Source organism: Hordeum vulgare, chromosome 2H, assembly GCF_904849725.1.
Source record: "Hordeum vulgare subsp. vulgare chromosome 2H, MorexV3_pseudomolecules_assembly, whole genome shotgun sequence".
Lineage (NCBI taxonomy): Eukaryota > Viridiplantae > Streptophyta > Magnoliopsida > Poales > Poaceae > Hordeum > Hordeum vulgare.
In genome coordinates, this window is record NC_058519.1 from 65,202,342 (window position 1) to 65,274,430 (window position 72,089).

The 72,089-nt window shown below is 43.6% G+C and overlaps 1 protein-coding gene and 1 pseudogene across 1 annotated transcript; both read left to right on the plus strand.

The window, feature by feature from the left end:
• The first annotated feature begins 9,713 nt into the window (after positions 1-9,713).
• On the plus strand, positions 9,714-12,319 carry LOC123425022 (zinc transporter 5). Its single transcript, XM_045108695.1, has one exon. The coding sequence runs from the start codon at positions 9,782-9,784 to the stop codon at positions 12,173-12,175; it is 2,394 nt and encodes a 797-aa protein (XP_044964630.1). The 5' UTR covers positions 9,714-9,781; the 3' UTR covers positions 12,176-12,319.
• Positions 12,320-34,310: 21,991 nt separating this feature from the next.
• Positions 34,311-56,125, plus strand: LOC123425486 (annotated as a pseudogene).
• Positions 56,126-72,089: the final 15,964 nt, after the last annotated feature.

Sequence of the window (72,089 nt, forward strand, 5' to 3'; positions counted from 1 at the left end):
TACTATATTGCGCCACGGGCGCTGGATAGGGCGGCGGAGTGTTCGGCTCACCTAGGGCCTTGGCCTGGCTCGGATCTGAAGGGGAGGCGGAGCTGGGCCTCGGGGCGGCTCGCGACTGGGCCAGTTGTATCTTGCGCGGCCCACGTGCGGGCGACACGAGCTGGGCCGGCTCGGCTTGGGTGCTATTGGGCCTCAACCTGGGGCGTACCGAGCAGTGATGGAGGCCGAAGCCTGCTGCGTCGGCGTGGAGCTGGCGCACTAGGCCGAGGGAGGCGCTGGGCGAGGCGCGGCCCAGAGCGAGGCGAGCGGTCAACGGTGCCGGGATCGGGCAGATCGAGCCTCGTGCTTGATCTCCCGATGGGGCTGGCTGAACTCCGGTGACCGGCGAGGTGGGAGGTGTACGGGGGTGGCGGTGTCGGAGTCTGGGAGCACAGGCTGGCCGGCGGCGGGGCAACACGGCGGCGGGGCGAGGAGGAGGAGCTGGGCAGGCGATGACATGGGGCGGAGCTGGTCGGGCAGCTCGGGGCCGGCGGCTTAGCTGCTCGGGCCGGCGGCTGGCGGCGGCCAACGGCGGGCTGGCGCTGGCTCCGACACTGGCTCGAGCGGCGCGATGGAGATCCGGCGGCACGGGAGCTCGGAAGGCTCAGGAGGAGTGGGGCGAGCTGGGGCTCTGGCTGGCTTAGGAGGAGCTGGCCAGATGGGCTTCGTGGTCTGACCCGGGCTCGGGCGGGCCCGGCGGCTGGAGGTGGGAGGAGGAGCTGCAGCACAAATTTCGAGGCTGGGGGTTAGGGTTTTGTTTTTGGCAGGGGATGATGGCTTAAATAGGCAGGGATTGATTTAGGGGATAGGTTTAGGGTTTATTTGCCCGTTTTTAGAGCGTTCTATCTCGATCGGACGGCTCCGGTCATGGGTTGGCTAGGATGGATATGGTGGGTTGTGTAGAGGTGCTAGGCGGAGATGAGAGGGAAAACGGGCACCCAACGACAGAGTTTTAAAACACCGAAACGTCCGACGATAAAACCGGCTATAGTGCCTTTATAGGTTTAACGGTTCGGGTATCAAACGGACTCCATTGCAACAAAATTTGGCACGCGGCCTACCTACACTATATAAAGACCGCACTCCAAGTTTCAACCCAATCCGAGAATATTTTATATGCACTTTTAAAAACAATATTTTATCGATGTCGCCGGCGCGTGCGTGTGTGGTTGGTCTCGAAATGGTCAACGACAAAAAAATGAGAGGACCGGCAACTACTAACGGATGCAAGTTTTGAAAACTGGCGGCAACGGAGTACCGATGCAATGCAGATGATGTGAGTGATGCAATGATGAATGCGACAGACAATCGAATCGCATGACGGCAACGAAATAAAAAGGGGAATCTTCTGGAGCGCCGGTCTCGGGCTGTCACAACTCTCCTACACTAACAAGAGATCTCGCCCCGAGATCTAAGAATTAAAGAGGGAGAGTAAGAGAAAAAGCAAAAGGTAAAACTTAGTTGCTTGTGTAACAAACTAGTGAAACCAACGATCCTTGAAGGTGGCAAAGATATGAAGAATGATATAAGAAACAAGCAAGAATTCAATAGAAATTTTGGCAACACTTCGGTAGGAAATTGAGACAAAAATTTGATAAGATGGAAAGATCTTGACTAGATTCACAACAAACCAACTAATTTTAATAAGCAAGGAGAGAACATGATCTTGAGAGAACACGATGATAGATTGAAGAGAGCAACATCACCACAGCTCTAGAACAAGAGAATAGAGACTAGATCATTGGGAAGAAAAGAATGGAGAAGAAAATGACAACTAATATCACAATTGAATTTAAGAGCATCCTGACAAGATGAATAGAATGGGGTTGTTGGCAAACCCACAACGGAAAGAACAAGCTTGTAGTGGACTTATGAAACCCATCCCAAAATAATGAGGTGATAACCAGCCACTAACAGAAACAAGGATTGATTGAATGCAACAGAAAGGCAAAACTTCTTACCCCAAGAGAATACATTGAGAACTAGAATCAACGATAATCACCATAATAGCAACAATCCTTAGAAAAAGCTTTAGGTGAAATCCAATCCAAGACACCTCAATGAAGAAACCATGGGTTTGAAAATATCTCATGATCATAGAGTTGGTGGGTTTAAATATCTCATTCTTGAAACAAATTTTCTTCGAGACTCCTCCACTAACAATAATGCTATAACACCACCTCAAAGGATAAAGGAAAAGAAAAGATGGAGTAGTTGGGAAAAGAATTGATATCATGAGCCACTCCGGAAAAAGAATTGAAATCACTATGAAACAAGAATAAGAATTATGTTATGCTTATCCTTCATCAAGTTAAATTGACGACAAGCAACGGATTTAGCATACCACTTATTCTTCTTGGAAAGATTGAGGAGAGATATGAGCACAAACTTGAAGAAGTCTTGAAGGAGGCCCCGGTAAGAATTGGGGTGAATAGGGATAACAAGAACGAATGGAGATACATGAGAATGAAGAGATCATGAGCCACGTGAGGGAAAAACTTGAACAAGGCCTGCATAATTGAGAGACAAACGAAGAGACAACAATTGAGAAGAATTTGAGAATGAAAGCTGAAAGCTGAGAACGAAGAATCTTCTGAAATGATGGCCTTCAAAGGATCGAGAAATCAAAACAACTCTGAAATGCACCGGTTAGACATGGAGGGAATTACTCATGATTGGGAACAATTGCGAAGATAACAATAAGCTGAGATGAAAATCTTCAAAGAATGGAAAAAGACTTGAGAAAAACACCTCTTCGGTCTTCAATGCAGAGAATGACAAGAAGAAGCACCGCCCAAAATTAGTAAGACACTCTGGAATAATGAAGAATGAAAGGTTAAGCCAAAGATGAGACTAAATTCGAATGGATCTTGGAGAATGAAAATGACTAATGGAATCCATACTTATGTCACACTTGAAAAGATTTAGGTATCTTCGGGTAAGATTACGAAGTCAGATAAGATCCTGGGAAAGAACCTGTGGGTTATGTGCCCACTGAAAGAAAACACCGGATGAATGGATTGTTAAGAATATCGATTGCGCCAGTACAAATGAAAACTAGATGAGGTGGGAACCCCAAAATAATTGTAAGGATTGAACACAAGAAACTTTTGAGATATCTCCAGCACTCCGGATAGAACACAGATTGATGAATAATAAGAGAGGCTTGATAAGAATTTTCAACATGGGAAAGAATTTAAAGGATGAAAAAGATATGATGAACACGAGGAGCCTAAATTGGATCCATCGGAGAAGAAAACAAGAATGAAGTATGATGAACTAGCAACTCCTGAGAATCTTCACAAGAATCACTAGAAACAATATGGAAGAAAAGAGAGCGAAAGCATTGATGAATTGAAATGCACTTGGATGATAATTAAATCATTGGAGAAAAAGGGAGGGAGGGCGGGGAAAAACAAAGATAACTTGGGACAGATGAGATGAACTCCGGAAAGAAGTGAGAGATTGATCTTGCAAATCTTGAAAAGGATAGAATGAATTCGGTTGAAGAGAAGCATACCAATTGAAAAGAATTGATATGATGACTCCGGAAAGAAGTGAATTGATAAGACAACTTGATTGAGCAAAAGAATTGCATTCCCTTAGAAATATGAGAACACCTCTTGGAAAAGATATGAAATCACCATTTGACATCGAAGCAACTCAAATTACCATACTCCAACAAAACAAAGGACGAAGCTTACGAAACAAGCCAGAACAAATTCATGACAGAGATTTCGTCCGATATTTTCATGGATAGGATCGCACGGGCTCTATCCTATAGTAGCCATCATGTACAAGGCAGTGCACACGACATACGAAGCATTCCTGAGCCGTAGCAAGCTACGAGGACTCTTTAAGATACAACGAGAATCGCTGTAAGACGAACGTGAACAAATGAATCCACTAGATGTCGAACCCCAACCTCACATCATGCATCTGTTGGAAGATTGTCCTATAAGTAACTACTTGAATACCCACCTAAGAACTCCCAAAAATTTTGGTCGTGCAATCGGGTCCACAGATACAAGGAGTAAAATCCATCACCCAACTCCTAGCAATAACACTACCACGTCCAGTGTATCACATCCGTCAACACATAACAAATATCTCAGAAACTCATCTATCTCAGACCCTCGTAATCACAATGATACTAAGTATGGCAGTACCCCCGAACTCTCTGCACCAGTACTGAGGATGTCGGGGTTACCTCGCCACTACCAGTATTGAAGCAATTTCGAACATCCTCTGTCCTGAGATACTAAGAAATCTAAATGATAACGATGATCTCAAGAATCCCTTGGAGCTCAACTCCCCGGAATAAAATCAACACATCAGGAGGCATCTAGTCAGAACTCTGTCACATCGACATTATATAGATTCCAAAATATCCGCGTGATCCTAAAAAAAATTGAGTGAGAAGAGGAGTAGAATCAAAATTATTACGTCAAGATAACTCAGCAGAGCATAGAAGAGGAGAAAAAAGAATCCTACTCTCCGGTATATAACTAGACTCAAAGCAGTTCTTTTCACTAGACTCGACTCGGCCATGTTCGATCAATCAAGGGGGCTCCTAGGTCGGTATTGCTCTGATACCAACTTGTAACGCCCAAGATGCGGTCCTATCCTTATTTTTGGCGTGAGATCTCAACACGGATAGAAACGCATCTCGTCGTTTCGCAAGAATGGATATCGTTACAAGTACATGTACTGAAAAGATGAGTATAAGGAGTTGGCTACACTCGCCACAAGCTACATCAGAGTTAGAACAGTACAATACATACAATCATCATGAAGAAGAGCAGGGTTCGTCTACGAACGAAAGCAAACGATAAAAGAACGACGTCCATCCTTGCTATCCCAGGCTGCCGGCCTGGAACCCATCCTAGATCGATGAAGAAGAAGAAGAAGAATTTGATATGCAAGAGGAGGAGGACCTCGCAATATTCATAGCTACGCACGCGAATAAAAAACCGAGGCACGGTGATTCGGTTATGGGTCATCAGAAATTGTGGAGGGATAAGATTGATGCCCACATAGATTGATGATGGACTATTTTGCGGATGATTCCACATACCCCGAGTCCTACTTTCGACGCCGTTTCACGATGAGCATCGAGCTATTCAATTGCAGTGCATAAAAACTGGCGAGCCATGATCGCTTGTTTCGGCAAAGGAGGAATCCCACCGGAGAACTCGGGCATAGCACATTTGAAAAGGTGACTGCCGCTTTGCGTATGTTGGCATATGGTATTCCGACGGATCTCGTTGATGACCACTTGGCCATGGGTGAGAGTCAAGTCATCATGTGTGTCAAGTGCTTCATAGTCGGAATTGTGCAAGTGTTTGGTCCGGAATATTTGAGAGCTCTCAATGCTGAAGACACTGCAATGATTTTGGAGATGAACAAAGTTCGTGGGTTCCTAGGTATGCTTGCCTAAACAGATTGCATGCATTGGAGTTGGAAGAACTCTCATAAGGCATGACATGGTCAATTTCACGGCCAGAAAAAAAGTTCCACTATAATCCTTGAAGTAGTAGCCGATCACGAGACTTGGATTTGGCATTCCTTTTTCGGAATGTCTGGATCTTTGAATGACATCGACGTTGTTAATCGGTCACCACTCATGTATAAGATTGCAAATGGTGAAACTACACTGACGGAGCTTGTAGCAAATGGCCATACATACAACTATGGCTACTATCTTGCAGTTGACATCTACCCAAGGTGGCAAACATTTGTGAAGTCGTTGACGACACCGCAAGGTAAGAAAAATCTTGATTTCCATAATGCTCAATCGACGGCTAGGAAAGATATAGAGAGAGATTTCGGGATTTTGAAAGCCCAATTTGCTATTGTGATAGGACCGACTAGATTTTGGGATCGAAAGATCCTTTGGTACATCATGAATGCTTGCATGATCATGCATAACATGATCATCGAGAATGAGCGTGGACAAGATTTAGACTATTCTCAGTATGAGTTGTTGGGACATCCCGTGCGTGTGCAGAGGACGACTAGATGGGTAGCCCAATTTATTGCCTCCTATCATGCCATTCGACGTGCCGAAACACATAATGATCTTCACAGGGCCGGCCCTGGCGTATGGCCGGCGGGGCGACAGGAGGGGGGCCATAATATTATATGTATGTACATTGTAGTGTATTATAAAATATAAAAAAATACAAAAAAGGAAGAAATTAGATGGTTAGGCCCGGCTATGATCAATTACCCAGTTTATGCACATGTCGTAAAACCTGTTTGTGGCTTCGTCTTTCGGTCGCCTCGACGGCTCGATGCCTCATCTCGAGTGCCCTCGTCAAACGAATCGCCAGCTTCAGTACTGCGGCGTCTCGGCCTGCTTGTCGCCGCTGTACGCGCCCGCCAACCAGCAGACCGGCCATCCAACATGCGAAGAAACGCTGATCTTGAAAAGGATATCTTGGACAATATTGATCTTGATTGTGCCCTTAATGACTTTGCATCAAGAAACATCCGAAGAAACTTTTTCTGAAGAATTAAATTATTATTGTTGTCGATGAAGTCAGCCGAAACTTGGTTCTTATTTGAAGTAATAATGTCATTTTAGTTTCATTTCTCTATCTTTTTAGTATTATTATTGTCGATTTAGTAAGTTAAAATTTTGTTATTATTATTGTCGATGGAGTCAGTCAATTATTATAGTTAAATTTTAAACTAAAAATATATGGTCTTAGGACATAGGGGCCCATGTCATTGAGTTAGCCTAGGGCATCCCGAGACACATGGCCGGCCGTGGATCTTTAGAAGGATCTAATCAAGGAGTGACGGGCATGGCATGGCCGCCAAAATTAGTTTGATGTTGTATGTTTCATGTTGTATTGTTGAACTATTTGTTGTATTAAAAAATAAACAATTTGTTTGAGTTGTAATAATAATTAAACTATTTATTATTGTTTTTTTGTTTGATCTTCTTAATTTTATTGTGGTGAGAAATGTTGTTTGGGCGCTGCAAATATTATGGCGGGCGCTGTAAATATAATGCGCCTGCTGGAGCTGCGTCGCCGCATCCTATTTTCCAGTGCTTGCTGGAGCTGGCGCCATACCGCACGCTAAAAAGTCAATTTCGACGCCTAGGAAATCAGTCAGGTCCTGGACCATCAGATCCATCGATCGTTACCCGTTGGATTCAGTCAACGCCAACGGCTCCTTCATCCTCCTCTCATCACAACAAATCGCATCTTGGTGGGAGCAACGCCACCCGACTCGTAGTAGGAGACACACCTCGCCCGGTCCGCAATGATGTTCCACTCATCGAGGAAGCTTCACTACAGCGCCACGCCAGCGCGGTGAGCTCCAACACAGCACCTGACGTCGTCGGTGATCCTTCAGTGCAACGACATCGACGCTCCATCCCAGCACCCGTCGGCGTCTGACGATGTTTCACTGCAGCTCCACACCGGCGCGGCGAGCTCCATGGCAACACCTCGACGTGTGCCACCAGCGGAGCTTCACTGCGTCACGCCGACGCGGCGAGCTCCATGGCAGCACCTCGACGTGTCATCAGCGGAGCTTCATTACAGCGCCACACCGCCGTCGCGAGCTCCAACACAGCACCCGACGTTGTCGGTGATGCATCACTATAGCTACATCGACGCTCCATTAGTGCTCCACCCCAGCGCTCAACGGTGATGTTTCACTACAGCGCCACACCTGCACGATGAGCTCCATGGCAGCACCCCGGCGTGCCACCGGCGAAGCTTCAGTGCAGCACCACAAGCGCGTGTTGGTACTCCATGGCAGCACCAACAACCCCCATCGAAGCTCCATCGCAGCACTCGATGGCCTCCGATGAAGCTTCATTGCATCGCTACCAGCACGTGTTGGTACTCCATGGCTACACCAGCAGCCCCCGTCGAAGCACCATTGCAGCACCCGATGACCTCCGACGAAGCTTCACTTCAGTGATGCCATCACGCGCGGTGACGCACTATCGCAACGCGACGTCGACGGGGTTGCTGTGACGAAGCACATGATGGCGACGAGCGGATGCTGCGATGCAGCACGGGGCAGCGATGCGGGTGCTTCGTCGTCCGCAGCACCGACGAACACCATTGCAACCCCTGTCGAAGCTTCACCATGCAGCACGCGCGTGATGTCGGGAATGGGCAGGCGTCACCTCTTCCTTGCAGCATATGAGAGAACTCGTGGAGGGGAAAATGAAGGAAAAAGATGAAGATGGGGCGAGTGAGGAGAAACACATCGAAAATAGTAAGATGGAAGGGAATACTTCTTGATGAGGCTTAAACCGTGCTGTAATCAGCCGGTTGATTTTAATACATTAAAAAAACTTATAAGGCCCCTTTGGGCGAGGGTTCGAGTTGCTCTTAGAGCATCTCCAACAGCCGCGCAAAAAGGCGCGCGCGCGCGCTAAATATCAGTTTTACCGCGCGCGGTGCAGAAAGGCGCGCACCAGCGGCGGCGGGAAAACCGCGCACGCGGGAACCGCTTGCGCGCGCGCGCGAAATGGCGGCCTCTCGCGCGTCATTTTTGCGGCGCCGCCTCCCGCGCGCCTATAAAAGGCAGCGCGCGCGCTCCCTCGCGCCACCGCTCCACGCGCTCTCTCTCTCTCTCTCTGCCTCTCGCGCCGCCGCCGCCCCAGCGCTCCGCCGCCGCTCCAGCGCGCCGCCGCCCGACGCGCCACCATGCCGCCGCGCCGCCGTTCTGCGTCGGGCTACCGCGGCGTCCGCCAGCGCCCCCACGGCGGCTTCTACGCCGAGATACGCTCCGATGATCTATGGCTTAGCCTCGGAACGTACGACACGGCGCACGAGGCCGCTCGCGCGTTCGACGCGGCGGCGTGGCGCCTAGGTAGGCCGAGCCGCCAAATGAATTTCCAGGACGTCCAGACGCTCCAGCAGGCGTTAGACCTCGCCCCGCCGCCTCGTCTGAACTCCGCACAAGATCGTGCGGAGCACAATGCGCTGCAGCGCCGCCTCCTCGTCGCCCAGGAGGACGAGCGGGTCATGGCGGAGTGGCGCCGGCGCCACCCGGAGGAAGTCGCCTACGAGCAGCAATATTGGGCAAGTCGCCGCGAGGAGGACACGCGCCGGCGCCGCGAGGAGCGTTTGGATAGGCGTCGTCGGAAGGCATTGGCGTGTGCGCAGGCCGACCTCGTCAATGCAGGCGGGAGGTCCTTCTTCACTGAAGAAGATGAGCGTTGGTTGGACTGCTGGCTGTCGACCTCTGACGACACCAACGACGACGACGATGGTGCAGATGACTGGAGCGACTGGGATTAGTTTTTTTATATGTTTTCGAACTATATAGCGCCGAATATCTATCTATGTTTTCCAACTACCTATCTAGTTGCAATATAAACTTTGTATCCTTTTTATTTGAATGCAATCTATGTATTAAAAAAATATTGTGCGCGCTGCATTTTTGAGCACTGCTGGAGCGGCGCGCGCGCTGCATTATAGCGCGGCTGTTGGAGCCAGCGCCTGTCCCCGCGCTAAACCAGCCGAAGCGCGCGCGGCAAATGCATTTTTTGGGCGCGGCGCGTAGCGCGGCTGTTGGAGATGCTCTTAGGAGCGTTTTAATGCGTTGGCATTACAGATGCCCTAAATTAACAATTATTGTCTGTTTTTCTTGGTAGAGTTGCTGTGAGGCCATCTGAAAGGAGAGCAAGTCAAAAAAGAACGGAGACCGGGTAGTCCACCGCCGTCCCTGACCACACTCTCCCCGATCCGATCCGCCGCCGATGGCCGCCGCCCCTCACCGCGCTTTCCCCGATCCACCGCCGATGGCCGCCTCCCGCTCTAGCCGAAACGCGGCCCACCTCCGCCTGGCCGTACCTCCGCGACTCGCCGCCCACCCCTCCTTCCGCTTCCCCACCACGCCCCTCCCCACCCCATCCAAGACGCGCCTCCCCGCCGCCGGCGCCGCCTCTCCCTACGCTGCCGCGCTCCTGCGCGTCCTCGCGCTCCACTCCTTCTTCCTTCTCGCGCCCGCCGCCCGAGCGCTCCCCTCCCTGCCCCACCTCTTCCTGCTTCCGCCGCTCCTCGCCATCATCTCCGCCGTCGCCATCCTCCTCCTCCCCTCCAAGAGCCAGCCCCACCCCTTCCCGGCGCTCCGCCACCTCTTCCGTCCCGCCCTCCTCCTGACGGCGTCCCTTCTCCTCCGCCTCGCCTCCCTCCACCTCATCAGTGACCCCGGTCTCGTCGTCCTCGCAGATTCCGCCGGCGCGTTGCTCGCCCGCGCCCTCAACCGTCCCTCCCGCCGTCGCGTTATCTCCGTCGCCGCCGCCTCCGTTTCGCTCGCGGCCGCATCGCCTTCCCACTCCGTGCTTCTCCTCGCACTCCCCTTTGCTTCCGGCCTCCTCTCCTCGGTCGAGCACTCTGTATCTGCGCGACATGTCACCCGCAGCCGCCACGCCCGTGCGGCCGTTTTTGCCCTCGCCGCCACCTTCCTCTCTGTGCCGGCACTTGCGGGCCTCTTCTTTCTTGGTGGCACTGACACCAGCCATGGTGTCCCGATTGGCCAGCTCTGGTGGTTGCTCCTTAACGCCGCTGTCTTTGGCATGGCCTTGGGGCGACGGCAGGCCTACGACAGCAGTGGCAGTAGCAGCAGACCAAGCATGAATTTTGCAATGACTTTTGTCTGCACTATTGTTCTGGAGCTGGTGTACTACCCAAAGCTATCGTTGCCGGGCTTCTTAGTTTGTGGGTTCATCTTGTGGATCGCCAGCAGGGAGCTGACTCCTTCAGGATATGTTGAGCTTGGGAGCGCTGACGAGTCGGTGTATGAGGCAGTCATGGGGCCAGTCCGGCATATCCTTAGTGAACGCAAGTCCAGGAAGATTGCTGCTTTTCTGTTGATCAACACAGCTTACATGTTTGTTGAGTTTGCCAGCGGTTTCATGAGCGATAGCCTTGGGCTGCTCTCTGATGCTTGCCATATGCTGTTTGATTGTGCTGCTCTGGCAATTGGACTATATGCGTCGTACATTGCGAGGCTGCCTGCAAATGGATTGTATAACTATGGAAGGGGCAGGTTCGAGGTGCTATCTGGGTATGTTAATGCAGTTTTCCTAGTACTTGTTGGGGCCCTGATTGTGTTGGAGTCGTTTGAGAGGATACTCGAGCCTCGGGAGATATCAACAAGTAGCCTTTTGGCAGTTTCTGTTGGTGGACTTTTCGTAAATATCATTGGATTGGTTTTCTTTCATGAGGAGCACCATCATGCGCATGGCGGTAGCTGCTCTCACTCCCATTCACATTCTCATTCTCATTCACATGATCATGGTCATGAAGATCACCATCACCATCACCATCATGATCATGTTCATGAAGATCACCATCATGATCATGTTCATCAGAGTGCTGATCACAAGAAGACTTGTTCTGGTCATCATGGAGAAACAAATAAGATCCATCATCATAGTCACCAACATGATAGTAGCAATGCAGAGAATCATCATCAACATAACCATGGCTGTAGCCACAAGCATGGTCACAATGGCCATATGGAACATCACCACCAGGGTGTAGATCAGGCTCATCAAGATTGTAGCAGCTTCAGCAGCGAGCAAGGACTTCTTGAGATTCCACTGATAAATGTGCACTCTCATGGCACAGAATCTCAGTCTGGTAATGGAGAACTGGAATTGCCAGAAACCGGAAACCATGCCAAGCCGGCAAGCCGGCGTCACATTGACCACAACATGGAAGGTATCTTCTTACATGTCCTGGCTGACACAATGGGAAGCGTCGGTGTTGTGATATCAACCCTACTAATCAAGTATAAGGGATGGCTAATAGCAGATCCCATTTGCTCTGTATTCATTTCAATAATGATTGTAGCTTCCGTCCTTCCATTGTTGAGAAATTCTGCTGAAATTTTGTTGCAAAGAGTTCCAAGGAGCCACGAGAAGGACTTCGAAGCAGCAGTGGATGATGTTAAGAAGATTAATGGCGTGATTGGAGTCCATAATGTTCATTTATGGAACTTGACAAACACCGATATTGTAGGCACTTTTCATCTTCATATATCAGCCGAAGCTGATAAGTCTGTTATAAGAGAAAGTGCTTCACGGATATTTCAAGAAGCTGGGGTTCAAGATCTGACTATCCAGATTGAATGTGTCGAAAGATAGCAGTTGTAGGTATAGCGACACTTGTCGGTAGTGTGATAGGATTTTGGCAGAGAGCAAATATATCTGTAGTGCTTAATGCAGGAACCATCCTTTATGTACCGCTGAAAGGAAATTGCATTATTAAAATACAGGTTTGCAGCTTAATCATTTTGGTCTGAGCAACTTAATATTTTGATGTTGTATATTGTCCATATCGCATATAGGCTTCACAAAAGCTTTCCTCCAGCCCTAGGCTCCAATCACATGATGATAAGCAGTTTAAGCTTAAACAAGCAGATTAATAAAGAAAACAAATAGCACAATGCCAGCAGAAAAGAAAGGAAACCAGAGAATAACGCAAGTTCATTACATGACCATATATAACCAGTTCAAACTTGAGCAAGCAAATGAATGGAGAAAGCAAATTAAGTAGCAATGCAACGAGAAGTGAAGCCTCTAAATTAAGAAGTTACACTGAATAGTGCAAGCGCTGGCGTTGTTGGAGCAGGGCAACAGGAACCTTAGTTCAGCTCAGATATAATCCGTGTGTATCTTCGACATCAGTCAAGGAATTGTGTCCATTTCATGCATCCTCTCTCATTCATCACCTGCTACATGCTCCGTCAATCCCCACTGGCCACCACTGCTGTGATTTTAGCTTGTGGAAGCAATGAAGAAATATGTGGGATCTAAAATGAAGCATGTCGAGAATTACTGAAAGAAAGCATCAGATGGATGAGTATACGTGCTCCAGATATATCCTTTTTTGTTTAGCTATCATTGTAAACATCATAATAGTCATCATCATCCTGATCATCGGTGTCTTAATTTGGAGATTGAGATGCCAAAAAGAGAAAGAGAGTAATTAATGTCAATATATAATTAGGAGGCATGTGCATGTATGTAGGACAGCTGCAGGAGTGTAGAAAGATGGAATAGAGAAAAAACACTGAATTCATTCGTTGATGAGTATCACGTGTTATTAGATGATCAATATTTAGTTGTGTAATCCTCTGTTTTGCTGCTTACTGGGAGAGCCTATATGCACTTCCTATTCTTGCTATGGAATCTATAAGTTTGGTCCCAACTCTTCTTGCTGCAGGACCTTTTGTTGCTTGCATCCTCGTGTCTTTAGGCAAGGAGTAAACTATCGTTTGGAGGGGAAAAGACTGATGAAACCATACATGATAGTATGCAAAAGATATTCCCTTCAGTTCTTGAATCAGAGTGCAGCAGTGAAGAACAGGATGCTTTTTTGGTTGATGAATTGGTCCGAAACTCCGAATAGATTGAGAGGCGGCGGCCATCAGGTTCCTCTATTTTGGTCTGGTAAGGAATGCTCTATTGGGGTGTTCCCATAATTTTCGATGTGAGTGGATCTTTGAAGTCCTTTTGATCTGCAAAATACTGTGAATATTGTGGACCGAATATTATATACGTTAAAGCTATTCGTTAATATTTTTGTATAAATGTGACCCATGGTAGTTAATTTCTTGACCATTTTGTGCCTATAATATCAGAGCTTTTTTCTTTCCCTTTTCCCTTCTACAATTTGGAAAACGTTGGGAAATGCCATGATCTGAAACCTGCCATACGATGTGTCATGCAGGTTCTCGAAGGACATGAAGTTTGAGTTTGACGATGTTAACGCGGTGCAGATGTGTGCAGACATGCTGATATTGAGGAAAGAGTTCAGTGTGAACATGATCCTTGAGGTGATCGCACTGACCTACAGCAATGCTGCACTTGCTGCAATCTTTGCTTAATGTCCAACATGTGGGCAGCTTTGTTTTAGTTTGACCGACATTGGCCCGTCCTCCTCTGCGCTGTCCCTGGTGCCAAGCATGGTCTCTGTTGCAGCAGCTGCCGCTGCGTTGCTCCCTCTCGCATGCTCGTCGTCCTGCCTGCCAGTTGGTCAACGAGGCAGCAGTATGAGATGTTTATCGCTGGTCTGTTGCCAGTTTTCCATGGACCATCCTACTAGCATAACAAATAGATGCATCTATCCAAGGAACCAAGCACCTCCCAGATTTTCTCATATATTTGTACCGTATGAATTTTATTGTTGTGTTGTCAAAATAGAGGATCATGGCTGTAGCCTCCTAAGCACAAGTTCTGGTGCTCTGTTTTCCAATCTTCAGTTCTTTACCGAGAAAAAATGACGGTGTGGCAATGCCCGGCATTATGATCTAGTGTTCCCTATATAAGCAGGTTTGATGTTGGCAGGGATGCTTGAAATGATAAGCATATAGTAGTAATATAAATTTCCTCTTGCGGTAATACTCCGTATATGTTTAGCGGCAGTCAATGTTATTTTTATCTTTGTTGCACATACCATGAGCAACAATTCATTACTCAGTCACTCGACTATTAGTGGGATATATGGATGCAACAAAAAGAAACTCAATTACCAGTCCAGTTTTGCTCAAGAAAAGGGGGAAATTATATGCTGAATCCTACTATTGAGGTTAGTACTATCCCTGAAGGAGTAAGTACTGAGATGAATCATCCCCTAGCCACTGTTACAGCCGATTGACAAATCTCAACAACTTATTAAGAATAATGAAAACAACGCAGATAATAATCCCTACTACTATAGTACACCAATTTTCAAATTTAGATTAGCCACTCACAGTGATGCAGAAGCATCTGTTAGCCGTTAATTTGTTTCATGGAATGAATCACAGCCATTTATCAATGTTGAACCCAACTGATCTGACGGCCATGATTTGTGTGATCCGCTCAGCACGGCCGCGCGCCAAATGTCGAGGATCTTTCTAGAGCTAAAGGCAGCTGACATCTGACCAACCTGACACTTGTCGGGAACTTTCTCGTGAAGAGCTGCCGAGCTAGCTTTAAGTCGCTTTCAATGCATTCATGCTAAGATGAGGTGTTAAACACATTCAGGGCCTGTTTGGGACAGCTCTACTTCATAAAATTCAGTTCCGCTTCATCAAATCCACTTTGGAGCAGTTTCATATAGAAGTTGTGACTCTTTTAAGAGAGTGTTTGACTTTTATCTAGCTCCAGCTCTAAGAATGAGAAATTTGGTGGAAAGGATATATCTGATTGGATGAGGGAGGAGAAACGAAGGGGTATCCACTTACTGGTGGCAGTGGTGGGTAATTTTCTTTCAACTCCAGCTTCTACATTTTTTTAAACACCTCCTATGGAGCTTCACAGAAAACATGAAGTTGTACCCCAGATTCTATTTTTTTCGTGGAACAGCATGTTGTGAAGTTACCCCGTTTGGCTTGCGTTTTCTAGAGCGGGGCTAAATTTTGTGAAGCGGAGTAGTCCCAAACAGACCCTCAATTATTTAGCAACTAAAGTCCTTAGGGTACCGCTAGACATCGTACTACAGATGTTTGCTACCTATCAGACTAGTAGAAGGCCGTCCGATCAGGTACAGGTAAGTCGTCCGATCAGATGGTCAGCAACCCGCAGTAACTGCTCCAGCTAAGCACATGCACTGCTCGATTATCTCCCTTGCTTCCTCCAACTAATATCTTGGAAAATAAAATTGTCCTTCCATCACGCATTGCTTCCCAGTTGGAAAATAAACTATGCTTTCATAGTATTGTTGGGGAACGTCGCAAGGGAAACAAAAATTTTCCTACGCGCACGAAGACCTATCATGGTGATGTCCATCTACGAGAGGGGATGAGTGATCTACGTACCCTTGTAGATCGTACAGCAGAAGCGATTAGAGATCGCGGTTGATGTAGTGGAACGTCCTCACGTCCCTCGATCCGCCCCGCGAACAATCCCGCGATCAGTCCCACGATCTAGTACCGAACGGACGGCACCTCCGCGTTCAGCACACGTACAGCTCGACGATGATCTCGGCCTTCTTGATCCAGCAAGAGAGACGGAGAGGTAGAAGAGTTCTCCAGCAGCGTGACGGCGCTCCGGAGGTTGGTGTGATCTTGTCTCAGCAGGGCTCCGCCCGAGCTCCGCAGAAACACGATCTAGAGGAAAAACTATGGAGGTATGTGGTCGGGCAGCCGTGAGGAAGTCGTCTCAAATCAGCCCTAAAACCTCCGTATATATAGGTGGGAGGGAGGGGAGGAGGCAGCCTCAAAACCTAAAGGTTTGGCCGAAATTGGAGGTGGAGGAGTCCTACTCCAATCCTACTTGGAGTAGGATTCCACCTTCCCACTTGGAAACTCTTTCCACCTTGTGTTTTTTCCTTCTCAAACCTTATGGGCCTTAGTGGGAACTTATTCCAGCCCACTAGGGGCTGGTTTATCTCTTCCCATAGCCCATGAGACCCCTTGGGGCGTGACACCCCTCCCGATGGTCCCCGGCACCCCTCCCGGCACTCCCGGTACACTACCGATGAGCCCGAAACTTTTCCGGTAATGCACGAAAACCTTCCGGTAACCAAATGAGGTCATCCTATATATCAATCTTCGTTTCCGGACCATTCCGGAAACCCTCGTGACGTCCGTGATCTCATCCGGGACTCCGAACAACATTCGGTAACCAACCATATAACTCAAATACGCATAAAACAACGTCGAACCTTAAGTGTGCAGACCCTGCGGGTTCGAGAACTATGTAGACATGACCCGAGAGACTCCTCGGTCAATATCCAATAGCGGGACCTGGATGCCCATATTGGATCCTACATATTCTACGAAGATCTTATCGTTTGAACCTCAGTGCCAAGGATTCATATAATCCCGTATGTCATTTCCTTTGTCCTTCGGTATGTTACTTGCCCGAGATTCGATCGTCAGTATCCGTATACCTATTTCAATCTCGTTTACTGGCAAGTCTCTTTACTCGTTCCGTAATACAAGATCCCGCAACTTACACTAAGTTACATTGCTTGCAAGGCTTGTGTGTGATGTTGTATTACCGAGTGGGCCCCGAGATACCTCTCCGTTCACACGGAGTGACAAATCCCAGTCTTGATCCATACTAACTCAACTAATACCTTCGGAGATACCTGCAGAGCATCTTTATAGTCACCCAGTTACGTTGCGACGTTTGATACACACAAAGCATTCCTCCGGTGTCAGTGAGTTATATGATCTCATGGTCATAGGAATAAATACTTGACACGCAGAAAACAGTAGCAACAAAATGACACGATCAACATGCTACGTCTATTAGTTTGGGTCTAGTCCATCACATGATTCTCCTAATGATGTGATCCCGTTATCAAGTGACAACACTTGCCTATGGCCAGGAAACCTTGACCATCTTTTGAACAACGAGCTAGTCAACTAGAGGCTTACTAGGGACAGTGTTTTGTCTATGTATCCACACAAGTATTGTGTTTCCAATCAATACAATTATAGCATGGATAATAAACGATTATCATGAACTAAGAAATATAATAATAACTAATTTATTATTGCCTCTAGGGCATATTTCCAACAGTCTCCCACTTGCACTAGAGTCAATAATCTAGTTCACATCACCATGTGATTCCAACGAATCCAACACCCATATAGTTATGGGGTCTGATCACGTCTTGCTCGTGAGAGAGGTTTTAGTCAACGGTTCTGAAACTTTCAGATTCGTGCGTTCTTTACAAATCTTTATGTCATCTTATAGATGCTGCTACTACGTGCTATTCGGAAATGCTCCAAATATCTACTCTACTATATGAATCCGTTTCACTACTCATAGTTATCCGGATTAGTGTCAAAGCTTGTATTGACGTAACCCTTTACGACAAACTCTTTAACCACCTCCATAATCGAGAAAAATTCCTTAGTCCATTAGTTACTAAGGATAAATTTCGACCGCTGCTAGTGATTCAATCATGGATCACTCTCTGTACCTCTCAACATACTTTGAGTCAAGGCACACTTCAGGTGCGGTACACAGCATGGCATACTTTAGATTCTACGGCTAAGGCATAGAAGACGACCTTCGTCTATTCTCTTTATTCTGCCGTGGTCGGGTTTTGAGTCTTACTCAAATTCACACCTCACAACGCAACCAAGAACTCCTTCTTTGCTGGTCTATTTTGAACTCTTTCAAAAACTTGTCAAGGCATGCATCTTGTTGAAACTTCTATTAAGCGCTTTCGATCTATCTCCATAGATCTTTGATGCTCAACGTTCAAGTAGCGTAATCCAGGTACTCCTTTGAAAACTTCTTTCAAACAACCTTGTATGCTTTACAGAAATTCTACATTACTTCTGATCCACAATATGTCAACCACATATACCTATCAGAAATTCTATAGTGCTCCCACTCACTTCTTTGGAAATACAAGTTTCTCATAAACCTTGTACAAACCCAAAATCTTTGATCATCTCATCAAAGTGTATATTCCAACTCCGAGATGCTTGCACCAGTCCATTGAAGGATTACTGGAGCTTGCATACTTGCTAGTATCTTTAGGATCGACAAAACCTTCTGGTTGTATCACATACAATGTTTGCTCAAGGAAACCGTCGAGAAAACAATGTTTTGACATCCTACGTGCAATATTTCATAAATAATGCATCAACAACTAACATAATTCTAACAGACTTTTAGCATCGCTACGAGTGAGAAAGTCTCATCATAGTCAACTGTTTGATATTATCGAAAACATCTTTGCGACAAGTCGAGCTTTTCTTAATAGTGACTTATCACCATCATCGTCTGTCTTCTTTTAAAGATCCATCTTTACTCAATAGTCTTATGACCATCAAGTAGTTCTTTTAAAGTCTACACTTTGTTTTCATACATGGATCCTCTCTCGGATTTCATGGCTTCCAGCCATTTGTCGGAATCTGGGCCCACCATCGCTTTCTCCATAACTCGTAGGTTCACTGTTGCTCAACAACATGACCTCCAAGACAGGGTTACCGTACTACTCTGCAGCAGTACGCGACCTTGTCGACCTACGAGGTTTGTAGTGACTTGATTCGAAGCTCAATGATCACCATCATCAGCTTCCACTTCAATTGGTGTAGGCGCCACAGGAACAACTTCCTGCGCCCTGCTACACACTGGTTGAAGTGATGGTTCAATAACCTCATCAAGTTCTACTACCCTCCCACTCAATTCTTTCGAGAGAAACCATTCCTCGAGAAAGGATCCGTTTCTAGAAACAAACACTTTGCTTTTGGATCTGAGATAGGAGATGTATCCAACTGTTTTGGATATCCTATGAAGATGCATTTGTCCGCTTTGGGTTCGAGCTTATCATACTGAAACTTTTTCACACAAGTGTCGAAGCCCCAAACTTTCAAGAAACGACAGTTTAGATTTCTCTAAACCTCAGTCTATACTGTGTCATCTCAATGGAAATACGCGGTGCCCTATTTAAAGTGAGTGTGGTTGTCTCTAATGCATAACCCATAAACGATAGTGGTAATTCGATAAAAGATATCATAGTATGCACCATATCAAATAGTGCGTGGCTATGACGTTCAGACACATCATCACACTATGATGTTCCAGGTGGCATGAACCGCGAAACAATTTCCACATTGTCTTAACTGTGTACCAAAACTCGTAACTCAGATATTCATTTCTTATGATCATATCGTAGACAGTTTGTCCTCTTGTTACGACGATCTTCACTCTGAAACGGATTTGAACTTTTCAACATTTCAGACTTGTGATTCATTAAGTAAATATTCCTGTATCTACTCAAATCATCAGTGAAGTAAGAACATAATGATATCTACTGCGTGCCTCAGTACCTATTGGACTGCATACATCAAAATGTATCACTTCCAACAAGTTACTATCTTATATCATCTCAATGAAAACAAGGCCTTGCTCATGTGGTATGATTTGCATGTCACTAGTGATTCGAAATCAGGTGAGTACAAAGATCCATCAGCATGGAGCCTCTTCATGCAATTTATACTAACATGACTCAAGCGGCAGTGCCACAAGTAAGTGGTACTATCATCATTAACTCGTATCTTTTGGCACTAATATTATGAACATGTGTAATACTACGATCGAGATTCAATAAACCATTGAAGATGAATATTCAACAAAATAGAGTAACCATTATTCTCTTTAAATGAATAATCGTATTGCAACAAACACGATCCAATCATGTTCATGCTTAACGCAAGCACCAAATAACAATTAGTTAGGTTTAACACCAATCCCGATGGTAGAGCGGGCGCGCGATGTTTGATCATATCAACCTTGGAAACACTTCCAACACATATCGTCACCTCGCCTTTAGCTAGTCTCCGTTTATGCCGTAGCTTTCATTTCGTGTTACTAATCACTTAGCAACCGAACCGGTATCCAATACCCTCATGCTACTAGGAGTACTAGTAAAGTACACATCAACATCATGTATATCAAATACACTTCTTTCGACTTTTGCCAGCCTTCTTTATCTACCAAGTATCTAGAGTTGCTCCGCCTCAGTGACTGTTCCCCTCATTACAGAAGCACTTAGTCTCGGGTTTGGGTTTAATCTTGGGTCTCTTCATTAGTGCAGCAACTGTTTTGCCGTTTCACGAAGTATCCCTTCTAGCCCTTGCCTTTCTTGAAACTTTAGTGGTTTTACAAACCATCAACTATTGATGCTCCTTCTTGATTTCTACTTTCGCAGTGTCAAACATCACGAATCGCTCAAGGATCATTGTATCTATCCTTGATATGTATAGTTCATCACGAAGCTCTCTCAGCTTGGTGGCAGTGTCTTTGGAGAACCATCACTATCTCATCTGGAAGATTAGCTCACACTTGATTCAAGTGATTGTTGTACTCAGACAATCTGAGCACACGCTCAACGATTGAGCTTTTCTCCTCCACTTTGTGGTCAAAGAATCTTGTTGGAGGTCTTGTACCTCTTAACAAGGGCACAAGCATGAAATCACAATTTCATCTCTTTAGAACATCACTTATGTTCCGTGATGTTTTAAAACGTTTTCGGTGCCTTGCTTCTAAGCCATTAAGTACTTTGCACTGAACTATCGTGTAGTCATCAGAAACGTGTATGTCGGATGTTCACAGCATCCACAGACGACGCTCGAGGTGCAGCACACCGAGTGGTGCATTAAGGACATAAGCTTTCTGCGTAGCAACGAGGACAATCCTCGGTTTTACAGACTCAGTCTGCAAAGTTTGCTACTATCAATTTTCAACTAAATTTTCTCTAGGAACATATAAAAACAGTAGAGCTATAGCGCAAGCTACATCGTAATTCGCAAAGACCATTAGACTATATTCATGACAATTAGTTCAATTAATCATATTACTTAAGAACTCCCACTCAAAAAGTACATCTCTCTAGTCATTTGAGTGGTACATGATCCAAATCCGCTATCTCAAGTCCGATCATCACGTGAGTCGAGAATAGTTTCAGTGGTAAGCATCCCTATGCTAATCATATCAACTATACAATTCATGCTCGACCTTTCGATCTCATGTGTTCCGAGGCCATGTCTGCACATGCTAGGCTCGTCAAGCTTAACCCGAGTGTTCCGCGTGTGCAACTGTTTTGCACCCGTTGTATGTGAACGTTGAGTCTATCACACCCGATCATCACGTGGTGTCTCGAAACGAAGAACTGTCGCAACGGTGCACAGTCGGGGAGAACACAATTTCGTCTTGAAATTTCAGTGAGAGATCACCTCATAATGCTACCGTCGTTCTAAGCAAAATAAGGTGCATAAAAGGATTAACATCACATGCAATTCATAAGTGACATGATATGGCCATCATCACGTGCTTCTTGATCTCCATCACCAAAGCACCGGCACGATCTTCTTGTCACCGGCGCCACACCATGATCATCCATCAACGTGTTGCCATCGGGGTTGTTGTGCTACTTATGCTATTACTACTAAAGCTACATCCTAGCAAAATAGTAAACGCATCTGCAAGCACAAACGTTAGTATAAAGACAACCCTATGGCTCCTGCCGGTTGCCGTACCATCGACGTGCAAGTCGATATTTCTATTACAACATGATCATCTCATACATCCAATATATCACATCACATCGTTGGCCATATCACATCACAATCATACCCTGCAAAAACAAGTTAGACGTCCTCTAATTTTGTTGTTGCATGTTTTACGTGGTGACCGAGGGTATCTAGTAGGATCGCATCTTACTTACGCAAACACCACAACGGAGATATATGAGTTGCTATTTAACCTCATCCAAGGACCTCCTCGGTCAAATCCGATTCAACTAAAGTTGGAGAAACAGTCACTTGCCAGTCATCTTTGAGCAAAGGGGGTTACTCGTAACGATGAAACCAGTCTCTCGTAAGCGTACGAGTAATGTCGGTCCAAGCCGCTTCAATCCAACAATACCGCGGAATCAAGAAAAGACTAAGGAAGGCAGAAAAACGCACATCACCGCCCACAAAACCTTTTGTGTTCTACTCGAGAAGACATCTACGCATGAACCTAGCTCATGATGCCACTGTTGGGGAACGTCGCAAGGGAAACAAAAATTTTCCTACGCGCACGAAGACCTATCATGGTGATGTCCATCTACGAGAGGGGATGAGTGATCTACGTACCCTTGTAGATCATACAGCAGAAGCGATTAGAGATCGCGGTTGATGTAGTGGAACGTCCTCACGTCCCTCGATCCACCCCGCGAACAATCTCGCGATCAGTCCCACGATCTAGTACCGAACGGACGGCACCTCCGCGTTCAGCACACGTACAGCTCGACGATGATCTCGGCCTTCTTGATCCAGCAAGAGAGACGGAGAGGTAGAAGAGTTCTCCAGCAGCGTGACGGCGCTCCGGAGGTTGGTGATGATCTTGTCTCAGCAGGGCTCCGCCCGAGCTCCGCAGAAACACGATCTAGAGGAAAAACTATGGAGGTATGTGGTCGGGCAGCCGTGAGAAAGTCGTCTCAAATCAGCCCTAAAACCTCCGTATATATAGGTGGGAGGGAGGGGAGGAGGCAGCCTCAAAACCTAAAGGTTTGGCCGAAATTGGAGGTGGAGGAGTCCTACTCCAATCCTACTTGGAGTAGGATTCCACCTTCCCACTTGGAAACTCTTTCCACCTTGTGTTTTTTCCTTCTCAAACCTTATGGGCCTTAGTGGGAACTTATTCCAGCCCACTAGGGGCTGGTTTATCTATTCCCATAGCCCATGAGACCCCTTGGGGCGTGACACCCCTCCCGATGGTCCCCGGCACCCCTCCCGGCACTCCCGGTACACTACCGATGAGCCCGAAACTTTTCCGGTAATGCACGAAAACCTTCCGGTAACCAAATGAGGTCATCCTATATATCAATCTTCGTTTCCGGACCATTCCGGAAACCCTCGTGACGTCCGTGATCTCATCCGGGACTCCGAACAACATTCGGTAACCAACCATATAACTCAAATACGCATAAAACAACGTCGAACCTTAAGTGTGCAGACCCTGCGGGTTCGAGAACTATGTAGACATGACCCGAGAGACTCCTCGGTCAATATCCAATAGCGGGACCTGGATGCCCATATTGGATCCTACATATTCTACGAAGATCTTATCGTTTGAACCTCAGTGCCAAGGATTCATATAATCCCGTATGTCATTCCCTTTGTCCTTCGGTATGTTACTTGCCCGAGATTCGATCGTCAGTATCCGTATACCTATTTCAATCTCGTTTACTGGCAAGTCTCTTTACTCGTTCCGTAATACAAGATCCCGCAACTTACACTAAGTTACATTGCTTGCAAGGCTTGTGTGTGATGTTGTATTACCGAGTGGGCCCCGAGATACCTCTCCGTTCACACGGAGTGACAAATCCCAGTCTTGATCCATACTAACTCAACTAATACCTTCGGAGATACCTGCAGAGCATCTTTATAGTCACCCAGTTACGTTGCGACGTTTGATACACACAAAGCATTCCTCCGGTGTCAGTGAGTTATATGATCTCATGGTCATAGGAATAAATACTTGACACGCAGAAAACAGTAGCAACAAAATGACACGATCAACATGCTACGTCTATTAGTTTGGGTCTAGTCCATCACATGATTCTCCTAATGATGTGATCCCGTTATCAAGTGACAACACTTGCCTATGGCCAGGAAACCTTGACCATCTTTTGAACAACGAGCTAGTCAACTAGAGGCTTACTAGGGACAGTGTTTTGTCTATGTATCCACACAAGTATTGTGTTTCCAATCAATACAATTATAGCATGGATAATAAACGATTATCATGAACTAAGAAATATAATAATAACTAATTTATTATTGCCTCTAGGGCATATTTCCAACAAGTATTACTATTGAGTTTATGTCGAAAATAATATTTGATTCGAATATGTTTCTGCCCGAACAATTTTTTTGCTTCCACCCAAAATAAGATTTGTTTCTATCTAACAAAAATTGCATCCAATATATTTGCTTCCAATGTGTTTCGGTCAAATAAAAAATTTGCTTCCACCCAAAACGTGATCTGTTTCTACTATCTAACAAAAAATGCATCCAGTGTATTTGCTTCCAATGTATTTTTGCCTTATAAAAGAATTGCTTCCACCCAAAATGAGATTTGTTTCTATCCAACAAAAAATTGCATCCAGTGTCAAGCTAATTTATTTACAATGATGCAAAAATTTATTCAAGTCTACCGGAATCCAATAGCCCATATATTTGTTTCGTTAAACATAAAAATGCTACTTTTCCATTTGATTATTACATATGTTTCCAAGGTAATGAAAATTACAATTCAGAGTGCGCCTTATCGAGTTCAAGCAACATCTTGCCCAACTTCTTTTTGGCTGCCTTCACTCCCCCTTACTGTAGATTCCTAGGATGTCTCGCAAACGCTTTCGTGAACTGGGCTTCAACTGCTGCATACCGCCAGTGCATAGCCTCCACTGGGAATACAACAAGAAGTCACCATCTACACGAGAAATTTGCACACATAAGTTCACCAAAACAACAACCAAATTACGAGCAATCGGCTTGAAGCATAAACAAGATTATGTATGAAGGCAATAACAGGTTTGGTTGGTAACATAGAAGCATACGTATGTTTGATGAAACAATATGGAAAACATATGTATGGTCAAAGCAAAAAAAAACTGACATTTTAGAAGAAATTATGAAGTAGCATGGTAGCATAGAATTACATCAACTAACAGATGGCTTGGAAAACATGTCCGGCTTAATTTTGTTAGGAAGCATGAGAGTATATAATGGAAGGAGCATGAAAAACATAAATAATGGAAGCATAAACTTACATACATGCATACAGCCATGGAGAGAGTGCGAGGAGAGGATCTTCAACCTAAAATAAACATGCAAGCATTTCGTATCATGACGTTCACAGTGAATATATACATTACTATTCTATCCATCCGAAATTATTTCTCGCAGAAATAGATAAAAATGGATGTATCTAGAGAATATTCACATCCATCAGGACATGCATCCTTTGCATAAAATGAGAAAAATATGAAGTGGGCTAATTTAAATTCGAAAGGACATATATGCTCTCGAAGCAAAAATACTAAATCAAGAAGCACAATTGTGGTGTCGCATTGCATCATTACATAAGAAACACACATATGATACCTAGAAAGCATGGTGCTTTGAAGCAAAACAAAATTAGTAGAACAATATATATGATACTTATTGGAAGCATAGAAATTTGAAAAATGCAAAATAGCATGCTTGCATCAAAGATCTGGGTGCAAAAATTTGTGACACACAAACAAATTTCATAAAACCAAATTGGGAGTTATGTGAGCATACATCAAAGAAAAATGTACAAAGAGATGAAATCAACATAGTTATCAATTTATATAACAATACACTGAACATATTTAAACTTCGATACTACAATATCAATTGCTATCTATCTGAATATGTACTTCAAGATTGCAAAAGGAACCTAAGCGAAGAACAAGTTGAGGATACACCATGGTCAAACAAAAGTGTGCAAAGTACGAAGCATGAAAATGGTTCTCTGGAAACACGACTAATGTCACTCTGGAGCAGGGAAAAGTGAAAATGGAAGAAAATAATATCGTCGCCAATCGTGGCGATGCATATTGTGATGTACGCACATAATTCTCATAATAGATTAATAATTCAGTAATCCAATAGTCAGTACACGGTGAAAATCAAACCCAACATACTTATCAATCTATATATCAAGACAAGGTGAATCAAAACCTAGGTCCAATGAAGACGTAGTGGAGGCTTCGTTTCCGAACTGGGACTCTGAAGAAGATGTGGATCTGAGTGGAGAAAAAACCTCCACTCCTGCTACAAGACGCCTAGTTATCCTCCACGAAGCAAGGTGAGGCAAGCACTTCCCTGGTGATGGCAAGCACGTGCACGACAGTCTTACTCAGGTTGGAGCATCGAGGGAGGGGGGGAGGACGCATCGGATTGTGGTGCAGGGCAAGGGATCCTAACCTGGGTAGTTTTGGCAGAGAGGTCAGAGGGGGCGAGGAGGATTGCGAGCTTGACAGTTCGGTGTGTCGGAAGACGACCGTGGAGCATGACTGCGTGAGCTTGGTAATGGTGGAGGAGAACGAGTGCGGCGAAGATGGGTCATCGTTGATGGCGTTGGTAGGAAAGAGAAATGAGAAAGGCGAGATTTGGGGATAGAGATAGAGATGGGTGAGTTAATCAAGTGTCCTTGACTTTTTTTTTGAGTGAGCTGTTGGCCGTGGGATGGTGCAGGATCAACGTCAAGCAATTAGTCTGAAGTTTTCTTTCTATCAGCCATATGATAGATAGTGTTTCCCACGCATAGTTGCTTAGCTTATTGTAGCTAAGCCTCCTTATTTAATGCTTTTGCAACTAAAATTATGTATGCATTGATGCATTTCTTTCATTTAATTGTTTTACTTAGGTTCACGCGCTTAACATTGTTTCTTCCTAGGATCAACACATTCATCTCTCTCCTATTAATTAGCTTGTCACAATATATAGATTTTTCGCCTATGTGGCAGCCTTAGCATCTGTACAAGGTAGAGCATTAAGAGTAGCCTTATGTTATGAACTGGCCCTATCTATCTATCTACTACCCCTATAAAAACACGAGAGATGACAGATCCAAACCATCTAATCAGTCAGTGCATCTAATGGCCAAAAGTCTTTCAATGTTTAACACCAACCACGGTCTAACAAAAAATCCCATTATGCCTCGTTTGGTTAAGGGGGATTGGGGAGGTTTTGAGAGGAAAATCCCCGGAAGGGCCAGAAACCCCACAGATCCTCGGGCGTCCATTTGGTAGGAGGGGTTTGCTTAGCCCAATCCCCTCCGTTCCCCTTCAATCCCTTTTTATCCATGTGTTTCAAAACCCTCCTCGGAGGACTAGTGGAAGCAAAGCCCCGGGGATTTGAGAGGATTGGGTGGAACAAAGGGATTCACCCAATCCCCTGAAATCCCTCCCTCTCAAAACCTCCCCAATCCCCCTTAACCAAACGAGGTCTTAAGGAAACTAACCCCTCCCCCCCGCTTGCACGCATGACCTATGTCTCTCGGGGTACCGCTCCACCCCCTCTGAAGGCGTGGTTGCCCCACCCCTCCCGCTCGCTGCCAAACCCACGGCCCCGCCGCTCTCCGCCAATCCCTCGGCCCCCGTCGCACCCGTCACTCTGCCCCGCCAATCCCTCTGGCCCCGCCACATGCGCTGCTCGGCCCTGCCGAATTACGCTCCCACGACGTCGGCACACAGGGTTTGACGGACAAGGGCGACGCCGGCGAGATGCAGCCGCCGCCAGGGACGTGGACGCACGCGGGGAGGCCGTTGTCGAACAAGGTCGCGAGCGCGCGAGCCCGCAAATGCGGCGGCGCTGAGTCCTCCACCACCAGCACTGTCGGTCGGTGCTATCCTGCCCAACTCTTCTTAGACTTGCATATTTTCTATATCAATGAACACGAACATGCAGTGCATGGATTTCCCCCTATCATCTCTTCCCGAGTACAATTTTTCTATATCAATCAAATTATTGATATTGCAAAGCTCCTTTTCCCCCTTTGTTTTTCTACTCACATGAGTATGCTTTCCAATGGGAAGGGGCATATATCGAGTGGTTCATATACCTGAAGATGAGTCTGTTCTTCTAAACTCTAGGTAAAAAGCTCCTTATCTTATGTGTGTTGAAGTTTTGAAGGCAGAAACACCAAGGTATGTAGCTTGGCTGCTCGGGTTCCATGCATAAGGAGTGCTCGGTCTTTATGTATTACTCTAAAAGGATCATATTACACAGTCGAGGTTGTACCAAAAGAATGTTCAATACTAATAAGCAGATTAAAACACTCTATCAAAGCCTAATTCACCTGTTGCAGATGAATCTTCTCGCAAGCAACATACGGCAAAGCGACTAAAGGTTAATTATCCCTATCCTGTCCATGCCGATGAAACATAGTTTCCAAAGGAACAACAGGCTGTTGCCAATCGAAAATTAGCAATGGTGCACGGGCACCATGGTGCCCGTTTTCAAAAATTATATTTTTACAATGTAAAAAAACTGAAACTTTTTGTAGACACACAAACATGTATGTTATGTATCTGCAAAATTTCAAATCATTTTACTTTCTCACGTGGGCATACAAAAAAATAATAAATATGTATTTATAAATCGATTTCCTTTTTTTGTTATTAGGTCAAAATTCATTATTTTTGTACAGCTTGCAAATTACATTTTTTTAAAACGAAATTTCACTGATTCGTAATGAATACGTAGAAGTTTTCACATAATTATTTTTATTTTTTTTGAAACTTTTAAATATATATTTTGATTTTTTTCAAAAAAAGGGCACCAAGGTGCCCGAGCACACAAACTTCGCTCTTGCTGCCAACGGGCTTCATGCATCTTCTCAAACAGTATTGTATGAAACTAGGAATTCCAACAATGTGCATGTGTTACTCCAAATTGTTCTTATAAATAGTCAAACGTAGGAATCATCGAGAAATATGTTATGATGCTCACCTCCAGATTTCCTTAAACATCTTCATTTACACTAATATGAGAAGCATGCATGTGACCAAACAGATCATGTTTCCGATGTCCAGTAAAATCTGTTTGCAATGAACCAACAAAAGCTGAAGTGCTAAATTATCTGGAATGATGCATAGGAGTACATTATATTAGATCTTCGTAGAATATGGACAACATGTGTTACACGAACCAAAAATAGAAAGAAAATGGTTGTCTTTTCATGCTATGCCATGAACCTGTCAATTTATCCACTATTTGAAATTTTCATATTGCACAACAGTTCTTTATAGTTATAAAACAACTGTAGCTTTTCAGGTATAAACTATCCCGAGAAGGGTCCGACCACTTGGTGAAAAGTATTATGAATTAAAATTTACAAGTGTGAGTAATATGATTTGAAATAATTGCCATCCATAACACATATTTCTACTGTTTGGAACAATTGATTTGTAAGTGTCCAAAATGCATATACTTTTATTTTGTACGCTCGACCTAGATATTAGTAGCTTTTAGAATTAAATGGAACTACATAGTGATATCAGCTTCTAAGCATTATATTTATGTGCCTATCTAATAAATTCCCCTTCTATTTGAATCCAGGAAACAGAGAGTTTACCGGGATTTTGGGAGAAAATCTACATGACATCATGAGAAAAGAGGGATTGACGTATGGTATGGAATACCAAAGAGTGTAAATTGTACTTCTATTTTCTTCTTTTACAACTAGCACAAATGCTCGTGCGTTGCAACGTGAGAAAAATAAGAAATAAAAAAGTGTAGTCCATTGGTAAAACGCGCATGGATACTGTAAAAAAAAGGCACGTACGTAAGGTCTTAGATTATAAAATATGTACAAAGAAAGAACCTAGTGCAAGTATATCATGTTCAAAGATTATAACATTTCTCAAATATTGATGCTTAAGTTAACATGTTACAATACAAATAGTTAATATGTAAAATAACAACATATTCAAACTCTACACATTTTTCTAATCAAGTCTCATATATAACATGTTTAAATTGGATTTACGGTTTAAAAAATATTGTTATTTGAAAATGCATATTTATTCTGAATGGACTTCGAGGTTATTAACGCATATGTGAGGGGTGTACGTAAATTTTTTTAAAACGATTTAATTTGGACCGCGGGTTATTTAGCACGAAAGTAAAGGGGTTTTGTGTAAAATGTGAAAAAACGGTTCGTTCTCACTTAAAAACGTACCGCGGGTTAATTAGAGGAAACTACAGGGGTGTTTTTGCAAACATGCCGCGACGGACGCCAGAAGCAGTGCGTGCTTTATTATTAGGGGAGATTTATGTTGTAAATTGTACCAAAGGGTGTAAAGTGTAAACTATACTCTATTTTCTTCTTTTACGGTACAATATGGGATCTTTTTCTATGGATCAATTTATGTTGTATACTGAAATCATGTTGTATTAAGATGTATCATGATAGAATTAGCTTGTCCAATGAATCGATATGTTTGATAATGGGAATTTGGAGGATTAATTAGGTGAATTAATGTTGTTCTTTCTACAACCTATGAGAGATCAAATGGATGAAACAGTATATTATTGTCTTTATTACGTGGCAACATGATTTCCCGCTGTTCATTTTTTAAAATACATAGATATCGCAAACCTTGTGTATTTATTTAATATACATGTTCGGAGACATTATTATTTATTTTCATACGTGTGTTACACGTGCAAGCTTACTAATATTGTTAAAGTGAATTGAGTAGCCTTCAGAGCATGGTCAACCGAATTGGTTTGAGGAGCTCTTGTTAACCGTCACCACAACTAATTCATTGTGCTATTTCACATGGCATGGTGACTTTGTGTAGACAATATATATTTTCATGATGTTATGAATATAAAAGGCAAGGATTTGACTCCCAGTTCGGATTCAGTCCAGTATATATGGGATTGAATAGGCGTGATGTTGTATTGTTGGTGATGCACACGGCCCGTGAACTATGCCACTACGTAAAATAGGTGTTGGTTGAGTATAAGTTCAAAAAAAGGTGTTGGTTAAGTATCTTTTTTGCGTGTTACTAATAGTTTTCTTACTTTGAGTTTTTTTAATACAGACTGGACGCTGTGAGGGCACATTATCTACTTTTCAGGTAAATGTATCACCTTTCAACTGTTCATCAACTATGGTTCTTAATTACATGTAGATGCTTATGTAGCAATGCATTGCTTATTCTTATGTTGATGTTGACGTGGAAATAAAAGAATGTGCTCCGTAAATGATGCCCAGTGGAAGATGCATGTGGCAGTATGTACACATTAGACACAATGTCATGTTTGGTTGAGACAATCTTCAATAAGTGTGTACCAAATAAGTATACCGAGTAGAATTTTTTTTTTATAACCACATGAATATGGGTAGGAAAATCGGCCAACCTACTAGAATATTTGCGGCCCCATTGCAACACAAGGACCTAGTGCAACAAAAAGAACTCAATTACCACTTCAGTTTTGCTCACAAAAAAGGCAAAAATTAAAAGTTGAATCGTACTGTTAAGGTTGCTATTCTTGGAGGAGTACTACGCGAGGCAGCAGTACGAGATGAATTATCCACTAGCCACATTACACCGATTGAAAAATCTCAGCAACTTACAATAATGGAAACAACGCCGATAATAATAATACTATACGTATAACGTGAGTTATAACTTTTTAAATACGGGTGCAACATTACAACATTACAGTTAGGAGAAACGACGACAGGAGCAACATTACAACATTACAGCTAGAGAACCGACGACGGCCCAACATCACTATCCGCTTTCCTTTTCTCTATTCTTTCTCATCCAATCCAGTAAAAATATAATATAATGTATTTTAATCCTTATAGTCTGTTTACATCCGAAAATGACAAAAGGAGACCGAGCTTCATGGAGGTCTTTATTTAAAAGTATTAAAATTCAAAATTTTCAGTCTCATTTGTTTTAAAACAAATACACTTATACCTAGATATATAGTGTACATGTGTGCAAATTTTGAATTCGAAATACATTAAAATGTGAGGTACACAAAAAAGATAAATCTGATGTTTTTTTTACCATATATACTGTTCATCTTTAAAGTCCGTGATTTTTTTTTGCACAGCTCGCAATTCAAGGTATTTCATCCTGAAATATTTTACACATATACTTTACATCCTTGCGTACATGTGTATTTATTTTCAGAATTTTTTGAAATTGAAATTTATAGATATTAAAATTTTCAAAATAAAGGGCTTCATGGAGCTCGGTCTCCAAAATGCCCTTCTCGTTTACACCATCGTATTATACTTGCTCGGAGAGAACTCAACACAACATGGTCTTATTTGCTCCTTGTTACTTTGTCCATGATCTCGCCCGTCTTTGGCAGCAGTAGTGTATGCTCTTTGATAGCATCCTCCATGTCCTTGGTGAACGCAAACCCCTTCTTCAACATCATCGCCTTGAAACCATCGAAGCTCCGTCATCCCTTTATCATCAAGAGTAACTCTCCACCACGTCCATGGAAGCTCCCCTGTGCCGGATGCACGATCTTGCTACCGTGTCTTACTCAAGGCAGCGGACTTGTTCTGCCATGCGGTCATTGCTCAAAGAAGCCACTAGTAGGTCACGAGGCAGTTGGACGACATGAATCATCCAGTCATCCACTAGTAGGTCACTACAACTCATTACAAAATTCTCAGCAACAAGAAGTCTTAACATGAAAACACAGGATAGTAATTATTACGCAGAACAGGCCAACAGGAGTGGCAACATTAAGCATTACAAGCACAATAGCATAAACTGTGTTTTCTTGAGCATACATACAACAAGTGCATATGAGCGCAACAATAATGCCTGGTGTTATCTCTAGCAATATACATAGAAGTGATTGATGCATGCATGAGCTATTTAGGACAAACCATCATCCTCGATGATGATCGCAAACCCAATCTCCATTAAGTACTTCATCTCTTCATCATCGGGAATCCCCTTCTTTAAGACGATCTTTTCCTCTTTATCGCTACCATCAAGACGATATGTGTTGTAGATGCAGTCGTCTTCCAGATAATCGACCCAATAAGGTACCAAAGGGCTGCCCCTGATGATGCAATCGTTGGTGTACGATTCGGAATATAGCTCTTCACCGCCCCACATCTTCTCAAACTCTACTCCACCATGGAAACTCCCCTGTGTTGGATGCACAATCCTGCTCCCAACGTACTCACAATACAGGCAATGGACTTGTTCTGCCATACATGAAGTAATACATGCAAAAATCAGAACACATCATGATATCAGGCTACTGGATGCATGATGAAACATGAAAGTGACAGACAGTTAATTATTCGTCTTGCCATAAAGTATCTGTTGTTCCAATGAAATCTCCTTGTATAAATATCAATATGGGAGTGAAAATGTATCAAAGTAAACATATTTTTAAGGTAAATTGGAGATTGTCCTAGCTAGGCAACTTAAATCTACCATTCAGGAAGAACGGCTGTACAAGTTTGATGAGAGACTCTGTCGGAAACATCCATCATTTTTGCAAGAGGTGACAGACAGGTAACACAAAATGTAAATTTGATAATTCAGTAACATAGATTTATGTATCTAATTGATTGAAAATGCTTGCTAAATTGCAATGGAAAATGACAGCATACCAGTGCCTGGAGATGACAAACCGGCAGGGCAGCACCAGCTCATCTCCTCGGTACCACCGTGCTGCTCGTCCGTCGCCGGGACGCATCACTGCTGCGCCAGCTCGCATGGTCCACGTCATCACCCAATGGCGTGCTTCTATTTGCGCTGGCCAGTCGCGTGTTTGAAGCAAATCGTGCGAAAAAAGGCTAAGGTCCTATTTGGAATAGGTGTAAATTTATACATCTGTCTTAATTTTACAAGTGTATATTATGAGGCATGTGTGATTTTCAACTGAAAATGAAAACGATCAATTAAAGTCTGTATCTTTTACACCTGTAAAAGTGTGGAAAACGGCAGTCCAATCAGCCCAATGCTCACATAGCACCTCCCCGAGGTAAATTTCTTCACCACGAAGGAAGCCCACGCACACCACCTCCCTCCCTCTCTCTTTTCCTCTCTCCTCGCATCACCTGACGCTGTCACACCGATTTCACCGCGCGTCGAGGGAGGAGTGGGTGGGAGGAGAAGGTGGTGGCGGTTTCAATCTGTGATCTGCGTCAGCGCGGCAAGCGGTGGTGGTTTCGGTTTGTGATCTGCTACGGCGTGGGAGGTGGCGGATCGATCCGGTCGGATAAACCCGCACTGATGCCCTGTACTCCTTTTCGCTCCTCCCCTTTGAGAAGATCGGCTGATGAGGCGGACTGGCCGCAGGTGGCGGACCCGTGAATATGAGGTATGTGGCATGTCGTATTCGGTGGCGGGACGACGTACGAGATGGAACAAGTGGCAGGCTTCTTCTCGGTTTTCTCTTTGATATCCATTTGTTGCCTTGGGCATTTCTTTATTCCTCCTCTATTTTATTGTGTGTGAAGGTGATGGAGATATGATTCAGAGTGACGGGATGGGGAAGCTCATGTGGCGCTGTGCTGGGAAGGAACATACGCCAAACATAGGAAGAGGCTCCCCAAGATGGTATATGCCTTCTCAATTCACGCACATATTCTTTTTACCTTTTCAGCTAATGATAGTTCAGTTGTGAGAAGTAAATAATTATTCAGTACTGCTAATTTGGTCGGTGTCATGTTTTGAATGCTTGGTGAGATTGAGTGTGTCCAAGGCTGTCCAATTCAACCACAGTTTATAGGGCTTCATTTGAGTCGTGCCTTTCTTTCCACCATGCATGTTAGATCTAAAGATAGCTTCTCCTTTGTAGTTATTTGCAAGTTAGGCTTGGTTCTTCAGTTTTCTATCTCGATCTTGCTTTCTCGAGTGTGACTATTACTTGTGATGTTGCCACATGTGTGTGGTCTTGGTTGTATATGTGTTCACTGTTGTTGTCTGTTGCTGTTTCTGCTGCAGCTGATACTGCTTTTTATGAAACTGAAATCTATTTGTTACAAGTTAGGCCTGCTTTTATTTTGATGGTTCTTGATTCCTTGTAGATATCTTATTGTTGCTGCAGAATATGACAAGGAGGATCTGCAACCTCGTGAGGGTGACACCATTTCTTCACTGAGATGTGGGAGATTTAGTGATTACGGGTAATACTCCATCCATTGCCCCTCCTTGGTTCTTTCTGTGCAAAGTCTTAATTTCCAGAACACAAATTAGAATGTGTGAAACTGATTGTTTTCTTTGCTCGTTAGGCTTCCTCATTACAGACCTCCATGGTTGCTCGCTATTTCCTAATTCGTATTTGCACATACATATCCCCTCTCCTACAATCTACCATAGGACATGCATTAGATTGTTAGTTTATACTATAATGAGGACTCTCAGATTGGATTTGTGTTCACTATAGAATCTTGAAAGAAGAGCTCTAAGAAAAACAAAAGGGTCAATTTAACACATCCGAACAGGCACATTAGCCAAGTTCCACTACTTACATTCAACATGTCACTTGCTCCACTCTTCCGCTTTTCTATCTAGCTTCACTTAGCATTTTATTCTGACCGCATAATCTATAGTGTGACTGTTCAACCACGATTGTCTCCTACACAACCCTGCCACATTCCATGCTTCTACAAAATTGAATCAAAAGAAACTTCCTTTGTTTAAGGATTTGTTTCCAGAATGACCAACAAACTTCCAACTATGAGCATTACATTTTCATCCATTGCACTATATCTTCGTCTTGCATCTTACAGTTACATTCATCCACTGAAGTATTGATTAATTTCTCTTACCACAGGACCACATTTCTTCAAATGTGCTGGTTTTACTCCTTAAGCTACTCCTGACAGTAGATCCACAAACTTTGGTATCTTCAAAATGTGAAATATATCAAGGAAGTGCCTGCTCGAGTGCTCACTACTTGGAAAATCAGATATGACTTTAGTACTGATATTCATGTGCCCATCGCGAACTCTACAACACTAAGGCCAAATTTAATATTGATCTTTTGTATTTTCTCTTCATGTATAATTTTCAGTGCTGACAACAGAGACTAATCTGATCCATCAAGAAATTATAAAATACCATGCGAATGTTTCATCAGGCACCACCAAACTGATACTTCTTCACTTGACACTGTGAGTGCTTGTCAGTGAATGTATGATTGTTTTCTAACTTAATAAGATTTTCTTTTCATCCGCTGCATTACATGATCATCCTGTAATCTACAACCTAAATTATATTCCCTTTGTTCCTAAATATAAGTATTTTTAGAGATTTTACTAAGAACTACATATGGATGTATATAGGTATACTTTAGAGTTCATATTCACTCGTTTTGCTCCTTATGTAGTCCTTAGTGGAATCTCTAAAAAGACTTGTATTTAGGAATGAAGGGAGTATTATTATTTGCTTTACTTTCAACTTTCATCATTTACTTTAACATTTCATTTAGTGCAACCTTCTTCTGTTTAACTCTGCATTTCCATCTAACTTAACTTAACATTTTATTCTGACCACACAAATTGAGAGCATGTAAATGCATCTAGTGCCCCTTAATGATTTTGGTGGCTTGAAGACTGATAGGTTAAGTATCTAATGTGTTCATGACTGTACACATGATCTATAAGTCGTCGAGGAGTTTGAAATATTCGATGAATATCAACCCCTAAAAATGTATATCTTCGGCTGAGGAAATTGGTCTGAAGCTGAAGAATTGAACCGCGAAGAAATTGCGATGAAATTGATATTCCTCATGAAGAAATTGAAGATGAAGAATTCGGTGTGTCCTGAAGAAAAACAATCTGAAGATTTTGAAGCATGAAGATTTATTCTGTCTGTTTTATTTTCTTCACTCTTGAGTCATAGGAACACTGTACTGTTAAAGGGGGGGTCAAAGTAACACGTTGGAATGAATTTCCTCATGATGCTCAGCCCAAGCCTAATCCTACCAAAAGCCTCAAGTGAGGAATATGAGAGACATGAGGACTCTCACAGTTGAGGGTCCCGACCGTTACTGCAAGTCGCGCCACATCATTGGTCTTATCCACACCAACACTCATATTATTTAAGGGCATTAATGTCAAATCATGTCGGGATGCTCCCAGGCTATAAATAGCCGCCCCCACAACCATTATCTGGTTGGCTGCTCCGTTAGAAACTGACACTTGTCATAAGAGCAACCCAAATTCCTCAGAGTCTTCGAGAGTAATTCATCAGTGAGGAAATACCCCAAACACCAAACCACAAACCGAAAACCAAGTGATTGAGCATCACTGAAGAAGTTGTTCCTGTGTGGGACTGAAGCCTTTTACCTTTGAGGACTGTGCATCCTCCAGACGGTTAGGCGTCATGGTCTAGAGCAATCCAGCAGTCAATTGTGGATTGCCAAGTGACCAAGTTTGTGAGGGTTTGGAAGTCTGCCCTGAAGACTTACCATGAGTTTTGGGCGAGGACTGTGTGTTCTTAGCCCAAGGAGAATATGGTAGGGACTGTGTGTCCCGGGATTGTGTGTCTTTTGGTTTGAATACCAAGCCGCTACAAACTAGATGTACAAGTGTCACAGCAGTTGGAACTAGGTCATCAACCACTGTCTTCACTGTGAAACGGGTTCTATTTCTTCAACTCTTTATATTCCTCAGATTGTGTGTTGATGATTTTCACTGTCACTGTTTGAAGAATTTGCTGAAGACTTTCTCTGGAATTCCTCAACCCCAAATTCTTCACGCGAGTTAATCCTCATCTGTTTTCTCCGTGCCTGCATACTGTGCAAACTGTTTTTCATATTCTTCATCCTGAAAAATTGTTGTTGTGATAGTTTGCACTCCTGATCCTTTGTTGTATCTGCTGCAATTTAGTCATCAGTGAGGAATTTCCTCAGTGGTGAAATTCTAAAAATCTCCTATTCACCCCCTGTAGTCGATATAACGCACTTTCAATTGGTATCAGAGCAAGGCACTCCCTTGTTTTGTGTGATTTTGGTTTAACCACCTGGAGTTTTAGTTATGTCGACTGTAGGCATGATCAAGGTTACTGCAGCATGTCCTACTTTCGAAGGAAAGGACTTTCCCTTCTGGAAGACCAAGATGCAGATGCATCTACAAGCTATTGATAATGATCTCTGGTATATTGTGGAACATGGTGTCCCTACCATTACTGCCACTGTCTCTGCCGCTGATGTGAAGAAATTCAAGCAACTTGATTCTCAAGCGAAGAATATCATCTGTGGCCATCTGAGCAAGGGCCAGTATGGCAGAGTAAGTGCTTTGGGCTCAGCAAAACTTATCTGGGAAAGGCTGTCCAAAGTTAATGAAGGAGTATCAACCCAGCGTGACTCTCGTGTTGATGTTCTTCGCAATATCTTCAACCGCTTCAAAAGGTTTGACAATGAAAGCTGCCAAGATACCTTTGATCGCCTCACTGACATATCAAATGAACTGCAAGCATTGGGAGCTCGAGACATTACTGATCACGAAGTTATGAAGAAACTGCTAAGATCTTTGGATTCTTCATTTGATACTTTAGTTCTGATGATTCAAGAAAGACCAGACTACAAGATGCTTGATCTAGCCGATATACTTGAAAGACTCAATACTCATGAATTCCAACAAGAAGAAAAGAGAGATCTATATGGACCAAGCTATTCTAGACCACGTGCACTGAAGGCCAAAGCAATTTCCTCATCTGAAGAAGAACACTCTGATGGTAGCATTTGTGATCCTGAAGAATTTGGACAGAAGCTTGCAATGCTCGTGAGGAAATTCTAGAAGTTTACACGATGTGGCCAGTTTGGTAAATCTTCAAGAAGAGATATGAGGAAATCAGAATCCTCATCGGAGGACTACAAGAAAAGAACCTACCACAAATGCAAGAAATCAGGTCACTAAATTGCTGATTGTCCTCGTTGAGGAAGGAATCAAAGAAGAAGAAATAGAAGGATGAAAGTTCTGATGACTCGAAGAAAAAGAAGAAATCTTCAAAATCCTCATCTTCAAAGTCCTCATCGCACAAGAAGACTAGTTTCAGAAAGGCTCGTGCACTTATTGGCAAGGAAATGGACTCCGAGGCAGAATCCGAGGAATGTGATGAAGAGGAGGGTTCTGATGAAGACTCAGAATCTGCACAGGATAGCCTTGCACTTGCAACCACATTCGTCAGCAAGTCAATCTTCAACCTTGAAGAAAAAGATAACACCGTCCACACTAATGACTATGCTGATGACTTCGCTCCAACCTATTGCTTCATGGCAAAAGGTTCAAAGGTATCGAATGATGCTTCCTCCTCTGATTCAAGTGACTGTGAACCTGATGATTATAAAAAACCAAGTTACAGTAAACTTGCTATCATTGCCACTAAACAACAAACTGCCCTCGAAAAGCTTTAGAAACTGCCAGATAGAAGTGATGATCTGTTGAATGATGAAATGAATCTTACCCAAATCCTCACTGAAGATATGAAAAGTCTTCAGTCCAGATTTAATAATCTTCAAGATCGTCATGTTACACTCCTCGCTGATCATGAGAAACTTTCCTATGAATTTCTTCAAAGGAAGCTTGATATTGAGAAGGTGAGGATTTCTCATGACGATCTTCGTATGGAAAATGATTCATTACTAGTTGAATAGATCAGTACTGCTCAAGCTGAATTCATTCCTCCATGTCTTAAATGCATCAAACATGAAACTGCTAAGTCTTCACCAGAATCATCAAATGCTTCTATTGCTACAAATTCTTCAACTGCTCCTGTAGTGTCAAATTCCTCAATTGAGGACAACACAAATGTCACTGATGAAAATGCAGGGCTGAAGGAATTGTATGTGACAGGCATATACAAAAGTCTCAAAGGACACCAAACCCTTTGTGATGTGCTCAAAAAGCAGATCTTGACCAGGAACCCGAGGAAAGAAGGAATTGCCTTTGAGAGGAAATTGAATGCTGTTGGATCTTATTGGAAACCTGAGCAGTATCCCAAAACCTCATGGGTTGGTGCTACTGGGCCTCCTTTTGATCCATCCAATCTAACATGCTTTTCATGTGAATTATCCTATTCCTCAGATGAGTCATTTGACTCCAACTATAAACTGTTCAAAAATCAATCTGGTGAAGTATTTGCTCGATATGTTGGAACTAACTGCAGGAATGGGCCTCCCCCGAGGAAGATCTGGGTTCCCAAAAGTTGCCTTGAAAATCTTCAGGTGAATGTCATCATGACACCACCTATGAAGAATTTGAACCCCAGATAAAATTCCTCAGGAGGACCAAAATCTTCAAGAGGATCAAAATCCTCAACTGGTCAAAACTATGCTCGCACCCGTGCTAATGCTACTAACATGCAGGGAAATTACAAGGAATATGAATATGAGCGTTATTCTTCAAATCATTATGTTCATAAATCCTCAAATAAGTTATCTGCATATTCATTTGAGTACTTTAACCCTCCTACTGTTAAGAGAAGTGCATTAGCTTCAATGCCCCCTTTCTCATATGGTGCTCGCAGGATGATGAATGCTTTACCACCCCTTCAGATGTGGGTGGTGAAGAAATTGAACTAATCTCTTCTGCACGTCAGGTCTCCAGATGAAAATCATCATCTGAAGAATTTGCTGGAGACCTGAGGAAAATGCTTGATGGGACGCAAGCTAATATTGATGAAATAGAAATATTTCACACGTCCTTATAATTCTGTTTATGATGAAATTCCTATCTGATGAAATTGAAATCATATTCTTCAAGTCTGAAGCATATGAGATGGTAAGCTGTACTAATTCATCTGCAGAATGACAAACCCAAGAGTACTGAGTGGGTTCTTGATAGTGGCTGCACACACCACATGACTAGTGACAAAAGCTTGCTGATGAATATGCCACTAACTCCATCACCCCTGAAGCAAATCACATATGTTGACAAAGGGAAAAGCAAGGTATTGGGACTTGGCAAAGTGGCTATTTCCAAGGATAGGCACATGGACAAAGTAATGCTTGTTGAATCCCTTGGATTTAACCTCATATCAGTCTCAATGCTTTGTGATCTTGATATGATTGTTATCTTTGGAAGATATAGATGTGTGGCCATCATGGAATCTGACAGATCCAAAGTCTTCGAAGGTGTTAGAAGAGGGGATTTGTACATTGTTGATTTCTCTACAGGTCCTCAACCAGCCATTTTCTTACCAGCAAAAACCTCAGAAGGGTGGCTGTGGCATCGAAGATTCGGTCATGCAGGCATGAGGACTTTGCACACGCTTGCGAAGAAGAAGCATGTCATCGGCATCGAATCAGTCAAATTCCTCAAGGATCACCTCTGCGGTGCTTGTGAGTCTAGGAAAATGACCAGATCCAAGCACCCCTCAAAGACTATCATGACCACTACTCGTCCATTTGAATTGCTTCACATGGATATATTTGGACCTACTCACTATGCCACTCTAACAAATGCAACATCTTTATATGGCTTTGTCATAGTTGATGATTATTCCAGATATACATGGGTGCATATCATCTTATATAAAACTAAAGTGCAGGAAGTCTTCAAACGATTTTCTTCAAGGGCCTCGATGAACTTCGGCATCAAGATCAAACACATCAGGAATGATAATGGAACAGAGTTCAAAAACACTAGTCTTGATAATTATCTTGATGAACTTGGTATTACTCACGAATTGTCTGCTCCTTATACTCCTCAACAGAATGGTGTCGTTGAAAGGAAGAACATGACTCTGGTTGAGATGGCAAGAACCATGCTTGAAGAATATCAGACTCCTCGTCGCTTTTGGCCTGAAGCAATCAACACTGCATGCCATATCATTAACAGGGTATATCTTCACAAATTCCTCAAGAAAACCTCATATGAACTCCTCACAGACAAGAAACCCAATGTAAGTTATTTCAAAGTCTTCGGTGCAAAATGTTGGATTAGAGATCCTCACCATAGCTCAAAGTTTGCACCTAAGGCACATGAGGGTTTTATGCTCGGTTATGGAAAGGACTCGCACACCTACAAAGTCTTCAACAACTATCACAACAAAGTTGTTGAGACTGTAGATGTGCGGTTCGATGAAACTAATGGCTCGTAAAGAGAGCAATTGCCTTCTGATCCAGATAAGCTGTCTCCAGAGGAAGCAATAAAGCTCAAAGCTACTGAAGACATTGTTCCCACTGAGGAAATTGATGAAGAAATCATTCCCAGCACTGATGAAAATCAAGAAGATGCTCCTGAGGAAATTGCTCCAGAACCAATTCCTCAGCCCAGACGAAATCCTCAACCAGCTCATCCAGGATTGCAAATGAAGTGGAACTTGACAAAATCCTCAATGACATCAACGCGTCAGGTCCTCTCACTCGCTCAAAAGCTTCACACTTAGTTAAATTTGTGGGCATTTCTCCTTTGTGTCTATCACATAACCTTCAAAAGTTGCTAAGGCTTTCATGGAATCGGAGTGGATCCAAGCCATGCAAGACGAACTTCTTCAATTCAAGCTGAATGCCGTATGGGAGCTCGTCAAATGAGAAGATCCTCGCAAGCACAATATCATCAGAACCAAGTTAATTTTCCAAAACAAGCAAGACGAGGATGGTCAAGTGGTGAGGAATAAGGCACGACTTGTAGCCCAAGGCTACACACAGGTTGAAGGAATAGATTTTGATGAAACTTTTGCACCTGTTGCTAGACTTGAAGCTATTCGAATACTACTTGCTTATGCTAATCATCATAACATCATCTTATATCAAATGGATGTGAAAAGTGCATTCCTCAATGGTAAGCTTGAGGAAGAAGTATATGTTGCTCAACCCCCAGGTTTTGAGGATCCAAAGAATCCAGACAAAGTCGTCAGACTTAAAAAGGCGCTCTATGGTCTCAAGCAAACCCGTGGGCATGGTATGATAGATTGAAGGAATTCCTCATGAAGAAAGGCTTCAAACCTGGTTCACTCGATCCAACTATTTTCACTAAATCCTATGATAATGAACTATTTGTGTGCCAGATATATGTCGATGATATCATATTTGGCTGTACTGACAAACGTTACAGTGATGAATTTTCTTACATGATGAGTGAAGAATATCAGATGTCTATGATGGGGAGCTGAAATTCTTCTTAGGTCTTCAAATTCGTCAACAACACAATGGAATATTCATATCATAGGAGAAATACCTCAAGGATGTTCTAAGGAAATTCGACATGCATGAATGCAAAGGTGCCAAGACTCCAATGCCGACTAACGACCACCTCTGCACTGACGGAAATGGTAAAGAATTCGATCAGCAGGTATATCGCTCCATGATTGGCTCTTTACTGTATTTGTGTGCATCTAGGCCAGACATAATGCTTAGTGTTTGCATGTGTGCACGTTTTCAAGCAAAACCGAACGAATCACGCCATAAGGCTGTGAAGCATATTCTTCGAGACTTAGCTCACAGACCAACACTAGCATTATGGTTCCCCCAAGGGCTCGAATATTCGTCTTGTGGGATATTCTGATTCTGACTATGCTGGTGACCGTGTGGATCGCAAGTCAACCTCTCGCACATGTCATTTCCTCAGAAGATCACTAGTCTGCTGGTCCTCAAAGAAGCAGAACTGTGTTTCACTCTCCACTGCCGAAGTTGAGTACATTGCTGCTGGTTCATGCTGTGTTCAATTGCTATGGATGAAGCAAACCCTCAAGGACTACAACATCAACATGAAGAATGTGCCTCTCTACTACGATAATGAGAGTGTAATCAAGATTGCATACAACCCAGTACAACACTCGAAGACTAAGCACATCCAGATTCGTCACCATTTTCTTCGGGACCATGTCCTCAAGGGCAATATCCTCATCGACCATGTGAAGACTCACGATCAACTGGCAGATATCTTCACTAAGACCTTGGATGAGAAAAGGTTTTGCAAGTTGCGGTGCGAGCTAAATATCTTAGAATCTTCAAATGTTTTGTAAAAACATGCACACATCCTAACACTTATGCAAAATTGATGACTTAGATGTGCAACACACGATGAATCGATTTTCTTCAACCAATGAAGAATATCACACTTAGTGTGAGGAATTCAACGAAGAAATTGATTCTCAGGGCCCTATGACAATTGTACGCGGCGTCTGAAATCAACATTCTTATATGGTGGGTCACGCCACCAGCCAACTTGAAATTCCTCAAGTTGAAATTCTTCAAAGCTGAATTTCTTCAAAAGATGTTTTTCTTCAAAACAGTTGTTCTTCAAACTTGTGTTTCTTCAAAACTGAAATTCATCATCATGACGCTTTGTCCCAAAATCCTCAAGTTAATAAAATTCTTCAAAATCACTTGATGATTTTCGTTTACCTAGATAGATTGTGATTTCAAAGTCCTCAACAGCATTCACTTATAGCTATTTCTTCAATTTGATATTTCATCTAAGTGAATGTGATCGGACCCTACTTTCCCTCTATGCTACTCTCACCTAGTCTATTCAATTCTTCATATGCGTTCTACTTGAAACTTTGTTCAAAATCCTCAGTGCGTCCTTGTCAGCTAATGATTTTGTAACAAAATCCTCAAATCTTCAAAAAAAAATTGTTGTTACACAGTAACTGAACCCCACTTTCCCCGTTCGGATAACCACGATCTCCACTGCTTCGGTCGTGGGCTACACGTGTCCTGTGGAGATGTAGAGACACGGGCTATTTGGTCCGATACTTGCGCGCCAACAGTTACCACCTGGCTATAAATATGTCCCCATCTCCCTTCGGTAAAATCTTCTTCGTCCCATCGCCCTCTTGCTACAACAAAGGTCAAAAGCCCTAGCGCCACCGCTAGAAGTCTCGACGCCGGCGAGGAAAAGCTTGATTGCCTCGACCTCTCCGTCGCCGAAACCACGCCGGAACCGGACCATCTTCATCCGCCGCCGCCGTAGCTGTCCTCTGTTGCCGAGTTAGGGCGCATTGGACTCGCACCGAAGAGCATCTACTGCTACTTCCTTCTCTGATCTTCGTGCGCGCTATCTAGGGTAAATAAAAACCCTATTTTTACAGCTCTTTTGATCTACTATTTTACCTTAGAGATGTGAAATCTGTTTTTGCTCAAGTATCCATCGGTTTCTTTTCCTCAAACACTGCGTATTCCTCAATTATTTATGAACTTCACTAAGCATCTAAAATTTTCACGAGATTCCTCAATTGTGCAAATTTTCGAATATGTACAACTTTGGAACCCAAGAACAGTGTGCTTAGACGAATTCCTCATCCACTGGTCAAATTCCTCAACTTTAAAATTTTTCATTTCATCAAATCTGAGAACGCATATGACCTCTCCAAATTTCTCGCAACTATACTTTGTTCACAGGTACAAAAATGTCAGCTGATGAATCTCTAGGTTCTCATCAACTTAACACATTTGCAGCGTTTCTTAAAGAAAAACTGCAAGTTTCATCAGAATCCTCAAGAGTTCAATTTCCTTAGCAAAAGCCTCAGCTGAAGAAAATGGAAGATGAAAAGAAGCAAAAGGGTGGCAAGAAGCTCGAGCAGAACACTGCCATAGATATCACTGAGGACATATACTTGGAATACTGCACTCCTGATGAGCAAGAGACTATGCCCAAGAGGAAGATAAGGCTTCAAAAGATAGAACACCGATGGGCTAAGGAGTGGAAAGAATACAGATTCGTCACTCCCAAATATGCGAAGAAATTCGCTCTGAAGCCTCCTGGGAAACGACCTGCTCTTGAGGATTATCAGGATGCACAACCCTCAAGCCTCAAGACAATTGATGACTATCCTGAAGAAAAGTCAAAACATTTGTCAAAGCTTCAGAAACAAGTAGAAGCTGCCGTGAGGAAATGCAATGAAGAATCTGTTGTTGCTGCAACTGCTGCCACCTCCTCTGCAGCTGAAACTTCTCGCACGGCCATTCCTCAAATGATGTCTGTGCCTCCAAAGCCAAAGGCTTCAAAGCCTCAAGAGAAAATGCCTCAGAAAGCTGCACCAGTTTCGGCACCAAAACCCTCAGCACCACCAAAGGCTTCAAAGCCTGAACAGAGGCAGATTGTAAAGCAAATGCCAACTGTCTCCAGCTCCTCTGTTCCGTCTGCAACAAGCTCCAAAACAAAGTCTTCACCAACTCCACTGAAGACTAAGGTGATTGCTGGGAGAGGAACCAGACCAAGCCCAAGCAAAATCATCAAAGTCCCTTCTGCATCAGAAGGTAGTGATGAATATGATGATGAGACTCTGCAAGCCATCATCACAAACAAGAAGGAGAGGGTAGACAAGCTTCAGGAAGCTCCATTCCTCTGGCCATGGACCCAAAAGCCCTCCTGGATTACATCAACATCTGGTATGAGGACCCCAACACACCAATCGATGATTTGAAGCTTGCCCCAGGCATCAGCCACATGGTGGCCACATTCATCAACGAGGCCAAGTGGAAAGAGCAGCAAGCCAAACAAGCTAAGGTTGCAAAGCTAAAAAAAGGAGAAATTCCTCAGACATAATCTCCTCAACCTGACGCCTGATGCACTTGTGTCCACACAGGCTGAATTGAAGACTTTGACGGACAAGTACACTAAGCTCTCTGATCGTCAAAGTCTCAAAAACAATTTCATCAAATTTGCCACTAACGCAGTTGATGATTACAACAAGAAAGCTGCCCCTCCAGCTACAACACCTCAGCCTCTGATTGAGGAACCAACTGATGAAACTGCTCATGCTCAGGAAATCCCTCAAGAAAGCCGTGTTGATGAACCGGCTATTGATGAAATTAACAAGGAAACTCCAGCTGATGAAACTGCTTCAGCTAAGAAAACACCTTCACCAAAAGCTTCAAAGGTGAAGAAAATGACTCCGTCTGCACCCGACGTGAAGAAGACCAGAGCTCTTGAAAAGGAAGCCAAGAAGAGAAAAGCTTCCTCAACAGAAGAATCAACTGAGGCCAAGCGCCTCAAAGCTCTTGATGAAAATGCACCTCTGGATCCTGTGCCTCTCAACGTTGCTCCATCTTATGAGATGACTCCCTTTGACAGCGAAGACAAAGAGCACTTTGTTGATGAGGAAATGAAGAATGCTGCGTCTGAAGAACACACTGATGAGGAAATTCGAATTGATGACAGTCCTCAGACCTTCATTCCTCCTGAAGAAACTGCTCAAGGATCAGCTGCACCAGCTGATGAATCTGGCTCCTCCACCAAGCAAGCTCCTCAAGCTGAGGAAAAACAAAGCGAAAATCCTCAGCCTGGCGAAATCCAAAATCCTGAGCAAAATCCTCAACCTGAGGCTCAGGATGACCCAATTCCTCCTCCTGAGCAAAATCCTCAACCTGAGGCTCAGAATGAACCAATTCCTCCTCCAGAGCAAAATCCTCAACCTGAGGCTCAGGATGAACCAATTCCTCCTCGAGAGCAAAATCCTCAACCAGAAGCTCCCGTTGATGACATTCCTCAACCAGAGCAAGCTCCTCAGCCTGAAGCACAAGCAGATGAAATTCCTCATCCTGAGGAACATGCCGAGGAAAATGCACCAGATCCAGAGAATGCTCTTGTCGTCCTCAATCCAGAAACTGCGATGATTGTCTCTCCTCAAGGCAAGAAGCAAAATCTTCAGCCGATGCAGCGTCAGCCTTTCACCAAGCGGCCAAAGTTTCAAAAGGAATCCTTCTTTGAAGAAAGCATGTACTTCATCGGAGAAAATCCCTATGACAAGCCTCGCATCAGGCATCTGAAGTTTTGGACCAGGACACAGCTCAACTACTACGCATCTGTGTTGTGTGGTAGAAACAAGATTTTCCAGCACAGGCACATTCCTCACGTTGAGCTTGAGAAATTCCTTGCTTCGCCCCAGTCCTCAACGTTCTTTATGAAGCAGGACTGCTCCCTATGTGCTCAGATATCTGCGATTGGAACAGTGAAATTATTCTTCAATTCTATGCAACTCTGCACATCTTTGGAGATCCAACAGACATCAACACTTGGGTGCTGGATTTGATGATGCAGAACACACACTTCAAGGCTCCTGCCAATGAGCTACTGCGTGAACTTCCAGTGTCAATTCTCTCAGAGCAGGCACTAAAGTTGTAAGATGAAAGTGAGCTGGCAAACAAGCTGATGGAAGTCCTCATGAAGCCTTTGGCTAAGGGGCAACCACCAAGAACAACCTTCCTGGTCCATGAGCTGAAGTATGAACCCAGGACGGTTTACAGAATCCTCTGCAGTGTTCTTGCGCCTATCAAGGGTCATGATGATGAAGAAGATGTCATAGGCATCATGAAGAATATTCTCTTCAAATTCATCCATGACATTCCCATCAACATCCATGATTTCTTCTTGAGGACTCTGGCGGAAAATGCTATGTCCCCTTTTGACCTGAAGATTTACTCTCCATGGATCATGAGATTCATCAAACGCGGGTCAGGCATCAACTATCACGCTGATTTCAACAATCATCAAGGTTACATGCCTCCTCTAAGGGTCAACAAGAAGACTTTCGAGCCTGTTGAAGGAAAAGGCAAGTCTGTTATTGATGAAGGCAGTCGGCCCCTTGATTGCCAGTTCCGAGAGCCAGATGCTTATTCCTTATTCCTCATGGGATGACACTGAAACCCATCCTCCAAGTCATGTTGCTCCAAGGGTGATGAATACCAGAGAGATTCTTCTCAGTCTTCACCAGAAGGTTGATCGGAATCACAAGCGGGTCAAATGCCAGTTCGGCACCATTATGAAAACCCTCAATGAAATGCAGAATGATGTGAAGCTTAACCATCATTATCTTCATGAGGTTTTTGATCGCACCTAGGCCACACTGGCTCATTTGAAGACTCCAGCAAAACTTGAAGAATTGGAGTTTGCACAGGACTTCGACTGGTCGTGGCCACCAAAGAAGAAATTCAGGCCAATTCCAGTTCCAGACCTCGAGGACATTTTGTTTTCTTCATTCCGCACTGCTGAATCAGATGAAGACCAACAAGATACTGCCACTGGTCCAAGGAGGAAGTCTGCTCCCAAGAATCCTCACGCGTCTTCCTCAACTGCCAAGAAGTGAAAGTCTTCACGGGCATTAGTCCTCAGTTTGTCCCTTTTTGTCACTTGATGACAAAGGGGGAGAAATTTGAGAGTTAGTCTTCACGCGTGATATTTTGGGGGCTTATAAACTTTATTTAAGTTACAAACTCTTGGCTCTTCTGAAGTGATTTATGTAATGAGTTGTAACTTAAGCCCGATGGTACTTTGACGCTTTTGAACGTTTTTCTTTGCATGCTTATTCCTCAAAATTTTAATGCACGCATGCTGGAATTCGTCAGATACCATTTGTCATCATGCATCCTCAATTTCTTCATACTATATGTCGTATGTATGCATGATTTACAAGACTCAGGGGGAGATCTCCATGATATAAATCATCCATGTGCATTTGCTGTGAAAAGCAAAATCCTCAAAATATGCACATCTTGAGGGGGAGTCTCTCTGAATCTTGATTTCAAATTCCTCAAATAAGTATTTACACTTCTTATTTTTATCCCTGTTGAAGACTTAACCTAATTGTCATCAACCACCAAAAAGGGGGAGATTGTAAGTGCATCTAGTGTCCCTTAGTGATTTTGGTGGTTTGAAGACTTATAGGTTAAGTATCTAATGTGTTCATGAGTGTACACATGATCTATAAGTCGCTGAGGAGTTTGAAATATTCGATGAATATCGACCCCTAAAAATGTATATCTTCGGCTGAAGAAATTGGTCTGAAGCTGAAGAATTGAATCGCGAAGAAATTGCGATGAAATTGATATTCCTCATGAAGAAATTGAAGATGAGGAATTCGGTGTGTCCTGAAGAAAAACAATCTGAAGATTTTGCAGCATGAAGATTTATTCTGTCTGTTTTATTTTCTTCACTCTTGAGTCATAGGAACACCGTACTGCTAAAGGGAGTCAAAGTAACACGTTGGAATGAATTTCCTCATGATGCTCAACCCAAGCCTAATCCTACCAAAAGCCTCAAGTGAGGAATATGAGAGACATGAGGACTCTCACAGTTGAGGGTCCCGACCGTTACCGCAAGTCGCGCCACATCATTGTTCTTATCCACACCAACGGTCATATTATTTAAGGGCATTAATGTCAAATCATGTCGGGATGTTCCCAGGCTATAAATAGCCGCCCCCACAACCATTAGCTGGTTGGCTGCTTCGTTAGAAACTGACACTTGTCATAAGAGCAACCCAAATTCCTCAGAGTCTTCGAGAGTAATTCATCAGTGAGGAAATACCCCAAACACCAAACCATAAACCGAAAACCAAGTGATTGAGCATCACTGAAGAAGTTGTTCCTGTGTGGGACTGGAGCCTTTTACCTTTGAGGACTGTGCATCCTCCAGATGGTTAGGCGTCATGGTCTAGAGCAATCCAGCAGTCAATTGTGGATCGCCAGGTGACCAAGTTTGTGAGGGTTTGGAAGTCTGCCCTGAAGACTTACCACGAGTGTTGGGCGAGGACTGTGTGTTCTTACCAGGCATGTGTGATTTTCAATTGAAAATGAAAATGATCAATTGAGGTCTGTATCTTTTACACCTGTAAAAGTGTGGAAAACGGCAGTCCAATCAGGCCCAATGCTCACATAGCACCTCCCCAAGGTAAATTTCTTCACCACGAAGGAAGCCCACGCACACTGCCTCCCTCCCTCTCTCTTTTCCTCTCTCCTCGCATCACCTACGGGAGAGGACGCTGTCACACCGATTTCACTGCGCGTCGAGGGAGGAGTGGGTGGGAGGAGAAGGTGGTGGCGGTTTCAATCTGTGATCTGCGTCAGCGCGGCAAGCACTGGTGGTTTCGGTTTGTGATCTGCTACGACGTGGGAGGCGGCGGATCGATCCGGTCAGATAAGCCCGCGCTGATGCCCTGTACTCCTTTTCGCTCCTCCCCTTTGAGAAGATCGGCTGATGAGGCAGACTGGCCGCAGGTGGCGGACCCGTGGATATGAGGTATGTGGCATGCCGTATTCGGTGGCGGCGACGACGTACAAGATGGCACAAGTGGCAGACTTCTTTTGGGTTTTCTCTTTGATATCCATTTCTTGCCTTGGGCATTTCTTTATTCCTCCTCTGTTCTATTGTGTGTGAAGGTGGTGGATATATGATTCAGAGCGACAGGATGGGGAAGCTCATGTGGCGCTGTGCTAGGAAGGAACATCTACTCCGTTGGAAGAACGCCAAACATAGGAAGAGGCTCCCCAAGATGGTATATGCCTTTTCAGTTCACGCACATATACTTTTTACCTTTTCAGCTAATGACAGTTCAGTTGTGAGAAGTAAATAATTATTCAGTACTGCTAATTTGGTCGGTGTCATGTTTTGAATGCTTGGTGAGATTGAGTGTGTCCACGGCTGTCCAATTTAACAATAGTTTATAGGGCTTCATTTGAGTCGTGCCTTTCTTTGCACCATGCATGTTAGATCTAAAGATAGCCTCTCCTTTGTAGTTACTTGCAAGTTAGGCTTGGTTCTTCAGTTTTCTATGTAGATCTTGTTTTCTCGAGTATGACTATTACTTGTGATGTTGCCACATGTGTGTGGTCTTGGTTGTATATGTGTTCAGTGCTCTTGTCTGCTGCTGTTTCTGCTACAGCTGATACTGTTTTTTATGAAACTGAAATCTATTTGTTACAAGTTAGGCCTGCTTTTATTTGGATGGTTCTTGATTCCTTGTAGATATCTTATTGTTGCTGCAGAATATGAAAAGGAGGATCTGCAATCTCGTGAGGGTGACACCATTTCTTCACTGAGATGTGGGAGATTTAGTGATTACGGGTAATACTCCATCCATTGCCCCTCCTTGGTTCTTTCTGTGCAAAGTCTTAATTTCCAGAACACAAATTAGAATGTGTGAACCTGATAGTTTTCTTTGCTCGTTAGGCTTCCTCATTATAGACCTCCATGGTCGCTCGCTATTTCCTAATTCGTATTGGCACATACATATCCCCTCTCCTACAATCTACCACAGGACATGCATTAGATTGTTAGTTTATACTATAATGAGGACTCTCAGATTGGATTTGTGTTCACTATAGAATCTTGAAAGAAGAGCTCTAAGAAAAACAAAAGGGTCAACTTGACACATCCGAACGGGCACATTAGCCAAGTTCCATTACTTACATTCAACATGTCACTTGCTGCACTCTTCCGCTTTTCTATCTAGCTTCACTTAGCATTTTATTCTGACCGCATAATCTATAGTGTGACTGTTCAACCACGATTGTCTCCTACACAACCCTGCCACATTCCATGCTTCTACAAAATTGAATCAAAAGAAACTTCCTTTGTTTAAGGATTTGTTTCCAGAATGACCAACAAACTTCCAACTATGAGCATTACATTTTCATCCATTGCACTATATCTTCGTCTTGCATCTTACAGTTACATTCACCCACTGAAGGATTGATTAATCTCTCTTACCAGAGGACCACATTTCTTCAAATGTGCTGGTTTTACTCCTTAAGCTACTCCCGACAATAGATCCACAAGCTTTGGTATCTTCAAAATGTGAAATATATCAAGGAAGTGCCTGCTCGAGTGCTCACTACTTGGAAAATCAGATATGACTTTAGTACTGATATTAATGTGCCCATCGCGAACTCTACAACACTAAGGCCAAATTTAATATCGACCCTTTGTATTTTCTCTTCATGTATAATTTTCAGTGCTGACAACAGAGACTAATCTGATCCATCAAGAAATTATAAAATACCATGCGAATGTTTCATCAGACACCACCAAACTGATAATTCTTCACTTGACACTGTGAGTGCTTGTGAGTGAATGTATGATTGTTTTCTAACTTAATAAGATTTGCTTTTCATCCGCTGCATTACATGATCATCCTGTAATCTACAACCTAAATTATATTCCCTTTGTTCCTAAATATAAGTATTTTTAGATATTTTACTAAGAACTACATACGGATGTATATAGGTATACTTTAGAGTTCAGATTCACTCATTTTGCTCCCTATGTAGTCCTTAGTGGAATCTCTAAAAAGACTTGTATTTAGGAATGAAGGGAGAATTATTATTTGCTCTACTTTCAACTTTCATCATTTACTTTAACATCTCATTTAGTGCAACCTTCTTCTGTTTAACTCTGCATTTCCATCTAACTTAACTTAACATTTTATTCTGACCACACAAATTGAGAGCATGTAAGTGCATCTAGTGCCCCTTAGTGATTTTGGTGGTTTCAAGACTTATAGGTTAAGTATCTAATGTGTTCATGAGTGTACACATGATCTATAAGTCGCTGAGGAGTTTGAAATATTCGATGAATATCGACCCCTAAAAATGTATATCTTCGGCTGAAGAAATTGGTCTGAAGCTGAAGAATTGAATCGCGAAGAAATTGCGATGAAATTGATATTCCTCATGAAGAAATTGAAGATGAGGAATTCGGCGTGTCCTGAAGAAAAACAATCTGAAGATTTTGAAGCATGAAGATTTATTCTGTTTGTTTTATTTTCTTCACTCTTGAGTCATAGGAACACCGTACTGTTAAAGGGGGTCAAAATAACACGTTGGAATGAAGTTCCTCATGATACTCAACCCAAGCCTAATCCTACCAAAAGCCTCAAGTGAGGAATATGAGAGACATGATGACTCTCACAGTTGAGGGTCCCGACCGTTACCGCAAGTCGCGCCACATCATTGGTCTTATCCACACCAACGCTCATATTATTTAAGAATATTAATGTCAAATCATGTCGGGATGCTCCCATGCTATAAATAGCCGCCCCCCACAACCATTAGCTGGTTGGCTGCTCCGTTAGAAACTGACACTTGTCATAAGAGCAACCCAAATTCCTCAGAGTCTTCGAGAGTATTTCATCAGTGAGGTAATACCCCAAACACCAAACCACAAACCGAAAACCAAGTGATTGAGCATCACTGAAGAAGTTGTTCCTGTGTGGGACTGAACCCTTTTACCTTTGAGGACTGTGCATCCTACAGACGGTTATGCGTCATGGTCTTGAGCAATCCAGCAGTCAATTGTGGATCGCCATGTGACCAAGTTTGTGAGGGTTTGAAAGTCTGCCCTGAAGACTTACCGCGAGTGTTTTGGCGAGGACTGTGTGTTCTTAGCCCAAGGAGAATACGGTAGGGACTGTGTGTCTTTTGGTTTCAATACCAAGCCGCTCCAAACCAGATGTACAACTGTCACAGCAGTTGGAACTGGGTCATCAACCACTGTCTTCACTGTGAAACGAGTTTTATTTCTTCAACTCTTCATATTACTCAGATTGTGTGTTGATGATTTTCACTGTCGCTGTTTGAAGAATTTGCTGAAGATTTTCTCTGAAATTACTCAACCTCAAATTCTTCACACGAGTTAATCCTCATTTGTTTTCTCCGTGCCTGCATACTGTGCAAACTGTTTTTCATATTCTTCATCGTGAAAAACTGCTGTAGTGATACTTTGTACTCTTGATCCTTTGCTGTTTCCGCTGCAAGTTAGTCATCAGTGAGGAATTTCCTTAAATGGAATTTCCTCAGTGATGAAATTCTAAAAATCTCGTATTCACCCCCCTCTAGTCGATATAACGCACTTTCAGAGCATCCTCCTGTGTTTAGCTTGGCGGGACAAATGCCCCCATCCTCGCCGTCGCCCAACTGCACCACACAACTAATGGTGTTGCCGGCAGGACGATGCCCTCCTCCATGCTGATCGAGCTTTTTGACCTGTCTGAAATGGACAAGGTCATTTGGGCATCTACTTTTGATGTGCTATTTGCTCTCTTTTCATAAGAAGTCAAGTGTAGCTTATATTTTCAGTTTTGTACGTGCACTGTTAATGTTATTTTATTGCTATCCATTGGTGTGTGATAAGAAAAGTGAAAAGGGTGTATGTGCATGTACCAAAGCTAAGTAATTTAGCTTTTTCATCAGTTCAGCAACAGTTGTAATACATGTGCTGCCAGACCACAAAAAATGCGGCCACCTACCAGGCATCGTCGAACTTTCCCTCAGGAGGCGCCACTTGTGGCGCCCCAACCCCTAGTATAGTGCCAAACAGCACGAGTTATGATCCCTGTCCGTCGTCTGATCGTCCCTCTCCGAATTAATTAGCGAGGACTATATTAAGCGCACGGCGCGAGGTGGCAAAGTACTCCGTCTGCAGCTCGACCCGATCAACTCAACTCGTGAGCAACAAGCTCAACAAAGCGGAGCGCTCCCCGACTCCGACCAAGAACCCGAACGCCGATCGTCGTCCGTCCATGGTGAGGCTGAGGCCCAGTCCAACTCTATCGACAGCTGCTACTCCTCCATCCAGGACGTCACCTACAGGCAGCCTCCACTCCCACTCCGTCGGTGCTTACATCGTGAAACTAGCTGGCATAATTTGGGTCTTTGATCCGCTTGCCGCTTGGTTCCTTCCTCCTGGTTCACCAACGGCAGTTGCGGCTACGCGCTGAACCTGAGCTCGGCGGCGCGGAACACGGCGGGCATCGGCTCCAAGTACGTACGGCAAGCAGATCAGGAAGAAGGGCGTCGTCGCCTTCGTCGCCGTCGACGAGACCCGCTTCACGCAGGCCGACGAGGTCACCTGCGCGCCCCGCCTCCGCCCCTGGACCTGGCGCCTCTTCCGGAGGAGGTCGCGCCTGCTCTGCGGCAAGTGCGGCGGCTGCATCGACGCCGGCTACGAGGTCGACGAGGACGAGGAGGACCCCGCCGGCCTGTCCGTGTGCGCCGGCTCGGACGACGACGACCTGTGGACGAGCCCGGGCGATGGCGGCGGCGCCACCAGAAGGAGGAGCGCTGCAGCCCTGCACGGATGACTCTCCTGCTGCTGACGACCCCTTCTCTCTATGACAGGCTGCGGCCCTCTATTCCACGACACGGTTTGCTGAATTTTGTTTCTTTGTTCATAGCAAGTACTACAGGATAGACAGGGTTTGATGTGTGTAAGTTGATCCTATATAGTTTTTGTGTCCTGGTAATGGAGTGAGCCATGGTTGCAGTTTTGAGCCACCTTGTGTTTGTCAATGGCTTAACTATAGCTTTCTGTGTGGGTTTTTCTTTTCCATCAGCACCACCTACTTGAAGTACTGATGATATCAGCTTCTCTCTTGATATCCAAAATTGTGGAGACTGTTTTGATTATCCACAGATCAATATATTTCAGTTTGCCATCACTAATTCCATAAGCTGACTGACAAGATAAATTCATGTGATGGACCATCATTTATATGTTTAATATCATTGTCAGTTCATCTATGCAGCTAACTCGTTGGGAATTCAGAATTGTATCACAACATTATGGATTTGGTAGTGCCAAACAGCACGAGTCCCAGTCGGTTTGCTTCATGAGTTTTTAATTTGACGGGTTGCTTCATGAGTTTGCACTGCAGCACGACGCGAGTAATCGCACTGGATAATGGCCTACAGTTCCTTGTCGATGCATTCGACAGGTTAGTTTCTCTGAATCCGCAAGCAGGACAGCTGCTGCTACGAGCGCCTGGGATCCGGAAGCAGCAGCGACGGGAGCAGGATTTTTTCACGGTTTTGATCCTTAAGGCGCAAGTTCATCACGCAACGAACTCGGTTGGAAAGAATTTCACGTTTTGATCCTTTTTTGAAACGTCATAGTCCGTGGCGTTGCAGCCCTGTTATAAAACGCCATAGGTTGTGGCGTTGCAGACATTCTTTCAAACGCCTGTGTAATGTGGCGTTGCAGACCTGAGAAGAAACGTCTGTCTAACGTGGCGTTGCAGACCTGAGGTGAAACGCCAGTACCTATGGCGTTTCTTGCCTTTATATTCTGTCACCCCGACCCCCTCGCCCACCAATCACCATTTCTCCTCTCCTCTTGTTCTTGTTAGCCCGAAAAAGCTCTCCCTCCTCCTCACCATCCCCCCTTCGATCTCCCTCCTCCCTCAACCTTTTAGTAGGTTCTTTGGGGCAAATCGAAGAGGCCGGTAAGCTCCTCCAATCCCTCCAATTAGTTTTTGTGTAGATTTTTTTTGCACTAGGTGTGCTATTTATGTTGCATTGTATTGGTTGGTTTCTTATTATTGAGGAGATTTAGTGTTATGGTTAGGGTTATGCCTAGTTTGGTTGGACAAGGGTTAGGGTGAGTGTTAGGTTTTGTGTTATGCCTAATTTGGATGGACAAGGTTTAGCGTTAGTGTTTGTGTTAAAGCCTAATTTGGATGCAAATGGTTAGGGTAATGTTTTGTGAGTTGTTTTGTTATACTTAGAAATGGTAATTTTGTCCCCTTTTTTAGATGGACAAGATTGTGAATATTCATTATGTTGACAAAGAGGCATTCATGAATGTTGCTATTGTTGACAAATATGAGGAAGTGTTGACATTTCTTGATAGTCCTACTTATGAAGAGGTTGTGGTAGAAACTCGGATAAGATTGAAGTGGGTTGATCCAAGTGACCAAGTAGAATTATTAGAAAGATATGATATTGGGTCGGCACACAAGTGTGAATGAAGACAATGCCTATCAAGTCTAATTTGCATTGGGTTGCATACAAGGAGGCTGTTGCATCCTCGATAGACAAGTCACTCGAAGTGTTTGCTAGTACGGTGGTCAATGCTCCTCTTCATGTTGACTTGAACCAGCCCATAGTAGATGATTTGAGCCCGTATAATGTGTGGCACCTATTGTTGAGCATAAAGTAGAAGTGCAAGTCAATGAGTATCCCCAATATGAGTTTGGAGGTAGTGCACCGATCAAAGATGATGGTCATGAGTCCGACGAAGAGTATGAGAGGCAACACAACATTGTTGGTGATGTAGAGGCTCAAGTAAGGCATGATGACATGGATCCTGACATTGTTTATCAGCGTGCTTGTGTGGATGAGTCGGATGATGAAGGCCCGGTGAATGAGTTGGATGAGGATGGCTTCACTGAGAAAGAAGCGGAGTGGTATACAAAAATCACCGGGAGGGATCACAAAGTTCCCTTGTTTTGTGATGTTAGCCTTGCAGATAAGGCTTTAGTCGACGGTGGCATGAGCAAGACAATTGAGGCTAGAATGTTCCCAAGTAGCACACCCAACGCGATCTCAACGTCTTACCTAAAGAAAGGTTTGATGTTTGAGGACATTCTAGAATTGAAGATGTGGTTGTGTGAGTATGCCATCAAGCACTACAGGCCTTTCAGAGTTGCTTACTCGGACTGCCACAAGCGATACACCGTGAAATGTGAGGTAGAAAAATGCAAATGGAAAGTCAATTCAAGACTCATGAAAGATGGTATGTGGAAGATAAGTAGTTGCATCAACTCACCAATGCACACCGCCGACAGATGAAGCACCAGAGACACACCGTCAGTTAACCTCGGAATTCATCGGTTATAAATACCAGAAACATATAGCTGAGGATCCAACCATTAAAGTGAAGTTGTTGATGAGTTGGGTTTTCGAGAGATTTGGATGTAGGTCAAGTACGGGAAGACATGGAAGGCCAAACAGGTCGCTTTTAGAATGTTGTACGGTGGATGGGAAGAGACGTACAACATGCTACCCCGGTTGCTGGGCGCGATGGTCTATAGAAACCCCAGAATGTACCACTATGTCCAAGATATTGAAGGAGTGTTTCGTCGTGCCTTTTGGACGTTTGGCCCATGCATTGCAGCTTTTGAGCATTGTCGTCCGGTTTTGTCTATAGATGGAACATTCCTGACTGACAAATACAAGGACACACTAATGATAGCAATGGCACATGATGCTAATGATCAGGTGTTGCCTGTGGCATTTGCTTTGGTGTCAAACGGGTACTTCCAGGGTTCTTCCGGAGCAAGGCTGAAGTTCCGGCCAACAGGGATACGCTCCCACATCCAAACCTGTAGGGCCCAGGCGAAACCTCCAAGACAGGACGTCGGCTTACTCCTCATGCATGCTCCATCCAACTACATATTTAATAAAATGAAAATGCATCATATCCCATTGAATAAAATGAAAATGCATGATATTAAGCCATACCTGACGGTACAAGAAGGCTAGTGCCGCCGAACCCCAACTCCACTTCACCTCCCAGTCACGAAGAGGATCCAAGAACATCCATGAGGCTGTGTCCCCAGTGCCATCCGGAAACACCACTTGGGTCAAAAGATTCCAGAGATAAGCTCTCGCGAACCTCTCCACAACAAGAAGACTAGCATCCTTTGGGCATCTGTGAAAATGTCTCTGTATCCAAGAGAACAACACACCGGATGGCCTAGGATCCTTCCTAGTTTCATCAGTCCATGGCTCGGGTTCAACACCAACCAATGCTGCAACCCGTTGTCGCTACCCGGCGGCCCTAACCTTCCCTGTAAGAGCCCTGCCCTCGATAGGAAGCCCGGAGATCATAGCAATATCCTCCAAGGTTATGCTCATCTCACCAAGAGGAAGGTGAAAAGAGTGCGTCTCCGGCCTCCATCGATCCGTAAGTGCTGTTAGGGCCGTGGCGTTCAACCATGGTGGTGTGTCTTTAAAGTTGAGCACGAATTGAAGAAGATCCATTCTTCTAAAATAAGGCTCGTAACGAGGGTCATATACAAGAGTTTCATTCGGGTTGTGCCCCCTCAAACGAAGTAGTGGAGGAACCTAAACAAACAAAGACATAATTTGTTAATTGACTCAACTTGTCAAAATATAAAAATCATGGAGTATATAAAAATAATCATCAACACAATCATAATTACCTCTCCTCTTTCAACTAGCACCGCACGATGCTTCTGCTCATAGTAGTCATCAAGACCCGGATATTGATCGGGTCGAAACATCCTACATAATATGAACAAAATTCTTACCGGCCTTTTCGAATAATATGAACTAAACCTAGGCATAAACCTAATGCGAATAATATGAACAAAATCTAGGTTATACATATAGCCACCAAAAACTACACCTAGAGACACCATAAACTACACCTATTAACAATCACAAAATAAGTTTTACTTCAAAACATACGTACACCTAGTGCAAAAAAAATCTACACAAATACAAAATCATTGCAAAAAGTAATTGGAAGGATTGGAGGAGCTTACCGGCCTCTTCGATTTGCCTCAAAGAACCAACAAAACGGTTGGGGGAGGAGGGAGATCGAAGGGGGGGATCTGGAGGAGGAGGGAGAGCTTTTTCGTGGAGAAAGAGGAAGAAAGATCTGGAGGTGGACGAAGAGGCGCGGGGCAGTTACTTATGACGCCTGCAACGCCAGCCTCCTTAGCTTTTCTGCTAAGGCCTGCAACGTCCAGTAGACTGGCGTTGCACATGAGGCCTGCAACGTTCAGTAGACTGGCGTTTGGCATAAGACCTGCAACGCCAGGCCTATGGCGTTTTCAAAAGGGTTAAAACGTAAAATTCTTTTCAAACGAGTTCGTTACGTGATGAATCTACGTCTTAAGGATCAAATCAGTGAAAAAATCCACGGGAGCAACCGGCCTGAGAGCTTGGTTGACGACCGTCTTGTCAGTCGCCGGGATCGACTCATTCTGGGCCTGGTTAGGATGAGGGGCGAACTGCGCGGTAAGGTTGCCCCCTGATGGGCATTGCTTGCAGTAGGAACACCAAACAACTGAGCGTTTTCATGCCCCGCCGGCTTGTTGATGAGCATGAATGATCTGCAAGGGAGTCATTGATCCTTCTCACATGTATACGTGGTCTGGAACTCAAAGAAACGACACTTGCGTGCCTCCGAATGCAGATGGAGACTTCAATGCCACAACTTAGTGTGAAGACATGATCTCGGCTCTGGAATCAAATAAACAGACTCTAGGCCAGTAAGGCTTCGAATTTTCTGGGTTTTTTTTACTTTATTTTTTGTACTCTGTGGGTTTGAAGCGTGTCCTTACAAAGTTTTTCATCGTTGCATGTGGCATGATCATCAGCCTCTGCATTTCTGTTGTAGCAGCATGCCGTGCTTGCTTTCTTTGTCCAATATTTTATAGCCTAGATAATAACCAAGGTGGCATTCTTCTCTAAAAAAATAAAGCGACCTCTTCTAGAGTTGCATTGATCCACGTGCCCATGCATGGCACATGCATGTGGCCACGCAAGCCCTACTTTGGTGATTTTTGTTGGACACGTTGATCGGTAATTTCTTTGTAAATTGTTGTTCTAACGCTTGTACTATAGGCTGTCCAGTATCTATATAATATTAAGTGATCAACTTTCCTTTCGTTTGGTCTTGTGGTGTTCTCATAGCTGTGGTCTTTTTAATTTTAGAAAAAAAAACCCCACCGTATCTACTGCAGATGCTTTATAAAGGAGGCCCGTCCTGCCTTGTTACGCCCACTCGATTAGAGCTCACAAGGGCCCCGTGAACAGTAATTTGAATGCTATGGTTCGGTCGAGTTCTGGTAGTGCGTATGTTGTTCGGGTTGCTTAGGGTTCTTCTTCTGTTGTTGATGCTGGCGGAGTGTTGTCCATGCATTTTTTCTTGGGTTATGTCGAGCCTTCTGCTGGTGAGTTTTTGTTTTCGTATCAGTGTACTATTTTTTGTCTCATTGTTTGTTTTTCTCAGCCGTATTAATCGTGCTCTTCGGTTTAGTCCAACTCTTTGATGATGATCAGCGGTGGCTGTTGGAGGTCTCTGATGAGGCCCGTAGGCGGCAGATGGAGATACGACATGGCAAGCGTCGGCAGTTGGATATCTCTCATGAGGCCCGTTGATGGCGGATGCATATACGACAGAATTTTTGTCAAAAAGACCCCCTCACGAATGGAATAGTCAGAAAAGACCACATACGGATGCTAAAAACGGAAAGGACCCCCTTCACGCGTGGCGGCAGGCGCGCCAGGCGGCACGTGGCACCTGCCGCCACCGCCCGAGGCTGCCGGGGCCTGCCGCCACATGCGCAGGCGGCCGACAAGGCTGCCGCCACGAGGCCAGGCGGCCGACCCCAGATTCCGTTCCCGCCCTGCGGTACCGTAACGGCGACAGATAGGTAGGCCCTGCCGCCTCGGCCCCAGGCGGCCGGCTGGGAATCTGGGTTGGCCTCGGAGTCATTGCGTTCTGTGAAAAATTTCCGCTCCAAATTTTCCCGCCACATGCGTGCGCTATTATGTCCTGCTTGGGATGTACTCCCTCCGTTTCAAAATATAAGAATTTTTAGAGATTTCATTAGAAGACTACATATGAAGTAAAATAAGTGAACCTATAATCTAAAATATGTCTATGTACATCCGTATGTAGTTCATAGTGCAATCTCTAAAAGGTCTTATATTTAGGAACGGAGGAAGTATTTTTTTACTAGAAGACTACATATGGATGTATATGGACTCATCTTAGAATGTAGATTCTGTCATTTTGCTTTGTATGTAGTCATCTAGTAAAATATCTAAAAAGACTTATATTTAGGAACGGAGGCTGCCTGCTGTATTTGTTCCCGCCACATGCACACGATAATGACGGACGAGCAGTGCAATTTTTCCCGCCTAAGTTTCCCGCGTTATTTTCCCACCTAAGTTTCCTGCCTAAGTTTCCCGCTGAAGTTTCTCGTTTTCGCGCCGTTTTTTCCCGCGTAGAAATCCGGCAGAGCCTATAAAAGGAGGCAGGGAGTGAAACTCTCTTCACCATCACCCAAACCTCAAAGCACCTGCACCTTCATAGTTAGTATGAGTTTGCCTTGTTCGGATCAGAGCATTAGGCCTAGGAAAATGCAGAGTGCAAGCTTGCCTCGGGGGGTGGAAGCAGTTCGATGTTGGTGCGGAGATGTCTACAAAAATATTACACACGCGTCTTGCATATATAATTACTACACATATTATCACATGAACAAAAATGCAGTTCCTAAGGTTATCACCAGTTATCACATGAACAAAAACGGAGTCGACATATTATCACATGAACAAAAATGTTACACACATATTTTTTTTACCTTCCTAAGGTTTCTAAAATGCAGTTGCATGGATAAACATATCACCAGTAATTTATCAAAGTAATCGACCTATTGTCACATGAACAAAAATGCTAGTTGCATGCGTGCGTCTTGCATATATAATTACTACACAAATTTATACATTACAATGTTAATAAACAGAAAGTACATACTTAAAAAACTAATCAAATAGACTAAAATTTTCGTGCATGCGAACAAAACCTGCGAAAATGAATTGATTTAACCTTGATCTACTTTCTTTCAACTGCAACATATTCGAAATCCAACCCAAAAGACCAGAAATCTTGAATCAAAGTGAAGAAAGGAGTGTGTTCTTCAGCTACAGAGAAATGAAAAGACAGTGAGAATAACCCAAAATAAAAACAACATGCATGCAAACATAATCAACAGAAATGGAACACTCTTACCTTGATCTATCTTTTACTCAACTACGACGTCTTCAAAATCCAATTTAAAACCGTCCTAAATCAGTGTATAAAGTAGTTCTTGAGAGAAAGAGGAGCTGCTGTGTTTGCTCAAGCAAGAGAAAGGAAGGAGGCAACGGCAGAGTGAGAGAGGAGGCAGCTGCTGTGTATGCTGAAGCAAGAGAAAGGAGGCAACGGGAGAGTGAGAGAGGAGGCAGCATCGATATATAAAAAAGAAAATGTGCACTGTTTTGTCGGTGAGAGTTAGCGCCGTCAGCGCCGGAGTTAGCGCCGTTTGCATTGCAATGCTCACCAGCAGGAGACAACAGCCTCGGAGTTAGTGCAATCAGCGTCGCTGTCGTGGCGCACAGATTCCCGGTCGACCGCCTCGGGTGGTGGCGGCAGGGCCCACCCAGCCTCTGTCCGTTACGGCGCGGCGTGGCGGGAACGGGATCCACAGCCGGCCGCCTGGCCTCGTGGCGGCAGCCCTGTCGGCCGCCTGCACCTGTGGCGGCAGGCCCCAGCCGCCTCGGGCGGTGGCGGCAGGTGCCACGTGCCGCCTGACGCGCCTGTCGCCACACGGAGAGGGGGTCCTTTCCGTTTTTAACATCCGCATGTGGTCTTTTCTGGCAATTCCGTTCGTCAGGGGGTTTTTTTGGACAAAAATTCTATACGACATGGCAAGCGGCTTTTGGATTTGCCATCTGGTGAGTGTTTGGTTGGTTTTTGTTTTGTTTTAGTTGGGGTGATCTTCTTTCTTTCGGTTTTGCTTTATTCCGATTTTCATGATTTTTTGCAGCTGATTTGCTGAGGTGTACTGCTGAAAGGATAATTCATACACATCTTTTTTAGGAGAAAATGAAGTCGCCTTCCTACTTCTGAAAAAGTATGATGATAGGCTGAATCATATAGGATTTTTTTACTATTTTAATCCATAAAACGTTAATAATTCACATAATGAACTTGATTTGAAAGTACTTTCGGATCTGACCCTTTTGAAAACGCTAGAAATCATGGCGTTGCAGGCCTTATGCGAAACGCTAGTCTATTGAACGTTGCTGGCCTCATATGCAACGTTAGTCTACTGGACGTTGCAGACCTTAACAGAAACGTCAAGGGTACTGGCGTTTCTGGACTATATCCAAACGCCATTGATGTTGGCGTTTCGGCTACCTGATTACGAAAGCTAGCCTTTCCCTCTGCATATGAAAGCGAGCAAGCATGCATGACCCACTGATTACGAAAGCTAGCCTTTTCCTCTGCATATGAAAGCGAGCAAGCATGCATGCATGACGCACTGACGGGCGGGCTAGAGAGGCCATGCGCCGCGTCAGATCAGAGATCACATGCATGGCTACGAAAGCTAGCCTTTCCCTGTGCATATGGCCGTGCGTGGTGGTCGATCGGCCGATCCCCACATGCATGCATGTTCAGTGCTGTACCGGTCACTGTTCGGGATTGATATCTGTAGTCTACAGTTTCAGGGCTGTGCCAGTCAACAGGTTTTGCACAGGTCGTGTTGCTGTAGCGAGTCAAGAGCGAGGTCAGCATGTAAGACTGTAATTAATAGGGCATACTAAACTGAAATCCTGCATGCAACGCCATTATTCATCAGATGCACCGGTTTCTCCTAGTTTAGTGCAGATTTCAAAGCACATACAGATGAAGCTGTAAGGAGATTACTGCTAAAGTGATGTACTCCTCTCTCATTCTACCTATTAATTACAGTCTTACATGTTATTCAATCCTCTTTAAAACTTTTTGTACATAAAACAATACATTCTGGATTAATAGGTTAATTACACATTAATGTGTTTAAATTTAGATATTATGATTATCCATCCTTATCTGTAGAAGACTTGCATGTCATTTCGAGGAAACAACGAGGGCTTTCTATAATATAGCCTAGCGAACTAACCTTTGTCTGCAACTCCGCATGCAAGTTGCTATTACTTTAATAATTGTGTTGGACCAAAGAAGCCTTCGCTATATTGATTTTAGCCTATTTGTTCATGCATGCGCCATGCACCCGCTCACGTTAGTGGCTTGGATGTTGACTGTTCTTATAGATATTTTCGATCTTTGTAATATCTTTATTTTGGTGAGCACACATCTATTTCAAAATCAAACGATGCATTATTTCTAAGATCATACATACAACCTGTACATAGTTTCCATGAAAAAAAAACTCTTCACAAATGTTTTGCCAACTCTCAAGTTTCCTCTTTAGCGTATACAATATCTGACAACATCTCTAGATGGCATATGATGGGTTCTTCTAAAAAGGCCATACCAAATGCAGTTGCTCTTGTTACTTCTAAAAATTTGTGTATCATTTTTTACTTTTTGCATGATGAACATCTCTTTCTTTGTGATAGTAATGTCTTCTTGCCTCAGATGTCTATTCTCTTCTTCCATCTTCTGGAATTTTGATTGGAGTTTCTGTCTGCTCTGATTACAACGTTCATTTCAGTTAAATTCATGTGTTCTATTTATATATGTAGTTCCCTCTTCAATAACTTGATCATCTCTTCATCGGCCATTTCTTTTGATTTTCTTGTTGTACGCTTCTTTCTTTGTTCCAATATGTAGTTCTCTTTTGTGTACTCTCAGTACACGTTCGATGATAACTTTTGCGTTGCATCTATATTTTTCTTGTGTACAATCATGGTGGTTATAAGCTTTGTTTCAAATGGCGATATGGGGGGAAACCAGCGCCGCTACCCAATGTCACCACCACCACCACCGCTCTCCGCAGCGCTGCTGCCGGAGGGCCGGCCGGCGAAGCCGCGCCGCACCCGGGGATGGCAGCGGCGGGGTGGTTCCTTTCCCTCACGCGAGAGCCCCCTCCCCACTACTCCTGGATCTGGCCGGGAGCCCTTCCACCATCGTCCCCGTTCTTTCCGCGCGGCCTTCTTCGTATTGGGGGATGGAGCGCGTCCCCTCTCGGTCGGATCCATGACGGCAACGCTCCGTTGCCTACCCACGCGAGGCCTGGCCGGCCTGTCATGGGAACGAGTCTGACAGTAGAGGTGAGGGGTACGTAAGGAGAGGGCAGAGTCCTAGCTACGACAAGCTTGTACACACGATGTATGAGTTCAGACCCCTCTCGTGGAGGTAACACCCCTACGTCTGAGTGCTTTGGAGTTCTTGTTGTGTGGAATATGAGTGTTACATGGGGTGTGAGCCCTTGTGCCAGAGGGAAGGGGTGGCTTATATAGAGTGTGCTACCCCTCATCAAGACCAGGCAACCTAGGGTCCGATCAGTGGAGTTTAAAGGCGTACGTTAGTGACAATGTACGCAATAAATGTTACTTATGACGACCAGTCGAATTCCCTCCTGCTGTCCTCCCTGGGGTGGCTAATGATCTTCTGCGGTCTAGTGGCTTCTAGTTCTTCCGAGTGATATCTAATTTATCCCAGTCAGGCCCGATTCTCTGGGTTAAAGAATCTCGTATATCCCCCCTGGGTATATCTTCCACTCTTAAAAGTTTTAATTTGGTTGAGTGAAGGGTGAAAACCTCCGAGTGGATATTCTAACGAATGGCCAATGTACCATGGCGAGTCAGTCAGAGACTTTCTTGTAATCTTTAAGTCTTCAATGTGGTGCCCTTAGGTAGGACATGTAGGTCAGGCCTATGAACATACCCTAGGTATATATCCCCATCATTAGCCCCCGAATGGATCGGGGTTCGAGTGAGAAAGGGGTCGATGCAGATTCTGACAAGACACACAAACTCCGAATGTGCTTTAGGACTTAGCAGAAGTGTGCGTCGATTGACGTCTTTGTCGTTCACCTTGATCGATTCTGTCTTGAAATGCGTCCGAGTGAACTTGAGCGTGAGAACTGATCCGAGTGATCAACAGGGTCCTTTGATGCGACGGGTCGCTTCGTCAGGTCCGGATTTCATGGGATTCAAAATTTTGGTAAGCGCACGCCGCGCGGTGATGACACAACGACCAGGGCAAGTGGGAGGACAACACCTCAATTATCGCGCCGCCTTAATCGCCATGTATCGTGTTTCCTCTGTTGCCGGGATAGACAGAGATCTAGCAGGCCCATAGGTCAGCGACTCACTCGGGCGGCTATAAATTGGAATGACGCTAGGGTTGGAACAATGCTCCTCTTCAATTCCCCTCTTTTTTCTTCACCATCTCTGCTTCACGAGCGATGCTTAGATATGCCACCACCACCACCGTCGAGATGACGAAAGGCAAGACAGGGAATCTCGAGCGCGCCAAGAAAGGTGCAAAGACGAAGAAGCCGTGAGGCGCCCGATCTGCGGCGCTGCTGCTACTTCTTCAGCTTGCGTTGGTTTCCCTTGAAGAGGAAAGGGTGATGCGGCAAAGTAGATAAGTATTTCCCTCAGTTTTTTCAGAACCAAGGTATCAATCAAGTAGGCAGAAAAAGCAAGGCTCCAATATTAGCGCCTACACAAATAATCAAACACTTGCACTAAACGCAACAAAGGGGTTGTCAATCCCTTCACGGTTATTTGCAAGGATGAGATCTGATAGAGATAGATATAAAGATTGAAAGAACTAAAAGTAAAACAAAAGTAAATAAATTGCAGCAAAGTATTTTTGGTATTTTTGGTTTATAGATCTGAAAATATAATGTGGAAAATAGACCCGATTGTCATAGGTTTCACTAAAGGCTTCTCTCATGAAGGAAAATAATACGGTGGGTGAATAAATTACTGTCGAGCAACTCATAGAAAAGCGAATAATTATGAAGATATCCAAGGCAATGATTATGCATATAGACATCACGTCCGTGTCAAGTAGACCAAAATGATTCTGCATCTACTACAATTACTCCACACATCGACCGACTCCTGCCTGCATCTAGAGTATTAAGTTCATGAAGAACAGAGTAACACATTAAGTAAGATGACATGATGTAGATGGACAAACTCAAGAAATATGATGAAAACCCCATCTTTTTATCCTTGATGGCACCAATGCAATACGTGCCTCGCTACCCCTACTTTGCCACTCGGTGAGGACACCGCAAGATTGAACCCAAAACTAAGCACTTCTCCCATTGCAAAAACTACCAATCTAGTTGGCCAAACCAAACCAATAATTCGAAGAGACTTGCAAAGATATAAAATCATGCATATAAGAATTCAGGAAAGACTCAAATAATATTCATAGATAATCTGAACATAAACTCACAATTCATCGGATCTCGACAAACACACCGCAAAAGAGTACTATATCAGATAGATCTCCATGAAGATCATGGAGAACATGGTATTGAAAAACAAAGAGAGAGAAGAAGCCATCTAGCTACTAGCTATGGACCCATAGGTCCGTGGTAAACTAGTCACACATCATCGAAGAGGCAATGGAGTTGATGTAGATTCCCTCGGTGATCGAATCCCCCTCCGGCAGATTACCAGAAAAGGCTCCCAGATTGGATCCCTCGAAAACAAAGGCTTCCGGGAGTGGAAAAGTATTTCTTGGTGTCGTTCTGATAATGATAGAATGTTTGGGAATTTATAGGACAAGAATTAGGGTTAGGAGACCTGTACGGGACCCACAATCCTGGGGGGCACGACCTACCCCCTAGCCGCACCCTGCAGGCTTGTGGCCTCCCAGCAGGTGCCTTGCCCCCTACTTCAAGTCTGACAGGTATCTTTCGTTCCAAAAAAATCATTCCGGAGATTTTATTCCGTTTGGAATCCGTTTAATTCATGCTCGTCCTCGAGTAGGTAAATGATAAAAATAGAATTTTTGATGTGGAATGCTACCTAACATATTTATCCATGTAATATTCTTTATTGTGGCATGAATATTCATATCCATAAGATTCAAAAGAAAAGTATAATATTGACATAAAAACAGTAATACTTCAAGCATACCAACAAGGCAACTGTGTCTTTTTGAAATACCATGGCCTTAGAAAGTTATTCCTACAAAATCATATAGTCTGGCTATGCTCCATCTTCACTACACAAATTATTCAAATCATGCACAACCCCGATGAAAATCAAGGAGTTGTTTCACACTTTTTTATGTTCTCAAACCTTTTCAACTCTCACACAACACATGAGCGTGAGCCATGGATATAACACTATGGGTGGAATATAATATGGTGGAGGTTGCAAAGGAAAAAGAGGAGAAGATAGTCTCACATCAACTAGGCATATCAACGGCTATGGAGATGCCTATTAATAGATATCAATGTGAGTGAGTAGGGATTGCCATGCAAGGGATGCACTAGAGCTATAAGTGTATGAAAGCTCAAACAGAAACTAAGTGGGTGTGCATCCAACTCGCTTGCTCATGAAGACCTAGGGCAACTTGAGGAAGCCCATCATTGTAATATACAAGCCAAGTTCTATAATGAAAAATTCTCACTAGTATATGAAAGTGACAAAATAGGAGACTCTCTATCATTAAGATCATGGTGCTACTTTGAAGCACAAGTGTGGAAAAAGATAGTAGCATTGTCCCTTCTCTCTTTTCTCTCATTTTTTCTCTTTTTTTGTAGGCATCTTTGGCCTCTTTTATTTTTTATGGGCTTCGCTTGCCTCTTTTATTTTCTTCTAAAGTCTGGATGCTCATCCCAACTTGTGAGGGAATCATAGCTCTCCATCATCCTTTTCTCTCACATGGGACAATGCTCTAGTAATGAAAATCATCACACTTTTATTTACTTACAACTCAAAAATTACAACTCGATTCCTAGAAAAAATATGACTCTATATGCATGCCTCCATCGCTGTACCGGGATGTGCAATGAACTAGCATAGAAATGACATAAATGAAAACATCATGCTAGTTGTCTTACGATCATGCAATGCAATATGACAATGATGGTGCGTGTCATAAAGAAAGGTGGTGTTGCATGGCAACATATCTCGGAATGGCTATGGAAATGCCATAATATGTAGGTATGGTGGCTGTTTTGAGGAAAATATATGGTGGATGTTTTGAGGAAGGTGGGTTTAATGCACCGTCGAAAGTTGCGCGGTATTGGAGAGGCTTGCAATGGTGGAAGGGTGAGAGTGCTTATAATCCATGGACTCAACATTAATCAAAAAGAACTCACATACTTATTGCAAAAGTCTATTAGTTATAGAAGCAAAGTATTAGAAGCATGCTCCTAGGGGAAGGTTTGGTAGGAGTTAACCATCGCGCGATCCGGACTCTCACAAAAAGATTTATACTCATTAAACAAATCATGCTCCAACTTCATCACATAACGGTTCACCATAGGTGCATGGTACGAGAATCACAAACTTCAACACAAGTATTTCTTCCAATTCACAATTACTTGCTAGCATGAATCTCATATTACCATCTTCATATCTCAAAACTGTACGAGAATCACAAACTTCAACACAAGTATTTCTTCCAATTCACAATTACTTGCTAGCATGAATCTCATATTACCATCTTCATATCTCAAAACTATACGCAAGGAATCAAACTTCTCATCATATTCAATGCACTAAATATGAAAGTTTTTATTATATCCCTCTTGGATGCCCATTATATTAGAACTAAATTCATAACCTAAGCCAATTACCATGCTGTTTAGAGACTCTCAAAATAATATAAGTGAGGTACGAGTGCTCAATAATTTCTACAAAATAAAACACCGCCGTGCTCTAAAAAGATATAAGTGAAAAACTAGAGGAACATTGCCTAGCTCAAAAGATATAAGTGAAGCACATAGAGTATTCTAATAAATTCACGATTCAGTGTGTCCCTCTCAAAAGATGTGTGCAGCAAGGATGATTGTGGCAAACTAAAAAGTAGACACTCATATCATACAAGACGCTCCAAGCCAAACACATATCATGTGGTGAATAAAAATATATCCTCAAGTAAATTTACCGATGGATTGAAGACGAAACATGGGATGCCTTCTGGGGAATCCCCAAGCTTAGGCTCTTTGGTATCCTTGAATATGTCTTTGGGTTGCTTGGGCATCCCTAAGATTAGGCTCTTGCCACTCCTTATTCCGTAGTCCATCAAATCTTTACCCAAAACTTGAAAACTTCACAACACAAAACTCAACAGAAAACTCATGAGATCCGTTAGTATAAGAAAAATAAATCACCACTTTAGGTACTGTTGTGAACTCATTATTTATTTATATTGATGTAATATTTATTGTATTCCAACTTCTCCATGGTTCATACCCGCCGATACAACCCATAGATTCATCAAAATAAGCAAACAACACAAAGAAAACAGAATCTGTCAAAAACAGAACAGTCTGTAGCAATCTGATTACTTCGAATACTTATGTAACTCCAAAAATTCTGAACAATTAGGACGATATGGGAAATTTGTATATCAATCTTGTGTAAAACCTTAAGATCAAAAGCACGTCCAGTGAATTTACAAAATTCCTGGACTGAGGGCAAAAGTTTATGTTTTCTTAGCAAAATCAAATTGCAAACAGCGTAGACCATCCCAAAGGTCTTACTTGGCTCAAACACTAACTAAAACAAGAAAACACAATTATTACATAGGTAATGATGTGTTCATCACTTAAAAACATAAGCAAAAATGAAAACATAAAAAAAATTGGGTTGCCTTCCAACAAGCGCTATTGTTTAACGCCCCTAGCTAGGCATTACGCAATAGATCTAGGTATTGTCATATTTAGTATGCAATCCATAAGTGGCTCACATAATAGATTCATAAGGTAATTTTATTTTCTTTCTAGGAAAGTGCTCCATGCCTTTCCTTAATGGAAATTGGAATATAATATTTCCTTTCTTCATATCAATAATTGCACCAATTGTTCTAAGGAAGGGTCTAC

Bases quoted from the DNA above. Each gene is read 5' to 3' on its own strand.
- LOC123425022 (XM_045108695.1), top strand. From the start codon at position 9,782: ATGGCCGCCGCCCCTCACCGCGCTTTCCCCGATCCACCGCCGATGGCC.